The sequence below is a fragment of the Lagopus muta genome, chromosome 5, assembly GCF_023343835.1.
Source record: "Lagopus muta isolate bLagMut1 chromosome 5, bLagMut1 primary, whole genome shotgun sequence".
Taxonomy (NCBI): domain Eukaryota; kingdom Metazoa; phylum Chordata; class Aves; order Galliformes; family Phasianidae; genus Lagopus; species Lagopus muta.
Window position 1 is genome coordinate 48,295,820 of NC_064437.1, and position 70,864 is coordinate 48,366,683.

Sequence of the window (70,864 nt, forward strand, 5' to 3'; positions counted from 1 at the left end):
GGAGCACCGGGAACGCATCCAAAGGCTTTGCCCTTTTTTTCCCCCAACTTTAAAAGAAAGTCCTCTTCCCAGCGAACTGTTACACCGGGGAACCCCTCCCACCTCCTGCTCGCGGACTCGCTGCTACCCGGGGGGGTTCCGCGGGGGAAGCGGCGGGGCTCGGGAGAAGGGGGGGTCGCTTTGGGCGGGGAGCGGCGGTGGTGTCGGGGAGGGGGACGCGGCCGCGCCGGGGCGGTGCGCGGGGTGGGGTGTGAGGTGGGGGGGGGGCGGCCCTGGAGTGGGATGCGGGCTCCGCGGGGACGCGGCCGCAGCCGGCTGCTGGAGTGAGGGCTGAGCGGAGCCCGTGAGCGCGGAGAGGTGAGAGGAGTTGAGGTGGAGGGGATACGGGGGCGGGCCGGCAGGCGAGGGAGGGCCGGGGTGGCCGTGGTGCCGGCGGCAGAGAGCGTTCAGCGCGGGGCGAAGCGGGCAGCTGCCGTCGGGCTGCTCTCCTTGGCGGTAAGAAGGGGGCAAAGGGGGTGAAGCGGCTCTCAGACGGTAGTGGGCGGGCGGGCGGCCCCGAGGGTCCGCGTTCCCGGCGGAGCTGTCCGGGCAGCGGGGTCGGGAGGGAGAGCCGCCGTCCTCAGCTCCTCCTCGGCAGCCCCGCGGCGCTCCGCTGCCTCCCGGCTCCTCGCCCCCGTCCGGACAGCTCGGGCGACGGCTGCCCCTTTGGTCTCTCTCTTCTTTCTTCTGACTGAGACGGGTCGGAGCCTTCGTGGCTTCGGGTGCTTGGTTAGGGTCTGATCGCTTTAAGAAACAGATGAACTTTCTTTGGAATCTCTCTCCACACTACTCCGTATTTCTATCCTTTGTAAAGATATCCATGCTCCTTAGCAGGAATTTCTTACTGGTTCTGTAAGTTGGAAACCGCTCTCGTCATCACTTGGAAATGTCACTTTGGTCTTTACGTTTATAAATCCTTTGTGTAAAGGTTTCTGTAGGAACAGAGTCGGGTACAAAGGGGGGAAGCATCACGTTTGCTCTGTGGTCGGATGGGTGCTACTGCGGGAGATGGCAGTGGCAAACGTTGTGCGAGTTTGCACTAATTCTGTATTTTCCATGTAGCTGCTCTTAAATTAGAAGCATTTGCATTCGTGGGTTGAATTGGGGAATTTACAGATTCTTGCTGTGGAGCTGTCCTCTCTTTCTGGCTTTCAATAAAGCCAGACGTAGCGCTCATAGCTCCACTTACTCTTCATTAGGTATCATTGCTAATAGAAAGAGGGATTTAGTCAAGCAAGTGAAAAACCGGAAGGTTAAATTTATGGTTTATTTTTTAGAAAATGTGTAAAGTGACACCAAATGGTTGTATGCTGTTTATGAGAGAGCACATTTATGTGGGATTCAGGAACATCCCCTGTGTCAAAGCAAAGCATTGCTCTGCAGAACCTGACAGAAATATCATCTTATTGAAAGAAAAAAAAAAAAGCTCCAAAGACATAGAAGCATTAAAGTTAAAATATTACTTTAACTTCTATTAACTGAGTGGGAGAGAACAAAATAATAATAATAGTAGCAGTAGTAGTAATAATAAAAATATAAAAATAGATTCAGTGTGAGGAATTATAGAGTGAATGGAAGATTTTGCAGAAGAAATGACTTACCCTAAATCCTGGCATATCATATGTGTGTTTTTCCATGTCTGTAATGCTATGAATCTGTTAATATGGTTCTTCTCCAGCACTTGTTACCTGTATTTGCTGTTAATAAATCAGCTCAACGAACAAAGTGCTGTTATTTCGTGCAGCTGAAGAAACCTCCAACATGAACCATGTGAATGTGGCTACTCCTGAAATATTTATCTTGAAATGCAAATGGCAAGTATATAAAATTGCAAAAGATCCTACAGCTGTGCATATGTACTGTAGCTGTAGCCATATGTACACTGTGAGTGAGTGGCTGTGTTTATGTGTATATGCACATGAACACAGAAATCAATATATTCGTTTCTTGTTGAGCAGATATCACATTTTTTCAAAAATTGAAAGTTACCAAAAATAAATGCAGGACTGTGAAATGAAAATGAACCATCCACGTCTTGCACAGCAACCAGATAAAGTCATTTCTTGTAATCTATGAAAAGGAGACATGAATTTGAATTGGATGGAGAGAGCAGAGGTGGTTATTCTTTTCCTAAGTTACAGATGCTGTTGCTGTGTGGCTGTGGCGCATCAGTCTGGCTGCATTGGCTTGTGCTGGCTGCTCGCTTTGCAGTGTTCTCTGTCTGCAAGTGGGGAATGGGGTTTTGTTTGCACGGATGTCCATGTAAAGATGAAATGCTCAGCCTCTGTGAGAACAGACGGGCCAGCACACACTGCCACAACCTGGGTCTCCCCAATGGATATAATAGCAGAGGAAAATTTGCATCGTTACTTTTTCTGTTCTGCTTCCCATGAAATGCTTTTGCTGTTTTAACATACACATTTGCTGTATGCTCTTTCTAGTGTAGTGTGAGAAATAGAGGCACTTTGGGATTTGTTTTCTCTCCCTTCTTGGTTGTGCCCTGTAAAATTCAAAATGCCTGTGACATTTTTGGGGCGTTGTACCTACTGTGGAACACTGAGCAGTGCCAGAACAGCAAGGGCAGGAGGCAGACCCAGTCTCTGAAGTGACCACTGGCACAGTGCCAGCAGAAATATGAAATACACTGTGCTCTGAAATGAGGCTAATTCATAACATTTACAGGCCAATAATCCTCAGAGCTGACTGGAGAGCTACAACATGCTCCTGGTTTCCCACAGGAACCTTGTTTTTAATGTTCTAGGCTTTGAAGATGCAAGAACAAAAGTAGTAGGTAAGGGTAATGCAGCACATGGATGTTGTGTAGGCTGGTGAGGAGTCAGTCCTCCAGCATTGTGCCTTGCACCCAAAAATGAAATCTTTAAAAGGCATCAGACCACCGAGCTATAGTCATTTCCCTTTGTCTACTTGTGAATGACTTGCACAAGTCAACACCATCCACGAAGGCCCATTAGATCAAATGCAGTGCCAGGCAGAAGGATGTTATAATTGACAAAGAGCTGAGCTTGCTGTGGAGCTCCCACATGAAATTCACTGGGGCAGTGCACATACCCCTCCTGGAACTTGTTCCAGTCTTAATTATGTTTTCACCGAGCTAGATCTGACCCTGAACTTTGGACATTTCTTTCTTGAACTTCAAGTAAAGGATGGTAATTGCATTCATGTGGTCTTGGGGGAAAAGTTCTGCCTCTTTTTCAGAGGCAGCTCTGCATATCTTCATGGCAGCTGCTATGCATCAGGTGAGAGCCCTCTTCAGCTTTCCTTGTCTTCAGAGGAAACATCAAAGAAAACGGGAATCTTACCTTTTAATCTGTGCTTCCAAGTGGTTCCTGATCTCACAAGGCTTGCTGAAGGCAGATGTGGAACTTGAAATACTTACTCATTTCGAAGCAGGGTTTTAACTCTGTCTTCTTCATTATTCCCACTGAAGACTGAGGGATACTTCGTAATAAAAAGGTTTGGCAGCTTCATGATTCACTAGACTGGGTATCCAGCCAAGATATAATGATGGCTCATCAGGAGCTGTCAGCTTGCATTGCCTGTACTGTGTGTTTCAGGTGATGGAAGACAATCTGAAGACCACAGAGCCTTAAAATAGTAAGAGTTGGAGAGCTGCTCCCTGAAGGTACTGTGCAAATAGGATAGCAAAACTGTGAGCTTTCAATGAGCTTGGAGGTCTCTGATTCAGAAGAAACAATTCCGTATTGGACTTGCACTCCACAAAGGGCCAATTTCTGGAAGCTCAGTATGTGTATCAGGCTCTCCACTTGGAGATGCCTCATGATTCTTTCCGGGAATGTGCTGTTTCCCTGCTTGTACCCACTATTTTGTCAAGGCAGAGTTCTGCAGCTGCTGTGCAGGAAGGTGGGTCAGTTAGCTGGGGTCAGCTAAATGCTGAGCAAAACCATTTGCATGTAGCAGGCTAGTTCAGCCCCAGTTTTTCCCCACTAGTTTTAGACTCATCTCACCTATGCAGCCAGCAAATTCCTCCCTGATACAAAGCTGTGTTTCCTGCTGCTTCCCCTAGATGCCTAGTGCAGGCAAACTGCCCTAGAGGTGCAGAGGATGAGGTCAGAGCAGAAGAGCTAGAGAGGTACTCACAGGATGGCCCGGTGTAGCCTTGGGTAAGAAAAATCATAGCTCTTACTGGCATTTTATCATTGCTAATTGAATTCTTTCCACATGGATTGGAAGTGGTACATTGGCAGGAGTGGGCCTTCCTTGAGCCAGCTGATCCTGATCTCTGTGCAGAATCGTTGCTGGAATTCCAATTTGCCATTGGTGGAACTGGGAGGATGAAAGAGAATACTTAGAATTCAGGAATTCAATGAATACAATTTCTTGAAGATAAACAGGATGTCAAGACTCAGAAATATGACACGTGCTTAGTTTTCTGTCTTACAAAAAGCAGCACCTCATCCCCTCCCAAACTCATCCTAGACTTTGACGTACTCTACTTTGGATGTAACACCTCCCTGAGGGGCAGTAAGCTCATAGCTTGGTGCAGCCCAGCCAGGCTGGGAAAGGCATCAAATGGCGGCAGCAGCTGCTTCATGTCTCTACATCCACTCATATGACCTTCTTCACGCATATGGGCTTCTCAGCAGCAAAGGAAAGGCTCTGGGCCCCAAGGGAGAGACTTCCAGACCTGGCCAGGGCTGGAGCACAGTCTACCTTGCTGCAGCAGCGAGCTAAGGGAAAGGTTTTTTGTGCTTTAACAGTACCTTCTCAGTTTGTGGTTTAACGGATTTAAGAAGCAGGTTGAGTTTGTTTCTGCATTTGTTTGGGGGTATTTGGAATTACTTATGATATCTTTCAAAACAAGAATTCTCCTTTTCTTTCTTTGATTTCCTGCCAACTTTTTCCAGTTCTAGCTTCGATTCTTCTCCTTTGCAGTTCACAGAATGAATAAAAAGATAAGGAAACTCTGTGCAGGAGGAAACCAAATGTATGAAATTCAGGAAGTGAATTTTCTCACTTTTTCATCTCTGATTTCCCTGGAATTCCCCTCATGTGTTAAGAATCTTTAGTTCCTTACAACAACAGTGAATGACAAATTCTGTAGACAGAAGCACTCTGTCTGCATCAGCTCAGTTCTTCAGTATCTGTAGTTTATTGTGCATGACAATGCATGTCTGATCACAGATTTCTCGGGCTGACAGACCTTCTGAAATCAAAAGGAGTTTAGGCAGTGGCCACAGGAGTGCCAGGTTATATGCTCCAGGGAAAATACTGTCAGTGCTGTGACTAGTAAGTTAAAAGGAGAAGGGAATGATGGTTCCAATGTTTGTTTATTGCAGTTATGTCAGTATGGCAAGTGCAGGGCTCTACAATTCAAGTTAATCCTTGCTCCAGAGGCAGGTCAGAATAGACGTAAAAATGGCTTTGGAGGGTGGGTCAGATCCCCTGGGTCATATCCTCCCAATAACTTTTATGAATATCTTTGTAATGTGTTTTATTTTTTTCTTTTTCCATAGTAGGGTGATTGTTTTGAAAGGTTCACAGCTACGTGCGTATTATATCAAACTGAAATTAAATGTGAAGGTGAAATTAAAGAAGACGTTGGCAAGTATTTCTATCAAATTAATTTAAGAGAATCGATCTTTATTAATCCTTTCCATTTGTGATTGTGAAGAGCTGAAGTAACTAAGCAAGTTCTGGTTGAAAATTTTCCCTTCTTGCAAAGATGGCTGAGTTGTTTCCTTCACACCTGTAAATCAATGATAAAATTAAGCAAGACTACGTGTTTCTTTTGTGACCGCCACAAAACAAAAAACGATGCCACAATTCAATGTTGTCACTGTGGCAAGGAAAATTGGGCCCAGTCCAATGACAATAGGTGGCTGGGGAGTTTGTGTTCCAAGCAGAGTTTCTACCCTTGAGCTTTTTACAGCTTTTGCAGGCATTCCTTAGAAGAGCTTGCAGTGACATCTGAAGGCCATGTGGTAGAAAATCAGGGATCTGAAAATCTGCTTATAGCTATTCATAGACCCTTCTCTCATTTTCCCTAGGAATGTGTTCTTGTCAAGAGGTGTGGGATCAGCCCTTGTGCTTTGCAGGAGTTACTGTTGCATTAGGCTCTGCTGTCAGCTCTGCTGCTGCCTTTCTGCAGAACCTTGAGAATGCCTCTCTGGTGGTCCAGAAATGGTCCAAACATGACTGTCACACCTGTGTGCGAGCTCTGTTGCACTCGTCTATACTGAGCACAAACTTGCACAGAAGCTAAGTCATATAGAGTATGCTGATTCCAAATGGTCCCTTTAAAGACGTACAGGAAAACACCTGGAATGGGTCTTAGTAAGGGAGAAAAGGGGACTGTAAGGGAGAAAGAGGATTATGTTTTGATCAGGCTGTTCTACTAACTGGGTTAATGGAGCATGGGTTCACAGAAGTCTTCTGTAGACATGAAGAAGAGTAAGGCAAAATGTTGGAACTATATCTTCAAATCAAACTCCTAGAAATACCTGCTAAATCACACTGAAATTTGGCAGGAGGAATGGGATGCAAATACTTCCAATGATGATAGGCAAAGCCAGCCTGAAGCATCATAGCTGGTTTTGCAGGGCCATAGAATTGATATAAACTATCCCTAAACCATCAGGCTGAACTCTTTTTGCTAGCAATTTGTGTGCTGTTTCTGGAAGCAAGCAGACTAGGAGCAGTTGCCATGAGCACCATCTATTTCATGTGCTTTTTGATGAAGCATCCACATCTGCATAGTCCATAGGGAGCTGCCTGCCCACAGGTACTTTTTGTTTGACAGATCTGTCACACTCCTCAGAAATAAAGATGCAAAATCCATCACTCAGGGACATGGTATATGTGTATCAGATACTCTCTGGGGGATGAAGAGTCCATTAAACTGCAAGTCCCTAAACTCATCCATATGAAAATTCTCATGTATGACAGATAGAATATGGAGAATACCCCCATGTCTAACAGGTGATCTGACTCTAATGTCCTACTAATGCATTATAAATATTCAATTTATGTCACCATTTCAGATATGTGCTTGGGTGAGCCCAGAGGAATAGAAACTGCTTATGCAGAACATGAGTGAGAGCAGCAGGATTATGTTGTGTGAGGGGGATCGTATCTCTAGGAGGCAAAGGCACTCTCAGCATTGCCTGTTTGAGGCAAGGGTATAATTGCCTGCACAATACAGAGCTGAAGATATGACCTTCACAAGGAGATTTATGACAGAGTTCTGTCAACTTTCCCATGCAGCAGAGGAGTGAGTTTGTCAGATGCACAAAACAGTGAGCAAATCTGTGAGAGAGTGCAGAAGAATGGCTTCTCCTTAAATCAGTTAGCCAAATGCTGAAATTGGTAACATAAAACAGGCATGATTTTAACGTAATGTGTCTTCACCCATACATAATGCTAGTCCTGATGGCACAGGACAACATTCACGGGGATTTTTAGGTCACTGAAGAAGATTTGCGTGCAGCTGTTATTCCTTAAGTACTGGAATGAGGTGAGAAGTGCACATCTCTCAAGGTAAGGGCCAGAGGTGGTGGTGTCTGAGGAGCATATGAGGATAAAAGATGGGAGGTTGGCCAGCTGAGGAAAATAAGTGGTGAAGTCATCAGTAGGAGTCTCATCGTTCCAAGTGCTTGCAGGTGTATGTGCATCAAACAGAGAAGAGAGTAGTGACTGTACTGCAGAGCTGTAGGCAGCAATGACGGGAAGCTAATGGAAGGAAATGAAGGTCTGATGCCAACCTCGGGAGTTCCTGGCATTTTAGGAGATAACAAAAAATTCATGAAATCTTGAAGAATTCCCAGCTGTGATCATTTTCTCCATCCTTTGCTTCCTTTGAAGAATGTGAGCAATACTTCCAGTTCAGTCTACCAAAGACAAATGCCAGCCAGCCTGTGAACCATTGCCACTTCTCACTGCAGCTCCCATTGTAGGTTCGTAATGATCATATCTTCATTCAAACTATGAGGGCCATTGGCAAAGATGTGAAACACACTGGGTCTGGATTTGGAATTAGTCAAGAGTTCCTGTGCTGCTGTCTCTTTGCCTGAAGCCTCAGTGTTATGCTGAGATGTTTCACTAGGTGGTGCATTCAACAAATTATTTGATCTCCCTGTGAAGAAAGTTGCTACAGGACTCACAGGAACGAGTTCCTTTGCTCTGTACCCGTGTTATGTCCTCTTTGCAGCTTTCCCAGAGCTGACCCTGCTGTGCAGGTGAGGAATGTCACTTGGGGGATTTTTTTGTCCATCAGATCTGTGACTAATTCACAAGTCATTTAGAAAACAAGCAAAGCACAAAGTCTTGTTGAGTTTGATACATGCTTGACTTTGGATAGAAGAAAGGTATGTTAGTGGTCTGATACACCTTATTGGCTTCCATTTCCTGCATCCCCTCAATTCAGGAGAATTTAATGGAACAGAAGGTGTGTCGATTTATTTGCTCCCAGAAGGGAGAATTATCTGCAAGCAGCCCAGTGGGACAGCAAGAGCAGGCAAAGGCTGCTGCACCTTGGAATGATTTCTGCCCTTTTTTTGAGATGTATGGAAGCCCTTCAGCACTCAGGACGGGGGGCAGGACCAGGGGCATCAGGCAGGTGGCACGCACTGCACTGCCAGTGGCTGCACCTGCACCAAGGAGTGCAGAGCAGCCATGCTGATGTTTCGCTTCCACCCTGTGGGCAGCAAAACACGAGTGGGGAGCAGCGCTGAGGCCTGTCCTGCCTCTCTGTCAGTCACTCTGTGGGATGTCTGTTCTGGAAGAAATCACTAGGTGGTGGTGTTGCATGTAAATCTGAGACTTGGTGTCCACACATTGTCAGTTTTTGGAGAAATGGTTCTTGTCATGCTGGGGTTTGTGGGTTATGCTCTTTGATGCCTGCTGAAACAGGGAAAGATATGAGGCAGCAGGACCTGGCTGGAATCAGGTCTATATTCCTTCAAGCCCAGTATCCATACCTCAGTGGGGATTTCTGGAGGAGGTTGGGACAGCACAGTCAGTGACCCATCTCTTTCTGACATGGGTGTGCTCGCATGCAGCATCCTCAGCAATGTCCTGCAAATTCAGTCTTGAGGGCATCAAAGAAAACAGAAAATTCAGCTTCCTCTGAAGGGACACTGAGATAGCTAATGTACAACACTCTCCTATATACATGGAGACATTTGGACAAATTAGAAAGGAGAGAGGGTTTGCCTTCTAAAGTTGTAAGTGGATAAATAAAATAATGCTATAAGGGATTAAGAATTCCCCAAATGTAGACTCTTACAAAAGAGATTGTTTTAGCTTGTAACTTATTTCTAAATGCTTTCTTGTGCAGAGGTACACTGAAGCATTTTAGATCTCAAATTTATTTTTCTGATGGTATGGAGCTTTTATTTTTTGCATTATTATTATTTTTAAAAGATGGCCTCACTCCATTTATTAAAAATCAGAACTGCTTAAATGGAAACAGACAAACATAGGAATTCATTGTGTTCATTTAGGTAGATCCTATGTTGTACAAATGTGCACACAGAAGACATCATCTTGTTCTTACACCAGTAGTGACTTTATCAGGTTATTGGGAAACCAGGCAATAAAATTCATCAGTAACTGAAAGCAGAGTCCTGTTCTATCCTCCTCTAAAGGCCTAATATCTGGCAAGTCAGCTGACATGTTTTTTACCCTTTTACCTCCCACTCTTTGTCTTGCTTGTCTGTTTTAGACCTTCATCCTTCAGAGGTTCACTACTTTCTGCATACGTAAACACGCATTTCCTTATTTCCGGGATGGGGGCTCAGACCTTGCCTATGAGGAGGACATTATTCTGAATTAATGATACCGATTTAGAAACTGATTTAGTTAAATCACTGCAACTCTCCTGAGCACATTATATCACTTCAGTTTAAGTCACGAGTCAGTGAGTAACAAATCAATTCTGCTGGCAGAGAATGAGAAAGATTAGACTGGATCTTCAGCCCTTCTATCTCGGTGTTTATTAGGCTAAGGCCTCTTCAGGGCTTGTTGCTGTTCTCTTTAATTTTCTGTGCCTAATGGACCTGATCCAGCTCTTGATGGCATAAATTAGGGTTTTTTCATGTCCTCCATCTGGGAGCAGGAGATGGCAATATCTTCATTAAAAACCTAGGGAAGCTCAGAATGGCAAATTACACAAAACTATGTCTTTGCTGCATACACATATCTTGGATTGAGGTGTATAGTGCAGAAATCGCCTCTGCACTGAAAAGATTTAATATTCGACATTCAGGGCAAGAAAATTCAACCCCCTGAGCACACCAATCTCTCCTAATATTATGCTAATGGCAAGAGTCATAATCTGATTTGATTTTCCTAACAACAGCTAATAACTATTATCTTAAGTACATTCTGGGAAGGGAAGGATATAATCCTTGTGTCAGTCAACAGAGATTTTGTGCATTCAGTTTGAGCAGACACTCAGTTTACTCCTGGTTGTGCACCTGAGTACTTAGACTGATGTCATGCTTCCAAACTAAAGAACATGACTTTTTCAAAACCCATCTCAGATTACATCTGCTTTTTTTTAATTGTTGCTGTCCTTCTCATCTTTCTTCACAATTCTGCAAGCTACCAGTAATAAGTAAGAAGGTTACCTGAGAATATACTGGAAGAGAAAATACAAAATTCTACTGGTTGAAAATTAAGCTTACTGTTCCCAATGTTTCTTATTCCTGGCCATGGGGAGTAGCAGTGCAGAGCAGCTGGGCTCCTGGACAGTCTGACTGTTCCAGAAAAATGTAATCAACTTGTTTACAAATCTCATGTTTTGGTTACTACAAAGTTGCTTTTCCCTTTCTGAACGAGATGTTAACAAAGCTGTAAACTCCAGCCGACAATGTTTTGGCATGCTCTTATAATTCACCTGCAGTTCCTAGAAGCCTTTATATTTTAAGTAGTGATGTCTCCTTCCATTACCATCTGTATTCCAAGTGTGATTTCTTGTTATTTTACAGGTTTATGATGGAACTCACATCTTTGCCTAAATTCCTTTGGACAAGTGACAACAGATTTCTGCATCACCATTTCCCGGATATACTGGCTACTGTTCACACCACACAAGACATTCCTGAAGAAGCTGTTTTTGGCCCGTGCATGCTGCAGAACACCCTGCTGGACACTGTAGCTTTTATTGCCCTCAAGTGTTCTGATAGACGGACCATCCACTATGTGTTTAAGGTGGGGAAAATCAATGCTTGATGCTAGTCCTATCAGACAGACTTACATCATCCTTCAGGTTTACAGCATCCTGACTTTGTAAGGGGTAGATTTTTTCTCTGTTCAGCACAACTAACAGCTCCTCCAAAAGGGAGAAGCAGATGATGCATTGCTGATTTATGGGCTGTAGACCGGGGGAACCTCAATGAAAACTATTGCCTTTGCAGGAAGAATACAAAGTCCTGTTTCTGTGCTCAAGACTGACGACCTGCTTCAGCACTGACTGCAAGCAGGAGGAAAGAGGGATGAATAGTTTTGCATCTTCACTTTTCTCACTCAGATTTTCTCCTTACAAAGAACACAGGAGGTTTACTAGGAGGCACTGTAAATCTGATTTTCTCAGTTACCCATAAAAGTAAAACTACAATTGGCAGTGACTTTAGTATGGTGTGTAAAAGATGTCAATCAGGCAGCTGGCCCACACATTATTCAGGTAGCCACATCCTACTACTATTAGTACATGGATCAGCTGAAGTTACCTCAGATAACTTTGCATTGCACCTGCTGTTTGAAATTACTGCAGGAAAGCCACAGAACTGGGGCTGTGAAACAAAAGGAACCATCATACTGGGGAGGTCAGGAGCCCCAGGATGGTGATGGAGTGAATTTTAATCTGTTTAATCTCAATTTCTAATTCCCAAATATTTTGTTCCATAGCCACTGTTCATCATGATGTTTTCATTTGGACAATGCTTATTTCTCCTGCTGGCATCTTATCTCAGCCTTCAGGGTCTTGGAGTGCATTTCAGTTGTCACTGGTGTAGATGAAGACAGGGACACCATGTAAAGAACTAACTGATTCTTTTAAGTTTTCTGTAGTTTAGAGAAATTCCAGGCAGAACGTATAGTATGGAAGATGTATCTGTTTGGAGATATCTGCTTGATGTTTTTGGTTTAAAGAAATCAAGAAAAAGACAAAGAGGCTTCAGACTTTTGCTGACTGTTCATTTGAGTCCCTGACACAAGTTAGCCTGCTCAGGCTGGATTATCAGTGCTTCAGGACAACTATCAGCTCTCTGGAGAATTAACCCTCCTGAGATCAGACTCTATCGAATAATTCTATATTCCTCCTGGGAGTTTTAGAATGAGTAGAGTCAAGGAGCAATCTCAAAGAGTTTCTACACTGGAACAGACCTGCAGTGGGAGGGCTTTAGAGTTTTGCTGCATATGAGTTAGGAGTTGTTATGAAGGCATGGCACTGAATGTCTGAACCGGCTCTGATCTCTGTTTTTGTCAGTCAATGCATCAAATTGTGTGCAAGTAGCTATTTCAGATGCAGCCCTTGGCCCCATATCCTCTTTGCTTCTCAAAATTAAAACTAAACCTTCCAGAAATCAGGAATTATTGTTTAGCTTGCAACTCTGTGTGCAGACAATTAATTAATGATGCAATCACAATGACACAATACTGTCATGGCACTGAAGGGAAAACAAGAAATGGGTATTGATATGCTGGCTATAGCAAAAACACAGGGACAAAGGATAAGCTGGATTCTCTGCAGCTGAATTTCGTGCTCACCCTAGTTCAGCAGCAATTCAGCAAGGCTTTGGAGAATATAATTTCCAAAAAGATTTTCATCTTCTTAGGCTTTTATGTTTAGTTCAAAGGGAGCTCTGTTTTTTTCCTCTCATCTACTTGGAGGCCCTAATTTGAGCTCCTTGAGCCAAATTTCTATGCTTGTGCAACCACTGGCACAGGTGGTTCTTTCCAGCCAATGCTTTACTCATGCAAAGTAAATTAGTCCTTTATAAAATCTATCCTTTCCTCTGACTTCCTCTGCCCCTTGCAGCTTTTCATGCTTTTGCTTCCTGGATCCAAGGAGCAGACTTATTCTCACTTTTCTCCTTCAGCTTGTATCAGGGAAGCCAGACTATCTTCACAGCACTCTGGTACAGCCTGTTGGGCAGTAAAGCCCTTCCCTCATGTGTGGATGCAAAGGATTCACCTGAGGGACTGCCAATCCAGGGAGAGAAAAAGCCATAGTGGGCTCATGATTGAAGCTGAGTGCACCCAGGTCTGCTGTTCTGCCCTTGATTCCTCCTGTGAGCTCTTTCAACTCCTGCCCTGGAGGTCTGGTTCCTGGAGGAGCTGTGTTCCCTTTGACTTTGGTTAGAGCTCCGGGTGGGTTCTTGGTATTTCTGAAACACAAAAACTAATAAATGACAGCCTCTGTCATAGCTATTAGTCGCAACCACTGTGTCTGTGGGTGGGTGTGCTTGTGTTGCTGTCAGACTTCAAGATTTCTCAATCACTGTTAATTACCATGCTGTTCTGAGAGAACCAGTTATGGAGCATGCAAATTTATTTTCTCCCTCATACTAATTAACTTTTATACTAATGTTCTCTTAATGTTTCCTTCCATATCCAAGTGACTATTATAGCCATACTTTTCTTGGTAAGTAGCAGTCAGACTGAGTTAAAAACAGAGAAATAAACAACCTAAATACTGTTCCTGATGCAAAACACCAATGAATGGCCATCCTGCAATTAGTGGAAAACAAAGAGCTATACATTGCTTGGGGTGAAACTTGGATCATACTTGTCATTAGACATTTTTCATTTCCAAACTTCTTCCTTTCAAAACAATGACTTAGTGCTTCAAAAATTAGTTGAGGCTTTTTATGTGTGTAAATGTTGCCCTTGATCACCCTCTGTTTCAGCCTCCCAGCTATGAAAATCTTCCCCATCTTTCAAACACTGCAGAGGACATAGTTCTGCTGTGGTAAACACCAAGGAAAAACCTATAAAGAAATAAATCATTCCCTATTCAAAGCAAATGCAATCAATTAAATAAGATGGGAGCCACACACTGAACAAGGAAGACAAAAAGAAATGTTTTACAGTTATATTATTTCCAGAGTGTGGTCAACCTGCAACTAAAGGACTCAGTAGCCCTGTGGAGAAAAGCCTTTTTGCAACTGAGCACTGTGTTGTAACATGTATACAGAAGGAAAATTTAATTTGAGCAATAGACTTAATATTAGGTTGTTAACTCCTGATCTTTCTCCCCACCACAACTTTGGTCACAGATGTATAAGGATTGGGCTCACTGCTTTGGCACAGGCTCTGTGTGATGTAGAAAAAAAGACTTTTTTTTCTTGAATTTGTTGGACATCTATTTTAGCTCCCAGAACTTGAAACTTCCCCTTTTATGTGTTCTGTCCCACAGGTAGATGTCACGTCTGTGCACAGTCCTACAGGACTGCCTTGGATGAGGCTCGTACAAGCAGCTGCCAATAGCAAGGAGCAAAACTTGGAAGCTTACTTAGAAAACAGTCAGTTATATTATCGCTCTACCAGGAAAATCAACAAAAATGAGGAGCTACTTGTCTGGTATGATGAAGAGCTTTCCAGACTCTTGGGTTTCAATGAGATAAAAACTCAGAGTCCCCAGAATGGTAAGTTCCAGACTGCTGGCCGTGCAGAGGTCACTGAGGACTGAAGTGAGCCTGCAACTCATTTAGTATGTGCTGATCCTGTCATACAGGAAATAAAAGCTGTCTAAACCCTCAGCAGTTAACAGGTCAGACCTTCTGCTTTGGGGTTTGAGCTGGAGGCACAGAGCATGAAGAAATTTGCTTCAAAATTTGATCTAGTCAAAGTGGAAGAAACCTTTTTCTACATTCCCTTTTCTGGAGTTAAACGTAACTTATAAAGCTTTGTTTGTAATAGATATAGGTTGGTTAGTTTATATGATAACGTATTTTACTATTAAATCAATATAAATACATTTATAGCAGATACCCACTAAATCACTTTAACTGATTTCAGCATATTCTGTTAGCTTCTATGTAGACACACAGTATGAGCCCTGTGAATTTGTCAGGGCAAAGTGCTGTCTGCACAAGAAACACTGTATTTAGATGCAAGACTTGAAACCAACAGCGGTACAGTTGTTACACAATAAGCTCAGTTTCTGTAGTTTGGGAAATGATGATCTATACTGTACTAAGTCTACAGCTTAGGTTTTTCCAATTCTTCCCAGCCAATTTGTGAATTTTTCTATATACCCCAGACTTCAGGAGCCCTCTGCCATTATTTGCATTTATAAATTGCTGCATGTTGTGGAATACTGGAGCATGGATGCATAACAATGGTTAAGATGTGCAGTATGCTTCTTGGTCACTGAGTTATGTCCCATCTGAAAGCAAGAAAGAGATGGTATTATGCTAATGCACATCCCCACTTCTCCAGCTCATGACTGACATTGTTTCACATTGAATATTTTCTATGCCACAGGCATCTATGCCTTGAGACATAGAACAGTTTGCCAAATGAGCATGAATAAGAGCTTTAGGCATTAGCATCAAATGATTTGTATAACATATTAAACATTCAGAGTATCCTCTGCAGAAATCAGAGGCTTGTGCCAACATCTTTGAGGCCACCTCTAGTCCATGTCATTACATGGGTGAGAGATACACGGGTGGCAGAGAAATAAACATTTATCCTCTAGTAAAGATGGTGAATGCAGTAGTATAGTCCCAAAGTTTTTATGGTTTTATCTAGACTATTGTGTACTGACAATATTATCAAATTCAAACATGGCTGAAGGGGCTGAATGGAAGCATTTCTGCAAGTAGCACATGGAGGCAAACAGACACGAACCATTTTCCATAACAGCAAGGGATCTCACTCTGACTTTAGCTTTACCATGTATCACCTTGAATGACATAAGAGATACTTTTGTGTTTTTGTTTGTGTCAATGACATGGTCAGGATCTGCATGCATCCATGATTCTAACTTGGCAAAACTCATAATCTGTTGTCTCTTTCTGCAGAGATGAGATGCCAAGAATGCAACCGAGTCTTTAGATGTGAGCATTCCTATCTGTCCCACGTCCGCTTCCTGTGCATCCCAGAGAAGAGTGCCCTATGGAGGAACTTCCAGGGTGAAAAAGTCACCTTAGTGGAGCAGAACACGAATTTCCACAGCCTGGCAAAGGATCTAGAGGTCAAAATGACAGCTTGCAAAGATGATGCCCGTGGTCTCACTGGAGAAAAGAGAGCAAAATCAGAAGAGGCTGAGAACAACAGGAGCAGGAAAACAGTGTTGTTGGAGAAAACAAATAATCTGAGTGAGGAACATAACTGTGGGGGAAAGGAAGAGGCTGGAGGAGAGCATGCACCAGCTGGTTCTTTCTGGAAGCCGAGTTCAGGAAGGCAGTCAGCTAGGAAGGAGGCTTTTGAGCAGAAGCAGAGTGCTTTCACTGAGGTCAGGACGACAAAGGAGAAGCTGAGGAATGAGAGACCCAAAGAGTCAGACCAGGAGGATGGCACAGTTCCCACTGGTAAGGAGCAGGTATCAAAGGAGGCATTGCTGAACTCCTCTGGTAGTGCATTCTCCTTTGTGTGGCCTGCCAGAGGCCAAGGAGAGCAGAAAAGTGCTTTCAGCAAGCCCAGTAAATGTCTTGCAGAAAGAGTGGCAATAAATTCTTCTCATCCCATGAGTGAGTCACCAAAGAGCCTGGGGGAGCTGTCTGGCTTCATCGCCACCACAGACATCATGTGCTGCAGCACTCTTCTCAATTCCAAGTTCTTTGTCAGTGATTTGTGTAATGCTCAGATGCTGCAGACTAGCATCATTCGGGGAAATGTTTTCCCTTATAGCTCAGAACCATGGCACAAGCAAGCAGGACAGTTACAGAATACAACCACTACTTCTTCCTCCACCTCCACCTCCTCCTCCTTGACTCTTCTTCCCCCCACCTTCACATCCTTTGGAGTGGCTGCCCAGAACTGGTGTGCCAAATGCAACCTGTCCTTTCGCATGACTTCCGATTTAGTCTTCCACATGCGGTCACATCACAAAAAAGAATACTCTTCAACTGAATCCCAGAGCAAGAGGAGACGGGAGGAGAAGCTCACATGTCCCATTTGTCATGAGTACTTCCGAGAACGCCATCATTTATCCCGGCACATGACCTCTCACAATTAGAGCTGTGCAGATGGGTCTCACCAAGGGACTGGGCAGGTTGGGTAGAGTAGGGGGACGTCGTTCATTTGTATCCATTTCTTTTTTGCGTTTACATTAATTTCTTACAGAAAATCACTGTTTACAGTAATTTATAATTGATGCTTTGCAAAAAAAATACGATATGTTTACAAAAGTCTGAGTGGGTTGTAAGTTTTGCAAACTCAGCCTAGCCCTTGTCAATCTATTTTTGAGGAAATAAAATTGTGAAATGAATGCACACACACAGTATTAATTTGCAAACAAAGTTTGGGGACAAAGGTATCATTTTGCAGACAAAATTTGATTTGCTGGTGTCTGCGCTGTACAATGTAAATACAGAAGCAGCAACCTCTTCACTGAATGCAGAATCTTTAAATCTACATGCTTGTACGCAAAAAGAAACAAAGTTGCTGTTTGTATCAGTTGTGTTGGCCTCTTACTCAGTCTGAGCTGAGTTCTAGGCTTTGCTGCTTTTGAAATAATGCATACAAAATCTGGTAAGTCTGCATCTGTATTGAAGTTTGAGCTGTAGTCAAACAGTCATTTAAGGAAGGGAGCACAGATTTTTCCAGAGGTCGGCTTGCAAGATCTGTGTGACTTCTGCATGCATGCAGGTCTGATCGGGCAGGGTTTCGCTTGTGGATTTCAATTTGTGGATGTACTGAAGAAGGCAGCTGGGGTGCCTGAGTTACTGCTAGCAAATGCTAGATAGAACCTGTGTTCTGCATCCTGGCTGGTAGGCTCTGTTCTGCTGACAGCTAGAAGAGGAATGTCCTTCACAAAATGACACAGTTGTTCATGAATTGCACTGGATGAGACCATTTCTATCATCTGGTTTCTACATTGGCTAATTCCAGATGTTTCGAAGAAGATGCCAAAGCCTCTCTGTAGCCAGTCCATATGAGATGATTTTCTGTTGCCTCCTTTGGTTTGTGCTCTGCTTAGTCTCAGATGCAGATGAGTTTATATTACTTGGGAGGGGGGGGGGGGGGGGGATGGGGGGGGGGAAGGGGGAAGAAAGCAGCAGCCCTGCCTGTTGTAACTGCAGCTCATCTAATTAGCCTTTCATTACATCTTAAATCCACTTAGGGACTTACTTTTGATAGTTTATGACAACATGTTCTTCAAGTGAGCATTTGTCTCTTTTGTATGGTTTTTTTTTTTTTTTTTTTTTTTTTTTTTAAGGTGGTCTCCTGGTTTTGTGACCTCTCTATGTGCCTCATGTGCTATTATTCCCTTTCAAGTAGTGATCATTAACTGTTCATCTCACAGCTAAGAGCACCCCTGGAATTTGTATAGGAGATTGAAATCTGCTCCTTATTACCCTCCATCATGCCAGTGATACAGTCCAGTGTTTGCAGCACACTGGACAAAAGTTTTCATTGAGTTCCCATGATGATGTTGATAATGCAAGTATCAGAAAGCACATAAAGACATCTGAATGACAAAAGACAGCCCTAAGGTCTTAGGCTGTCAGTTGGGATCAACATATTACCCACATTGTTACCTCTTTCTGTAAGTCAGGAAACTGTATTCTTCCCAGTATACTGCTGTTCAACATTAATACATGGCCGTTCCCTATTAGCATAAACATTTGACATATTGTAGGCCAACCACTCCAGCTTTATTTTCCAAGATAAAGTGATTAAATCTTTACACTATGTCTTTGAATTCAGAAGATATAAATTGAGATTGGAGATCTGGTTGGATTGTAATACAGCTTTCCGGGTCAGTGGAGGAAGCTCTTTCGCCTGAGTCGTTGAAAACCAAAGGGAACAAGAGCTTTGAAACACGTAGCACAGGGAACAACCTTGCACTGTGTAGGAGATGATGTGTTTTCCTCCCAATCTTTCAATCTCTATTTTGTGTCCAATAACATTTTCTGTGTAAGGAACATATTTATGGCAAGGTTTCACAGGCCAAATTTCACTCCATCTTGTTTTGTCTGAGTGCCAGCCAGTTTGCTGTGAAAAGTCAGTGTCCATAAAGTGTAATAAAGGACTCCATGGTGTAACTGCATTCATATGCAGCTAGAGTTATAGCTCCCATTAACAGTTTAGGCCAGACTGTGATCTCATTTATTCCAGTGCAAATCTAGAATAATTCCATGTTGCTACTCCTGATTTACATCAATGACTTTCAGATCAGTCTTGCCATGTATAAATAAGACTGAATGTTGTTTGGTACCACTGCTACCAAATGTTCTTCTCTCTGCTTACTGAAAGATACTGCGTTTTATTAGCAGTTGTATGTTAGAAACTTCAGAGTTCTTCTGGAAAAAGACATGATCAACTGTATAATGCTTCCTGGTCCTATGTTGGTGCACTGCTTAAGCACTGTCTACTCCAAGGGCCTTTTTTTTTTCCAGTGCACTGCACCTAGGCCAGAAAGAAACTGTACCAGACCTCACTGATTGGATGTTTTCATTGACCTTTGGTTGATATAAGTCATCTTGAGAAAGTGTGGAAAATTGGCCCCTGATAAAAAGCTGTCAAGTCTTCAAACCTCATCCAGTGGTGTGTTAGACCTGAATCGTCAGAGCTCTCAGCAGTAATTGAACTTCTTCATTCTGCTTATGGCATGAAGCTTATGCAAACAGCAAGATTACAGAGAGACTTTCCGTATCTCATAAAGCTAATTTCTTTGCTGAAAAAATAAATAAAAAAAGAAAACTCCTACCCAGCATTTTGTAGGCTCAGCCACATCATACATTGATGATAAATAAATCTAAATAAATGCCTTCTGTACATAGAAAAGCAAGAAAAACAGTTAGGAAGCATGCCAAAGGTGGTTGGAGATTAAAAAAATGAAGAGGATAGGTTTTTAATCAGCTTTTCTTCTGATACCATCTTCACCTCCTCCCCTCCAGTTGCAGGAGCAGCACAGTTTGGTACTAGCATGTAAAGGCAGGGATTTTCTTCTTGCATGCCAGAAACCCCACTGCAGGGAAGCGTTTGCTATTCTGTCTTGTCTGTTTTAGGTTGGCTCAAGGACTGAGTGAAAGCAAATTGCTTTTTACATTGAAGACTAAAGCATTTTGTAAGGTAAGATCTGTTTACACACAGTTATTCTGTATCACATTCTGTTGCAAGCTACACCTGTGCCAACCTCAGAGCAAAATAGCACAGTCAACAGAACCAGAACTTGATTCCCTATGTGTAAACTACACTTCTGTGCAAAGCCCTTCATGCAGCTGGGGGGGGATGTCTTTTATGCATTTCACATTTAACTGATTGTCTCCTTTAAGTTACATTAAGGGTTACATAAAGCATTGGGCTTATTCAAGAATTTTGGAGATTTTATTTCTTTATATGAAAATTTTCATATTAAAGCTGAGTGAACCAAGGCAGCACAGGCAGAAGGAAACATAATGAGACAAAGAAAAAGAAGTATCCTGTAATTGGGTCATGTTGGAAAGTTTTTTCTTATGACTAGAAGTCTGAACACTCAGACTGGTACAGATGAAAGAAAATCCTGCTGAAGGAAAGGCATTCTATTAGAGCAGGGGGTTCTTGAATAAATGCAGGGACTTGAGGAATGCATTAAGCTAATCCTTCAGTCTCACAGTGTAATGCTATGATTTGACAGCAGGGATCTGTATGTTTTCTACAACTAGAGATATTTTGAGGAAAAATATAACATTTTTCACTAATTTCTTACATACAGACATGAATTCCCTATGGTCTAGAGTTTGAAAACTGGGCTAGGGCATCTTTTGTGGTGTGATCAGTGGTGTCTGGTTTAGAAACACTGTCTAGAGAGCAAGAACAATACCATTCTGTAGTGCAAAAAATGAATAATTTGCCTGTCAATTCTTGGTCAGAGTCTTGTGAACTCTAAAATGAGGCGTATCATACAGTTAGGAGGCCTGGTATACTCATTTATTTCTTGCCTCCTTTGAAAGGAACATTAGCAGAATTAACCATTAGAAAGTTGTTCTAGAATGGATGATAGGAAATGATGCTACAAAACTCGTGAAGTTCCATCTCAGCTCTGGAACCAGAAGAGAGAAGAGTGGTGGTTTCAGTGTGTTTTCTGTTCTGTGAAAAGCTGGAAGAGCACTTCAGAATTAACTCAGTCCATTTATAAGACAACTTCAATCTAACTCTCTAACACAAACCACAAACCATCTATTTTCTATAACCGATTTCATTCATAGTTTGATGATGTTCTAGCCTTTCAGTGCAGTGTAATCTTCTATACAATTGCTTTCTATTGAGGGAGTATTACAGCATTATTGATATCAAATGGAGTCACTAGCAAATGCATTTTCTTTTCTTGTTTACCTAACTACATTCCAATCATTAAAGTTTTATCGTTTAAAAGTACTTATCATATTACTTTGGCAAAGAAATAATTTGCTATTTGTGCCCATCTGGTGTAGTACTTGGTCTCCAAATGGATGACCACAGTTCATAAATGTTGCATTTGAGAACCACTACTGTTTGTTGACAGCACAACAGATTGTGCTGAGGAAAAAAGCGTATCTAAATCATTTAGATTATTAAAGAAGCTTAAAAGACATTAGAAGGAATACACCAGTGTTTACTCATTCATTGACTACTCCAGTCTTTTTCTTATTATCTTTAATATTCTTCATGTATATATATTGCTTCACACAAAATGTTCTATGAGTTTCAATCCATTTAAATGGCTCTACAACACTGAGAAATCCAACAACTGGCTACTGAATAAAAATCAGAGTACAAAAATAACTCAGAAGAGTCCAGGTTAGTGATCACACCAACAGTAACTGGAAAGATGAACAAGCAGCAAAAAAGATGGAAAGTCTACTTTGTTGTTAAAATGATTTCAGTGATTACTAAAAGAGATCTCTGCAGATAGATGTTTAAATGTGATTTATGAAAAATGCAGCTACTCACAAATGATCAAGCAAAGAGCAACGTATTACAATTACAGCTTCTAATTGGTGACATTTAGGGGCACCATTTTTCTAAGTTGATTGCCTTAAAGCTGGTATTTTGCAGATATAAGGAATCTTGATATCTATATTAGAGTTATACACATTTCTAAATCATTACAAAGAGAGATGGTTAGATAGGAATTGTAAGAATGGAGGGCATTGAGTAGATTCATTCCAATAACCCTGTTAATTGCCCTGAAATACACAATCACTTAATAACTGGTTTGCTAGCAGGGCACAAAGGATATTTCTTTGTTTTCTTCTTGTCTTTGGGGCAAAGCACACAATAATCTGTTTTTAGCCTTAAGTCCATACAATTATTTTCCCTGAGTGCTGATATGATCACTGGATGAAAGAGCAGGTATCTTTTCTACCCTTGCATAAATGCTTTAAGGTGGCTCGTGTGCCTTCAATACAATCTGCTGGGATTTTCTAATGGACCAAAGTAAATCTCTGTTATTTGGAGCAAAATCTTAGGAAAAAACAGACAATGCAAAAATGAACGTTTACATTTGACCACAGGAAAGAAATCCAGCTACCCCACTGATATATCCAATTATCTTAACCATGCCCAGAAAGAGCTGAGTTCCTCAGAATGGGGTAAAAAAACAGCATGTTAAAAGCAGAGTCACCGAGAATTATGTTAAAGGAAAAACTCACTATTGAAATTGAACTCAAGTTCCCACTCCTTTCTAAGGTTCGCATCTGGAGATGGCTTTCTTCCCTGAGGAAACAGATTACCAAAAAATTCATTCAAGAAATGAAATTCCATTGTGAAGCCTCCCTCTCCTTCTAGGAACTCAGATTCACTTCTGTTGCCCATAACAGCACAATTCCCAAGGTTTGTGAATTATTTTTAGTTGCAGAAATTATTTCTCCCGATGGAACAGAGTTCTTGGGCAGAAAACAAATAGATAACATATAGAGAAACGCCTGTACCCTTCTCATCCTTTCACATGCACACATACACACCCTGTTAGATATTTGTGGTCTCAATTTTGCATTAGTTACTGAAATTAGAAGTAAGTCTTGCTCTGGGCTCCAAAACCCATTATTGGTTCAGCTCATGAGAGTGCAAGTCCATCAGGCTCCTTTGAAAACCATAGCTACCTACTTTTATGAGAAGCACATGCCCCCGTTGGACTATCTTGAGCTGTGCAGGTGAGCACTGAGCACCTCTTTTGCTTTGATGAGGGCTGTTACCGCTGGTGTTTCCATGTGAGGGGTCACCCCTTTCCCTTCCCAAGAAGCACTTTCTGCAGAGATGACTGATCGTGCAGTGGGGATGATGATGTAGAAGTTGGTATCATCTACTTGGTATGTCTGTGGGGAATGGGACCCACCACTGGTCTGTTCCCCAATAATGAGTGCTCTGCCCAGCCTCTTCATTATGAAGACAAACTCCTCAGCAGCCCCAGCCGTCACAGCACTGGTGAGGATTATCAGTCCTTTCTGGGAGCCATACCTCTCCCCTGCCAGAAAGAACAAAAAGCATCACAAAGTTTGGCCATTTTCAGAGATTTATTTCTGCAACTAAGCCAATGTATACTTAACTCCCTTCTTGCTATTAATAAGCAAAGATTTTGAAAACCTACTTTGTATCTACAATATTATTAAATCACTATTTTCCCTATTCCAGCTGCTACAGTGTAAGAAATACTGTCACTCTGTATGGTGTTCCTGTGCCACCAGTTTCTAATATGAGCTCCAACAGCTGGGAGGCCAGTTGATGGTTACTACTGCTGGCTTGGACTTCCACTGGAGCTCGTGGAGCAGTGGGATATGCAGGTGAGGAAAACGACCTTTTTCACTTCCCCAGCAGGAGTACTCAAAACTCAGCCAGCAGCATCTTCAATTACATTCTCATCTCTGCTCTAGAAACATGGCTGTCATCGTGCTTAGCCTCCAAACCATGCAGGCGGCATTTTATGAAACTATAATTACAGTGGTTTCCCACAGGCTTTTTATAGTCTATAAATGGAAGCTGTTGCACAGCCTTTGTCCCAGGCCCTTCAACAAATACCCCCTTAATTTTTTTCTGTCAGCCAAGTTGTTACATTCCCTTACATAAACCATCTGATGGAGTAGTTCTCTTTAATCGTATTTTCAATATATCTGAGTACACTGAGTACTTTTTGAAAGCTTAGATCATTGAAACTATGACCAATGTGTCATAAGTGGGACTTGATAACTTGAAAGTTACTTAAAACTGCTTTAAAAATGTCATTCCTTAAGTTAAGTAAATCTAATTCTCATATTAAGCTGTAAGAGAGGGGCCAATAGCATGGTAATTAATTTTCACACCATCTTTGTCTTCTCATTTCACTGTAGACTTAATATCCATTAGAAGACCCTTTTCACAGTAGATATATATAATACAGGACCAGATCCAGCTCCTTTGAAGTTAATATGAGTCTGCCTGTTCTCTTTGATGGGAACTGGAATGTGTCCATAGTAATCATACCCCCTTAGCACAGCCCACCTCTAACTGTCTGAGAGAATAGATGGACCCTGCAGCCTGCCACGAAGTTTAACTGTTTCAGTATACTCAAAGCCAGTAACTGCAGATACCGTGTAACACCTCTTTCAGAAGTCTCTCAGTTTTAAAGGGGAAAAGAATTGAAGCCAGTATTTAAGGCTGTCCAGTTCTCTAACTACACTTCATGAGCACTGAAGATCTCTCTCCCTGCATGTTGCAGCATCCCATCAACTTCTGGGGACGATGGGGTAGGGTGTGACACATCACTAAGTGGTCCAAACGCACTCAGATGTGCAAAATTTAATGCCTCGTTTGCTCTTGCCATCTCTAGACAAATTGTGCTACTGCCTGTATTCTCATCTACTGAAATAGTATTTGAAGATCACACAGGTAGAAACTGAAGTGCTACAGGTAAAACTTAAGTGAGTATTGGAAGGGATACTACAAGTCTAAGCAGCAAGGGGTTTATTTTTGTCAGCTTCATAGCAGTAAGTCGTAGTTGCCATCAACTGAATTCAGCTAAAATTCTGTGGACCAGTTAATAAACTTCTGCATCCAACATACTACACTGCTAGGAATGATTTAGGATAGCATTAGAGACAGGACTGAGATGCACATTTTTGTTACTACAGCTTGAGCTAGTTGTAGCAGGTGCTTTCTTCTAATGAGTTATAGTATCTGATGGCTCCCTCTAAAACACAACACCAGAAATGTGAAGCCACTCTGAAAATAAATTGTCATTCTCACCTCTGAGCTGTGACTGAGTCCATATTTCCTTTACTGAGTCACTGGGTCTGTCATAAACTTTGTCCAGCAGAACACGATGTCCTTCATCGAAGAAATATGAGCATAAGATTGGTATGGAATTGGTGTAACCTCCAATATTGTACCTTTTCAGAAATTTAGAATATGAAGAAAATAAGTGAAAATTTGTTGCAGACGCTAAATCTCCCTTCCAAGTACATAATTACTGGGAGTACTTAATGCTACATTTTGATGTGTTTACATTCATTCTCCTCCACCAGCAGAAACAAAGTCCCATCTAACAGGCTGGAATTGTTACTTCCTACAGTTGGCTACAAATGTAAACAGAACACAGAGAAGTCTGTTTTTCTCTCGATTCTCTATGAGAAAAAAATATCAGAAAGTACACAATGGCTTTTAATTTGTAGAGAAACATCAGGTTTGTTATTCTTCTGCTTTGACTAATCCACAGTGTCACTGATAAAGGCAGTGTGAATAAATACCTAACCTGAAGGACAAAGCAGCTGTCAGTGCACAGATTTAGGAGGCAGTGATCTGAGTTACTGCCAAAAAAGCCAAGTCCTGCCTATTGGTGGTAACAGACTGGCCAAGGTGGAGGAGCACTGATATTTGTTGTCTTCTTGCTGCAGAGTCATCCCTCCCCAAGAGGATTAATTTGACTATCAGATATAGCCAAGAAGTCAACATGACCTCCTGCACTTTCAAGAAAGGAAAGAGGTGTTTAAGGTGCATTTTCCCATCTAGCCACAATATACAATGCATTGTCAACCTTGTGCAGCTGGCTGAACAGCAGAGAGATGGAAGTATTCACCAGAGAGAAGCCAGGCAGCAAGATGACAGAGCAGCTGCCTGCCCTGCAGTGTATGCCTCACAGACTTGAGCTGGTGAGGTACAGAAGATTTTGAAGGAAAAGCAAATGTCAGACATCTCCCTCCTCTGCAAACATCAGTTTAGAGGCTTCTCCAATTATCAAACTTGTTGTCAAGAAAAAGAAACGGCTTATGATGAACACAAGAAACATTTTGACAAGACAATAGAAACAGAGCAATGCTGGAGAGCTCTTTCTGGGACTCTCCAGGGCAGAAAAACTGCAGAAACTTTAGTCAGTAATACTAACTGAGCAGCTGTGAGAATTTTAACTCAACTCTTTCGGGCAAGATCTTCCTTCACTACAGAATTTTTGTGTGACATTAGGAAAGATATCTAGTTTACCAGTATCTTTGTTCTCTGTGCTGTGATAAATAAAAATATGGAGTTGGTGAGTAGCCAAGGAGGTGAACTTGTAAGGTGAGAGACATTATGTATTACGGTTGATCTTATGCAAAATTGGAATTATCAGTTTTGCCCTAAAATAATCATGCTGACTTAGTTTGAGTTTCAAAATGTAAAATGCTTGGGGTTCTTTTTATATGATTTCAGAGACCGAGCCTTCTCAGTGCTCCCAGGTCTGCTTTTTCAAAGGGGTGGAAATAAAATAAAGATTTAAAAAAAAAAAACAAAGCAAGCGAAGAAAAAGACTATCCTGGGATGTGGCATCATCCTTGCTACTTTGTTGGCCCTAGCATGAGTAATGAATTGTGAAAAATCAGAGGAAGAAAAGTGAAAGCCCTGGCCCTATCTCAGGTCTATTTAAAGGTAATGATATCTCTGCCTAAATGAATTTCAGTGCCAGGTGATTTTGATTGACTGTTATACTGCCTCATTTGTACTCACACAGTGGGAGCTGTGCTCATCTTTTCCTGCATGTGCTGCAAATCCCAGAAGAAAACTAAGAAAATTGACAACTTTTGAAAGACTCATTATAGCAATAAACAGAAATTGCTCCAGTATTAAAAACTGGCTCTTTTTAATTGTTGTTTATAACATTTTGGGCTTATAAACTTTTGAAAACAAGGCAAGGGAATAAACTATAGAAATATTTTATGGGAAATGTACCCTTCTGGTATTCATCTGCACTGATAGCTGACAACAAATGGATGCCATCTTCTGGCTTATTAAACTTTGAGCACTGTTGACACACTGGAGTGTCCAACACAGTCCCAAAAGAGAAGGCACAGGACTGCTGCACAGCAGGGTCTAGGAGTGCCAGAGTATTTTTCAGGCAAGAGAGTGCCCTTAGGCCACCCTTGTGCTCTGTGCATAAGAGTAATTCTGTACAAGGCTGACTACCCAGTATAATTTGGCAGATATGGCAGTCTAGATGCTGCAACAGGCTTATACGTGATCTGTTTGTTTGACCATTTGACTTGACCACTGCCTGCAGTGAAATATTCAATTAGGCCATACATATATAATTATTACAAGACACATGCAGAGTTAGATTAGAAAGAAATCAGAGAAAGAAAACAGATGTTAAGTCCAGGATTGTGTCCTGCAGCGTATCCCGTAGATTTGCCTATTTAGTTTTAAACATCTCAAGTGATAGTACAGTTTCTCTTTAGATATACTTCCAGACTGTTATTGTTTTCTTTGGCTGATTTCCTTTTCTCATTTAATTCCAGTAATATTACTCTGTAAACAGGACAGTAAGGCATGTAAAGCTAATTCTCTGTTACAAATAAAATGCTGTTTCAAAAGAGGTTTGGTTATTTGCCATTCAAAGGTTTACCTCATGTCTATGATTAATGCATCTGTGTGAACAATTTTCTTCCAAACATGCTCTACCAGTAGATCAGACACCTGGGTTAGAAGTTCACAGTCTCCAAACATATCAAATCTCAGATAGCCGATATTGTTTTCCAATACGTTTGTGTGGAATGAAAATTTAATCAGATCTTCAAAAACTTCTGGGGAAGGGATCTGAAAGAGTTTGGAAAAACAAAACAAATCATTTGCTGGCACTGATATCTTGGCAAAAGATTTAAAAGGAATTTTGTGAGCCAGGATTAGTCCAGGTGGAACACACCTAAGAAACTGACCAAATTTGAAGAATGATAATGTAACAATATTAAAACTTCTGCATATTTAACTTAGTTTGGCATTGCTTGCTTTGCCCAGTATAGGATCCCTCAATAGCATGTTAAGAAACTGGATCAGGCCCCCATTTGTCAAGTCTCAGTTCATTTTTCAAAAATACAGGAATTTCCTTGGGCCAAAGAGACTAAGAAGGCCACAAAAACCGCCCCAGGCCCGCAGCATAAGTCATCATCACAGACCTGCCACCCAAGTCCTTCTGTTTCCTCCAGCAATTCTTTCTAATGAAGGCATTTGGGGCCTTTTTAGTCTCATGGTTGGGCTTAGCTGACAAACAGCTGCTGGCTACAGGTGAAACCATTCCCAGGCACTGATAACAAGCCAGCTGCTGTGACAGTGAGGGACTTCATGTGTTGGGCATGCGCTGGCATGATAATCAGGTAGACATGTGTTAAGTCTTTTCATATGGTAGCCTTGTGCATGGAATTTCATGTTAAGCTGTGATTAATTTCGTTTTTGTTTATCTGGATGTTATTAAACAGCAGACATTTTTTTCATAGTAAAGCATAGCCAACTAATAAAGTTGTTCTAGTAACCCTATATTATTTGGAGACAAAGTCTGTTGCTATTGCCAAACTTATGTATTGCATACATATTTCTGAAAACTGAAGATTCTCCAGCTTATGGAGATAAGGCTTTGGTATATATATTACTTCTGTGACCTTCTGCAATGTGGGTTTTTCTCCTCAGGGTCTTTGTGAAAATGGTTGTATACTTGCTTTTTAATCAGTTTCTTTTTCTGCTGTGGCTCAGCCCCAGGCAATCCATAGCTTTATAGTGAAAAGAACAAAGAATCAGCAATGCCACATGAGAGGTGCTCTCCCAACCTGCAACACGATCCAGAACTTGGGAGACATCTGTGCTTGACACAGTTTAAGCATCACATTACCTTATGTGATACATAAGGTAATACTCCCTTTACCTTGGGGAGTATTACCTTATGTATCACACTTCTGCCTGCCCTGAGCTTCTTCAGCATTCATTATATATGCCAAAATTTCAACCATAAATTCAAAAGTTTCGCTGGCCAATAGTGTTGATCTAATGCTGAGAGCAAACTCAATTGAGCCCTCTTCTGTACTTTCTTTCTCATTGTACCTTGTAAAAATAACCACTGTTCTTGACTGTAAACATATAAGTCTGAGCTGCTGAGTTTGTCATTTCCAATCCAATTCCCAGTGACAGCAATGCTACTTGATCTGTTCACTGTACTTTGATTAACAAATCACAGTTTTGAAGAATATGTCCAGCATGCCCTGCATTGTTCTGACAGAGCTTATTTCTAGTTCAGAGGTACTAGTCCCCTCAGGAGAAAAAAATCATCACTCATTGGTAACATGCAAATAAAACTGATGTGGTACTCTCAGCCACTTACCAATGATATCAATTGAATACTCACATTTCTTACTTCTCCTATAAAATAATTGTAAGATACTCAGCCAGAAGCATGCTGATCAAGAATAATCCTTCTGTCTATACCTAGTAATATTTTTTTTTCTACATGTTATTTATGGCTGTAGAAAAATGCATCAATATACATCTATTCCAGACGCTCTAAAAGGAAGTCAGACAAAAAGCACTTGGAATGCACTTTCTTAAAACAAAAAGAAGGAAAAACCCTCCTAATTTTTAAAGGGAGGAGAAGGCTGGGATTGACATTATGAAATTACTGTCTTTGACAACCACAGGTTCATGACACTGAAACATAGGTTTCATGCTGCTGGTATCTCAGGAGGTGAGCCTAATTTCAGAGACCAACAGTATAACTTCCTTTGGAAGGCAGGACTATGTTTGAAGGTCAAGGACAAGCCAGGACAGGATGCAGCTGAGACTAAGATCCTGCTGCTCAGTTAGGCAGTGTTTACACACAAATGACTTGATGGTTAAATATAAAACCTCAGGTGCCTTAAGAACAGTATGAGCAATCTGGCTAGAGTAAAGGACCTCCAAGCTAACATCACTTAATCCAAGAAGAATTTTTTTGTTAACTATATAGGGTGTCTGTCCAGTTCTATTCTGCAATCACCTTCTACATATACGTGGCCTAAGTAGAACCTGTAGCGTGACACAAAATAAGACCTAGATTGCTGCCCTGGGAAACAAGCATGGATTTTCATCACTGGCTCATACACCAACCATAGGCAAATTGCTTTAACAGTTGCATCTCTTGCCTCCTTCCTCCCCCTTCACCTCTCCCCTATGCTGTTTTATTTATTTAAACAGAAACTGCATTTTCATAGTTAATTTCATGCTGACCATTGTAGTTTAACTATTATCTGTATTAAGGCTGCTAGTGCTGTCAACTTCCAGATTAAAATATCATCAGCTAACCTTGTGCTGTTGCATATCCAAAGGCTGGCATTAGAACCACAATATCTTGGGGCAGTGTGGGGATGTTTCTTCTTTCCTTTTCAGAATAACATTGGATACTTTTGTGCACCCTTACAATCTGAAAGGAAGCCATCCAGCCTAGTAGGTTCCTCAGCTCAAGAACTGAGCAGGATCAGCAATCTCCCTGAAAGCTGCTTCTCGCTTGCTCCCAAAAACTTCCTGTGACAGAGATACATTTCCTCCTCAGGCAGTCCTAATATGTCACTAACTTTACAAGATGTTCCTATTATCTTGTGTAAACACTCTAAATTTACTGCCTTCTGCAGTTTAAGTGCATTACATCTTGGCCTGTTCAACACAGACAAGGAAAGAGATTTACTCCCTTCGTATTTAAAAATCACCTCTTATCTATCTGAAAACTGGTTTTGTGTATCATCTGTCTTCTTGTCTCTTGAATAAACATCTCAGATCCTTTAAACTTTTCCAAGACAATTGTTGCCTACTCTTCAATTCTGTTCATATTTCCTGGGCTCTTCTCTCTTGAGCCACAACTTTTCAGAATAGTATTGCACAAGACTGGATACTGTGCACTCCAACTGAGGCTTCAGAGTTTAGATGGAGCTGAAGGCTTTGCATATTTTACCAATTAGATGCGCTTCTCTATACCATTTTCATGATGATTATTTTTTTACTGCAACAACTTCCCTTTGTGAAATTGTGTTCAGACTGTGAATTCTGTAGGACCCATACACTTTTGTACAGAGCTCCTTCCAAACAACCCATTCTCCTCTCAGAGTAATGCAGCCAATTACTCTCACTCTAGAAACTAGAAAAATCTTGCATATGCTCTTATTTAATTCCAACCAACTTTTCACAGATAATTTCTCCAATTATTCTGGATCTATGTCTTTGAATCCTTATTCTGTCCTTCATTATGCCAGAACGGAGAGGTTACCATAAGCAAGAGCTGAAATGCACTTGGACAGCTCTCTGAGAAGGATTAAAAGAGGTTATTTAAGGGTGTCAGTCCACAGTGGGAGAGTGCAGTAAGCAGCTGTACTTTCACCCTTCAATGGGCTGCTCAGCATAGCAGCGCACCAGCCTGCTGTGACAACATACAGTTTTCGTTGCAAACCAGGCAGCAAAAGGTTATAAAATCCATAAAGTATTGTTATTTTCTAGCCTGGAATACCCTTGAAGATTACATTCGAAAATATGATTGAGTTGTCATCTAGCACCCACTGAAAAATCCATAATAATAATGTAAATTTTATGTATTATGTATTAAATGCAAATCTACTTTAACGTTAATGACAATGTGTTTGAGAAGCACAGGTCTCTTATAAGGCTAGAATAGCTACCAAAGGAGTATTCATCCCCTCAAAGAACTCTGCTTTACAAGCAAAAACCTCTTTTCACAAACCATATATGCAACATTTGACCTCTGGAAAGTCTGACTTGGGAAAATGGCATTTATGCAGCAAAGATCTCCAGCTAGCATTGACCTTGCTGCTGTCATGGAGGAGATGTATTCGCTACCCAGTATTATGCTTCAGCAGCTCTTCTAGTGTAGCAGATACAAAGGTCTACATGCATTTCACTTGTCTGTCTCCCGTGTCCCATTCCATCCCTTCTGCAGTTATTCATCATCACTTTCATTTAATTGTGTTGGATCTGCTTCACTGTCAAGGTCATTATCAACAAATCCCACTGTTATGGGAAAGGGTGGCTGGAAGGTTGGTAGCACAAGGAAAAAAGCAGCTCTTTGATTTTTAAGGAATGAGCATAATGCAGATTAAAGAGCCACTTTTTGCTCCTGTTTAAAACTGTCCTAAAAAAGATGGATTTATAATTGCATTTAATGCTATTATGTAAACATCACAGTAACCTCAAGTCATTTACTTTCTGGGATATTAGAATGGGGGATTTCTGAAATGATCTACAGAAAGCACTTGTCTTGGCTCTGCAAAAGCAAGGCAGAATCAATTATCCTCTAAGAGGAGTCAAGAAGAGACAGGGACAGTGCGGAAAAAAAAAAGAGGGTGAGGAAATGAAGGTACCTCTGCTGTCCAAAAGGAACAACCCTTACTTCAAATTTTAGTTCGCTCACTTTCTTTTGCCAAAAAACATCTCAGTGGTACTTTCTGATCTCTCATCATCCCAAAAAACTCATGAAGTTCAGTAAACTGGGAATACCTCCTCCTTTGGCTGCTATCCTAGCATCATAAGATCCTGCTTCTCCTCTGTTCTGTATACCTTATTCCCCTTGAAGAAATCTCACTTTTGTCCAGATTTTCATGCACACTGCTATGATTTCCTTCATGTTGATGAGACCCCCCCCGACCTTTTCTAACCATTTTGCTTGACAGAGTTGACATAAATATGGGTATTAGTTAGCATAATAGCATTTCCTCATTAGCTCTATCAAGATTAGAATTTCACATTATGTGAAAAACAAGATTTTTCTACATTCTGTTCTCAACATTCAAGGCATGAATAAAATAATTTTTAATAAAAATAGCTGACAATATCCATTAGGAGACTACAGATAATAGGGTGACTAAGTTGCAGGATGGAGATGCATAACCGCTATTAGTCTGCTAATAATTTAGCAGGAGGCACTGTCAAAAATCCCTTTAGAGAGAAATATTCTACACCCAATAAGCGTACGAGAGGGAGAGCAATGATGGAATAGAAAATACAATCCTTTAATTAACGATTTCCATTTAACTAATTAACAAATGCCATTTAAGCATTTTTCCTGTTTGTGGTTGCTTGTTTGTTTTTATAATTTTGCTTGGAGGTAAAAATTCTTGGTTAACAAACTTGATAAAAATGCCCTCCCTGCAAAAATGCTTGGATTTTATCCCTGACCTTTGTTTTGGAGATAATACCACAAAGATCACACTCACCTTAATTCATGCATGCCCAAAACTTCAGAGGGTAGGAATCCACAGATTTCCTTCCCCAGGAAACATTCAATAGTTACCTGACATTTGGAATACTCTGGTACACTGCAAAAGCAAATGCAATCTCTTCAAAACATAATTTTATGAATCCCTGTGGAAATGACGGCTCTGATAGTCGTGCTGGAGCAGTAGCCAGAAAGATGATAACTCCATCCAAGAAAGGGATCAGGTTATCCTAACCCTCTTTTTAATTTGAACATGGAATTGTAACAAGTGCTCCTGGGAGCTCCCTTCAGCACAACAATGAACAAGAAAGATTGCCAAGGCAGACCAGTGTATAAATAGGCAGGCTCAGAACAAAGCACAGACTGTTATGCAAACCACCCAACAAGAACAAAAAGAGATTATTAAAAATAAATTTCTCCCAAGAGTCACCTAACTTCTACCCAGATTCTTCTTCCAAAGTATTTCTAGCTCACTGGCAGACTATCTGATGCTGAGCATAAGATGCAATCAGAACAACTTTTCACCACCGATACAAAAGGAGTGGCTTATTATTCAGGTATAACAGAGTTAAAAGATGACAGATATGGAAATTTTACATATGAAAAATCCACTGCAAAATGGGATCACATGTTTTGCAAGTATATGCACTTACTCTGGACCAACTAAGTTTTTCTTAAGCTGCAAACTCATTTTTTATCAGTAGTTTTCTGTGTTAATTTATTACAGCTTGAAAAACCATAATACTTTTCTGTGATAGGAAATGATGAGGTATTTTCTCTCCAATATAGAAACCCTGCATTAGAATCTTTACATGTGGTAGACAGCTAGTGATAGAGCAGCCTGGAGGCAGGTGTCTCCAGAATGCACACAACCAGAACTATCATCTACTACCACAAGCTACTACCCTGGCTCGTCTTAGTGTAAGACAGAGTACAGTGCCCACTCAGGCACTGACTTCTAGCTAGCATAAATATAGCAGAGTACAAAAACAACTGTACCTCTTTTGGCACAATCCCTGGAATGCTGTCTTTGGCATGTTCAGGAATGTAGAGCATTTTCAGGTGTTCATCATCAGAAAGAGCTTGCAAGATTGCAGTCAACTTCCTGGCCAGCTCCTTTTCCGAATTAATCCTTTTGTAATTTTCTTTGTTGATAATTCTGGTGAGGTTGGATGCTATATCAGTCCCAATGTCTACAAAAGCATAATTTTCTGCCACAAGCTTACCTATGGTTTTCACTATCTGTGGCACCTGTGCACGCAGGTTGGCAATGTGCTGAGCTACAGCCAAGGCTTCACTGGCTTGGACAGTGATATGTGGCTCTGCTCCAGACACACTCCAAACTTTGCCAGTGACTGGACTGAGCACCACTTGGCTAGGGATGGAGGCATATAAGGAGCTGTTGCCAACTCGGTAAATACCCACTGAGAGGGAACCACCTACTGTGGGTTCACCAATAACTGTGGCACGGTGTAGGTCCTTCATAGAGCGAGTGAAAGCTTCAGCTGCTGAGCCACTCATATGGCTTGTTAGGATGTAGATGTCCTTGAGGGAGCCATATCTCTTGCCAGTAACCTTGGGGAGAGTCCACACCTCTGTGCTGCGGGAGGTACTACGATCAAAGACAGTGTAAAGGTGTTGACGAGGTTCAGGCTCAAAGAAATAGGAACAAAGTATTGGTACAGCAGTGGAGTAGCCACCTGTATTGTATCTCATGTCAATAATCATGGCATCTGTGTCAACCAGCTTGTTCCAGACCATCTGCACCAGCTGAGGTCCAATTGCTTTTACAGTTTCTGCCTCAGCCATCATATCAAAGCGAAGGTATCCCAGGTTGCCTGGCAATACCTCGATTTTGAAGAGTGCATCAATGATATAGCTGAGTTCCTCGGGGCTGGGAATCATGTTGGGAAGCTGTTCTTCTAGCGTTGGTTCCACATGGCTGTGGAAAACATGAAGCCGATGATCCCCTGATGCCTCCTGCAAGTCACTAGTAAGCTGGGAAGCCAATGTCTCAAAGTCTACAGCTGATCGATAACCTCCTTGAATTCGTTTGGTGCTGAGCATAACACTTGCCTTTTCAGCCACTTCTGGGATGGCATAGTGAGCCTCTAGAAGCTGCCCAGTACTCTCCAAAAGCATCCCCATTTTTCTGTGAAAAGCTAGCACCTCTTCTGCCTTCTCCAGTGCATCCTCAGCCAACACTATTGCATCAGGCACAACACCACCACCCATCCAGCTTTCCCCATGGTTGTCAATGAAGGTGATAACTGGGACTGTGATGGTTAGGCCACAAGTTATTCCTTGTTCAGGCTGCAGCAGAGGGAAGGTACGGGTATGTGAGAGGCTACCTGCCGTGATCTCACCGATCAGCGTGGCACGGCCTAGTGATTGCATGAGGTAAGCAAACTCCTCAGCAGCTGTAGCAGTGTGGCGGCTGGTGAGCACGTAGATGCCACGCTGAGCTCCATAGGTTTGGGCCAGCAGTTCTGCCTGGCTTTTATGCTCTTGCGTATGGTTGGTGCGCCTGTCATAGGTTGTGAAGAGATGGACAGGGCTAGCAGTAGGATCTTGGAAGTAAGAGATCAACACAGGCACAGCAGAGGAGGAAGGGCCACCAGGGTTGTAACGTAGGTCCATGATCATGCTCTCTGTATTTTGGAGAGGCTCCCAGACTTTTTTTACAATGTAAGGTCCCAGCTTATCAAGAACAGAGGCATCAGCAAACTCATCAAAGCGCATGTAGCCCACATTGCCTGGCAACACTGACACTTTGAAGACAGTATCCACCAAGGCATGCAGCAATTGCTCATTATCAGGCAAATTGGCTGCCATTGCAATTGGCATCTCATCAGGAGGGGCAGTAGTTTCACCAGGCATCATGGCTCGGACCAGCAGACGAGGGTCCTCAGATAAGGTCTGCATCTCAGTGTTGAGCTTGGTGGCAAGGTCCTCTGCTGATTGCACAGTAGAGAAGTCAGAGGTAGCAAGGTGCCGCAGCAGCACTGGCACTCGCTCCACTAAACTGTAATAGTCCTTTAAAATATCTGCGAGGCGACTTAGAGTGCCAGGCACAGCTCTGCGCACTGCCAGGATGTCCAAGGATTTCTGCAAGGCTTTCTCTGCCTCAGAAGCCACACATGGCATCACTCCACTCACCTCCCAGCTCTGCCCACCCCCACTCAAGGGGCTGATAGATCGTGACACAGGAACCATCATGTAGAAATTAGAAGGGCCAATACGTATCTTCTGGATGTCCAGTGAGCCCCCAGCTGTCTTCTCCCCAACAGTGATAGCTCTGCTCATGTGCTTCAGGATGTAAGCCACATCTTCAGCCACTCCTGTGGTGTGATGACTGATCAAAACAATGACGTCCTTGTCTTTGCTGTATCTCTCTCCCAACACTTTTGGCAATGTCCATACCTCAGTAGTGGTGTTGGAAGGCCGATTGTACACAGTTTCAATATGTAGCATCTTGTCTGCTTCATGCAAGTATGAGATAATGAAGGGAATTCCAGAGATCTGACCTCCAGTGCTGTAACGAAGATCTATCACCAAGGCAGAAGTATTTATCAGTGTTTTCCATACCTTGTCTACCAGAAAAGCTCCAACTTTCTCCACAACTTCCTGTCCTATGACGTAATCAATCCTCAGGTAGCCAACATTTCCTTCCAGCTTGTCATATATGACAACATGTTCAATAAGACTCAGGAGTTGCTCCCGAGTGAGGTAAGTTTCAGCTTCTTGTTTAGGAGCTGCATGAGGTGATGGCTCATAGGAAATTACTAGTCTTGGATCATTCAGAGCACCCTGTACTCCAGCTGTCAAGACACTGGCCAGCATTTTTGGATCAGAAATGTCCAGGATCTCCCCACTCTTGATGGCTTGCTCAATGGCTTCTTGCATTCCCACTAGGTTTTCAGGATAGCAGTAGTTATCCAGTAGGACTTTAGCCATGTCCAGCACAAGGGTTGGCTGAAAGATTTCCTCTGCAGATATACTGCACACGATCAGAACAGAGAACAGGAATAAATTTGTTCCAATCATTTTGTATGGAATAAAAAAGGAAATGTTCGTAAGAAAGAAGTCAAAAGCTCTTATCTGTCAGAATGATGATAGCTCTCCGCTGTTCCTCTGTTTGTGAATCACACTGAAGTCTCTGCATAGAGTACGGGTGCACCGAAGAGATAAAAATCTTTTATCTGCATTAAACCTTTAATCTCATTAAAATGGAGTGCATCATCCAAAGTGCACGAATAGATGAAGTTCAGCTTCTTGCTGCTTTACAGACATCTTATGAAACAGTAACAAACTTCAAGGAATATCCTTCTGGCAGTTGTTTTCAAAAAGCAGTACATTGCCTGTTATAAACAAGGCCTGACTTATTCTATCAGTGGATTGCTTGAATCCGAATCTTTGATCTTAACCAAATTAAAGCAGCCATCATACAGTCTTTCACCATTATTTATGAAAAGCTTATAACCAGTAGATTTTTCATGTAACTTAGTTGTATCAATATTTAATGTCTTTTTTCAGAAGTTGTTGATGATACATTGTCTTTGGTGTTTTCCAGTCTGTGCTGCTACAGACTGCTCTTTCCTTCTGACTAAGAGGTCCAAACAAGGAACTCCAGACATTTGGAACAGCTCATAAAATCCAAGGTAATGACAGCCTGTTAATTTTTATGCTGAGAATTGCCAGCATTTTAAATAAGGCTTTGAACTACATTCGCTTCAGTGTAATGCAGCTAAATGTGAGGTGACTTTAATCTTCATAATTTGCACTCAATTAGGATTTACTTCTAATACCATTGGGTAACATATGGTCATGTCTGATGACAGCTCCCAGCCAATGGACTTTAGGCTCAACATACTAAAATAGAACGTGGGGGGTTGTTTTCCTCTGTTCATAATGTACTTGGGACCCTATTGTATTAAGTGTTTGAAAGAGGATCAGAATATGCAGTATACAGCTTCAGGCTGTACCCATGTAAATTGTCAGCACCCAGAGCTGCAGTATGACATGCCAAAAGCATACAAGAGCAGATTCCTGGATTTTAAATCTGAAATAAGTTATTACTTCAGTCAATCTGCTTGCAGGAGGTAGCTGTAAGTATTGACTAGGAAAATGTGGGTGAAGCATGCTTTCTCTCTACTTTCAAAATGTTACTTGTTGCCACATACAAAATTAACCAGAGATGAGAACCTAAAACTGATCTATCCCAGCTGGGAACATTCTGTTCGTGTCATGAATAAGGTCTGCCTGTAACACAGATCAACCACTCATGTGAATGTTAGCGTAGAACTTTCTGGACCATTCAGTAATAGTAATGATAGAATTCTATGGAGCTTCTTCCTTTAACATGTCCGTATACCTAGGCTGTATATGTTGATACTAGTCTATTCACGCAGATGCTGTATAACACCATGCTTGATTTATACCTGTGTGTATGGAAATATACAAGTGATGGAAAATTAAACTTATTCATGGGACACTTCTCCTCCCCATATCATGATTTTTCAGAAAATCTCAACCACTACATGAACTTTTCAGAGAAAAATTGTTTTGAATCTATTATTTTGTTCTTGAAAATTTATACATTTCTTCTGAATAAACCAAACAAAGGGGCATCAAGCAGAAATTCTGAACATGAATCAGGCAGAAAAGTTAAACGAAAACTTTTTTTTTTAATTCTCTCTCCTTGGGAGCACAGGGACTAGAGGAACTTACTGAAACAGATAATGTTTAAAGAATAGAAGAGGAAGCAATTTTCATGCAAAGCATAATTAAACTTTCAAAGCTTATTGCTAGAGGATTTGTGAGCACCTAAAGTATGTGAGCTAAGAATTTGCACAAATTAATGGAGGATAAACTCATTTGTCTTCAGTCTAGTTGCACTTTCATGTTTAGGAAGTTCTTAAATGGATATGTGCAGAAGCCAGAACGTTGTACTACAAAAAAGGACGCTTTACACTCCTGCTTATACTCTCGAGTATCCCTCTGGGTTACCATCAGAAATAAAGCCTATTTTACAGAAAAATCTAACTCAAGTTCTTACCTTAAACCTTTCGTCTCTTTTATGAGAAACACTCAGTTTTTTCCAACAAGTTGTCTGTAACAAGTGATCTCATTGAATGTTTGGATGCATTCAGAAAAGAATTAGTGTTCTAGATAAAAATTCTAAATCAGTATTCATGACATCATTTTGGTGTTGGTTTTTTTTTTAATATAGATCTTAGATCCTACCATAAAAACACTGAATGCAAGCTTAGAGCATCACAACACTGGGATTCCAGGATGTGCCAACCTTAATCATAGGTAATCTGTACAGTGGTGAATGTAAGTGCTGGAGCCCTCGGAAACACTTTAAGCAGTTTAGCCTGTTCTGCTCTTTTCAACCTCCTTACAAATTTCAGGACCTGCAGTATTTATCTAAACCAACAATATTCTGTGTTGTTGTGTTTTTTGTTTTTTTTTTTTTTTAAATGAAGAATAAGAAAGTATGACATTTAAATGTTATACAGATTGTCTTGTCTATACAATGGTTTTATTGGTGTTATGTTAAGAAAAATAAATCCAACAGGGGCAACATTTACATAATACTAAGAGTCCATTAGACTCTTTAGTCTTTTTTGCTCATTAGCAAAACTGAAACATGATGATATAAGTACCTTAAGCAACCAAGTAGTGCTATTATCCATTAAAATTAAGTCTTCATTTAAAAAAAAAAATGCAGCCACTTCCCTCGTCAAACAAGGGCACTGGGATATAGTTGAAAATGTTGCTGATAACACATAAATATGTAATTAACCTCCAAGCGTGCTGTGGCAGTGTGGTGTGTGCCTGATTGGTAGAGAAACTGAGATTCAGATGTGTTACATCTTAGCTTGGAGGAATGGTGGGGTGAGAGAGTTGGCTGCTCTATACTGTGACAATGTGTGATGCACACCACAAGGCTTAATCCAGGACGTTATCACCAGCTTAAATTGCTCTTCTTTCTTTCTTCCTGTGAAGCATAACCCAGCATTCTAGGACAAAGTAGCATGAATAAAAATGCTCCAGCAAAACCACATTTTGTACAGAAGTTGGCATTCGAGCTCAAGGATTTATTGCCAGAGCTGTGTTTATTCCTTGTGTGGACAATGCGGTGGCTAAGGCCTCAGAAAATGGGCTTCTGTTCCTAGCTCTGCCACTACCCTACTGAAATTACTTTGGGCAAATTGAGTACTATTGCTTTTCTAACCCAAGGCTCCTCTATTTGTCAGCTTGTAAAGTCCTGAGGACAAAGAATATCTTTCGCTACATTAATGCCCACTACATACCCATCCCTTCCTCCCTAACTCAGTGTCTCTAAATGCTATTAAAACAGGAATAATCTGATGTACTGCAGTATATCACTTCAGTAGATTAAATACATCTCAAACTTCATGAACTCACACTTTCATTCTGAAGCACCACACTTTCTACATACTGACTAAGGCAGGGGATTTTTGAAGTTAGACCACTAGCAACTGCAATTGCATGGATACACAGCCTGAATTCTGATACGCTACACTTTGAAGCACTTTTTAAACTTTATTTCCACCATCTTTCAATTAATTTGAAAATGAAGATATCAATTCACTGATTTTGTATTGATGGAAAAAAAAAGTAGAAAGATTAAGAAAAAAAGTGACATGTAAAACAATGAAGTAAAAATGCCTAGACATGAAGGGGTTAGATATTTTGCCTGCTTGGCTAGGGGGTTGGAGTTTTTTCATGAGTCCCCTTTTCTACTTCTATATTTCCTTCTTCCTTTTACTCCTGCTGTGTGCTAGATGAGGGCATGCCCAGGAGTCAGGGAACAGGGTTACAAAATGGATCCATTGTGACAGGAATTGGGAAAAAAAGTACAGTAATCCATATCCCTAAGAATATGTCAGGATGGATCTCTATTTCTGTCTGTTTGTACAGTAGCTTTAAGCATACAGATTTCTATCCCACAAAAAGAATGACATCGCATGTTTATGGAATAAATACACACAGTATTTTCTTTTTCAAGTCTTCAGAACACGTAAATAAAGGACAACTGTAATATATAAAAATATTTTGAAGCATAGGATAGTGGTGGAAATAAGGTTGAAGTATTAACCATTAGAACTGGAGAAGGTTAAAGTTTCTTAATTTTGTGTAAGTAACTCCATTTTATAACGTAGACCACAGTAAATCTTCAATTTTTTTTTATTTTAAGAAGGGTGTTCTTTCTGTGAATCCTCTGTTAGAACACAGATTAATGCAGCTTGAAATGAAAAGGGATTATTCAAACTACTTCACCGTAACTTTCTGCAAAAGGCATGCCATAGGATGTCGTAGGTGTAATACATGAGATATTAGTTTTCACTTCTCCTCATTCTGAATATAACAGACATAGATGAACAGTCATGAAGACCATCCTCAGAAAGGAGGTAGCCAAAAACACAAAGAAATTTTATCAGGATATTTATATCAGATAACTGCTTTTCATAGTTAAGTGTGCTCTATATCCTCCATTAAACTCAATACATATATTTTCTGTCTAACACTTAATGAATAATTTCCTGAGATTTGTAATATTCTTCTCCAGTATAGCCTTACTCAGAGATGAGAAGTCAAGAAATAACCCTTTCCTACATGTAAAATCATAAGATTTAAACAGGAATGCTTTCTGCTTCCCCCAACTCCCCTTACTCTTACTAGGCATTGCATCATGTTCTAAAGACTCCTATATTAGAAAGGCTAGGTTTTCAGCTGAAGTTTTTAAAAAGGTATGGTTTTAAGAAATACATTAGTATGAAATAGAAAGAATAACAAGATAGCAGAGCAGCAAGGTCTTAAGCAATAGCAAATGAGGATCTACTTAAATACAAGAGAGCAGGCAGAGAAAAAGGGGAGGGAAAAAAAAAAACAAAAAATGAACAAACAAACAAACAAAAAAACAAACAAAAAAAACAAAAAAAAAACAAAAAACAACAAACCACCTGCCTTCCAAAAGCCTAGAATATCCTCAGGTAGGCAAGAATCTCCAGAAAAGATGCTCTTACCTCCATTGCCACCCCTTAAATGAGATCTGGGAAGGGGTGGATCCTTGCTTTATCCCTTCTGGTAACTCAGGTGCATTGTGTGCACCTGAGCTTCCCCAGGTTGGCCCCACCTTCCTAACAGTTGCTCAGTAACTGGCTCAAGTGGTGACTTAGCATTTTCACAACATGCATATAAAGGATTATAGTTTGCTTCCCCTAACTAAAGCTAAGGGATAGTAAGATCCTATAGCTTAATGTATTTCTCTAGTTTGATATGTATTTATCTTGTGCTTTTTTGCTATTGCCCTTTGCTGTTAGTGTGCTGAAACAAACCCCATTTCATATTGTGACTGTGAAATAAGCACTTTAAATAATGTGTATGACTTAAAAGTGGAACAGGGTATTCTTCTATGCTACAGTTATGTTTGGGTTCTCTTACACTGATCTGATAATCATCTTTTACTGCTACCTTTGTAATTCTTCATATGTGTTGTTAGACATATTATGATAGCCCTGCCTTGCATGGCATCGATACTTCTGGCTTTGGAGAATAACAATTCTTATTGGATAGAAGAAACTTATATTTTTATTAAGTATGCTTGCAGTTCTGTTCACTGAACTCTTGTTATCTGCTTCCAAAATATAATACTACCATCACATTTCATTTTTAATATTATTCAAGCTAAATGACTATTTTGATCATAGCTTTGAGCCAAACTCAACAGCTCCAGCCTAGTTCTAGCATTTATAGCTCATAAAACTTTATAATCCTTTAAAATTTGCCCTCAGATTCTGACTTTTAGTAGCTATGGACTTCCCACATACTCAAAGTAGAGGCATTTTCTTTTATCTGTCTCTGGCCAGTTTGCATGCAAGGTCTGCACCACTCTGACTGTATACTAAAAAGCTTCTACAAGAGACAGTGTAAAAATTTTTTTACTCCTCCTATATTCTCTGATGGTCATCTGCTGCTCACCGTTCCCTTAGCAGGGTCATTGTGGACCACTTGGTTACTGTTAAACTGCAGTAGCAGGAGGCTCATCTGAAGGTGGCAGCAAGAGCAGCTTTCTCACTGAGAGAAATGATTTTTTGAACCTAGAAGCTATCCTAACAGGATTTGGAAATAAACTAACTTTGGTTTTAATAGAGCCTCCTAATACAGTTGCATTTTAATGTAACAGTGATACTGGGCTCCTAAATACTGAGAGGCAGGGTTTATTAGCTCAAGCATAGGACTGTGCTAATGAAAACTTTAATACTTCCAGGACTCTGGTAAGTATTTCTAGACAAACCTCCCCTGCCTTTTATAGATGTACAAGTCTGGGTCAGTACTGCTTCATTGCTGTCTGCGTTGGGCATTACTGGATTGCATAGGTATGGTCTATGACTGTCTTTTCTGTTCTGGTCTCGTTATATTTGATACAAAGAGAACCTTGTTTCTGAGTAGGCTTTTTAGGCACCTTGGTAGTACAAGTAATGAATAATATCACCCTAAGGTTCCTTTATAACTCTCAGGCTAAAAGAAGTAATGTTTCAGACCTTATAGCATACAAATCTGTAGAAATTGAAATTCAAGCTGATAAAGTCATATTTAATGTCAAAAGATTTACATTTTAAGAAAATAGCACTTCAAATGAATAAGGATTATATTTGTATATTTTAATTTTCCTCTGCTAATATGCCTTTCCCTTTCCTTCCTTTCACTTCCTAGAAGGGACACTAAAAAGCACCCAAGAAAGAGAGAAGCAAAGGAAGAAAAGTATGAGAAGACAGGTCATGATTTAATTGAAAGACTTGGGAATGGTTGGAAGCATACATTTCCATTATCTCTGTTTTCAGCAGGGATTCATGATGCATGCAGAAACAGGTGGAGGGAGAGCCATCACAGCTCATAGCACAGCTTTAATAAACTCACATTGTGCAGCTCTACTGAACTGCTATATTCTGGATAAGCAGAAGATTCAGGAAGTCTTCAGAGAAATGCTTTGCTGCTATCCAGCCTCAGCTAGTTTGTCACATAGTTTTGCATTCTGGTAAGTAGTTTTCCAAGAAATTTAGGGAATTGATCTTCAGTCTTTAGAGAATTAATGTATTGTGTGCTTATTTCCATTGTAGATTTATTTCCATTTCTAATTGAGTTCTTTTGAGAGTGGTGCACCAAAAAAATGTTAGCTAGTACTAAAAAGTGAATATTAAATATTCCATCATGAGACCTGCTATCCTTATTATTTGAAAAAAGTGAGAACTCCAGTAACACACAGAAACTTTTGTTTAGCTGCCAGGTACTGCAAACAGCTGTCACCAAGCTAAATCTTAGACACTGGGCTACTGATGCCCAGCCAGATCCAATGCCAGATCAAACACATCCTGCCTATGCCATCGCTGTGCTGATGTAGGATGCAAGTGCTCAGTATGTTCAGCCAGACTACTATTGCCATTTTAAGCTATCTAGTTTGCTGTAAAGTGGTCCTTGCCATTGTTGGCTCAGAAACTTTGGTTACCAGCCTGGTACAAAGGCCTGGGCAGTCAGGCTGTTGCTTGCTCAATGCTTTTGTTGTGCTGGGCCAGCATCAAGGCTTGTGAGGGCCACCGGAAGGCCTGCAGGGCTCCAGCCAAAGCCTGCACCTCAGGAAAGGGCTGACTCACAGCATCTCATTTTCCAGTCCTACACTGAGGCCTTTCTCCTGTGAGGCTTCATCTGATTTATTACTGATGATCTACAAGAGGCTACAATCTTGGCAGCAGCTGACCACAACTTTGAGGCAGCTTGGCAGGATTATAACGGTGCTGAGGCAACCCAGCGGTGGCAGCCAGCTCAGAGATGACAGCAAGGCAGTGTGGAGATGGAGAGCAGAGCAGGCTGTGGGCAGCCAAAAAGGAGACTGACTTACAACTGACATCATATTTAAGGCACCATGGGAGGGGGTAAGAAGGGCTCCTGACACCCCAGAGATGGTGCTGAAGGAACATGGAGGCCCCTCAGCCCAGAGATGGTGCTGAGGCAACGTGAGACAAAATTTAGAGAAAATATTGAAGAGTGAAGAAAGCTCCACGAGAAGCTTTGTAGGCCTCAGTCAGACCTAGAGCAGCATAGATGAGATATGTGGTTCAGGCACCTCCAGCTTTATTTTCCTGTCCTGCAATGAGACAAGCCGAGCTCTTTAAGTGCCTTGATCTCCAGAGACTGCTGCAGGACCTGCCCTGGTTTTGCCTGCGCTAAACATGCGACAAATGGTAAGTTGGGGAGTTTGAATGGGTAGAAGGGAGGTGGTTAGATCTCAGATGCAGTCAGAGGGGAAGTGGAGCTCCTTTCAAGCTGTGGTTGAGATCTTGCCTTGCAGACATTGCTCATTTGCTACTTGTTTGTTTTCCCAAATTGTTCTATTCCCTTTTGTATCCTTCTAGTTGTCTTTGCAATAACAGACTTAATTCAGTACTGCATATGAGCAGCTACAGTTAATACCTCCTGCAGCTAACAGTGCAGCCCTATGTGGACCTCCATGTTGTGTGATTATTGTGGCCAGGCTCTGGGGAGGCTGGAGAAGATTCTGCTGTGATCTGGGAGCAGTGCTGGTTGTGCTAGAGCATAATTGTGTCTGAAATGATAAGCTTACTTGAGAGACTAAAACCCATTGCTTAGAATTTCAGGAATTGGCAATTCTGGGTTAAAATTTCTGTGCTGTCAGGATATTTTCAGTAAAAGGTATCTGAACACAGAGCAATTGGATATCTCCAGGTTCCCATGAGGCTACTGGCTTTTTTAAGAAATAGTGAAAATGGAGATCTTTCTGGCTTTTTGTGATCACTGTTGCAGTACTGCTGTTAAGTGTAAATTGTATTTGCTGCTCTTCTATGTTGGGACATAGCTTAGAGGATATTGTGTGCTCCACATACACAGACAAGGTGGGAAGATATGTAAAAATATCTGTTTTCTCTCCTGAACATCTTCCATCAGCTAGTCATGGTATCTATTAAGAATGAAGTGCTGCTGGGTAGCCTTAAAATTGTCTATGGCATCAGCTAGTGATTGTAATGTTGAGGGGCTGTTATTACACAGCTAACGAGCCTGAATATGATGACACACTTTAGCCATGTGTTTATGTTAAACAAATATGCTTTATTTTTAACTGTACATCTGCTGGGCATTGCACAAGCCCCAACACGCTCTGCAATAGCAGCAAGCTACTGGTTAACATTCACAGTCTGGTGGAGAGAAAGTGTTTCTCAGTGCCTAATGGGGCCTGGCTTCATGCAGGTAGCAAGGTGCTTTGCTACTTGTATATTTTCTAGTGCTTTTTGTCCACCTGGCTGACTCTACATTCCAAAGCAGCTGAAAAATTAGGGAACATTACCAATTATTTAAAATGAAATGTTCAAAACCTAGGCGTCCACATGTACAATGTCAAACCAAATATTGATTTGACAGATGCTTCAGCTGTGCTGTAGGTGGCATCTGTAGTCACTATCAGGTTCTCATTTTCTCTTGACCCTGTTCATCACACTGTGGAGAGATTCATGTTTTGATTTACTGCCGTACCATTCAAAATGTTAAGCCTATGGGAATGTGATCGTTAGAGCTGGCTGGAAGTGAAACTGATTTTTTGGGGTTGAAATACAAGAGAGACTTGTACAGTTTTGGGAAAGAGTCTGTAGAGCTTCTCTGAAGTTCTGATAGAATAGCTGGGATCTGAATTGAGTTTTTCTCCCCCTTTTTTTTCCCCCCCTCCAAAAAATTGATTTTTGAGAAACTATCTCTGTGAACATGTGAGGACTTGTCTCTTTTCTTCTCCACTTATTAATTTGATAATTGACAAACTCCTGCACTCTATGAAGTCAGAATTACAGCTAGGACCTAGTGTTTAGATGACTTGAGGGCACACAGCTACAATTACCTTGACACATGGGTGAAAAAGAATTCTAATGTGATCACACCAGATGTTTGCTTGGTAGTTTGTTTTACTTGAAGAAGAGAAGTTGTGCAAAATACTATAAATTTAGGAGATATCAATACAAAAGGGAGAGAAAACATTTCAAGGAGGAAGACATAACAACTGTAAGATGACAGAAGCCAGTGGGGAGTAGTAAAATGAGAGGATGCCACATGAAATTTAAGAGGATAATGACATGCAGCTATGGATGGATAGAATTCTCATGGATCCCGATCTCAGATCTGATTCAATTGCAGTCCTCTTCTAATGGAAGAGGCTGTAAATCAGTCAGAGGATACTGGTGAATCATGCTTTGTTCTCATAATTTGTGATGTAACCAAAAGTTCTTGATGGAATTACAACTGCTCTGCTTGCACTCACCTGCTATTCGCTCTGTATTCAGTTAACAATAGTAAATAAACTGCATATTAGATTTCAAGCAGAGCTGTTCATAGCAAATGAATTTGTCTTGCCCACAGGCAGCCCTAATTTAAAACATATGTATACATTTAAATCATATTGGTTCCACATATTAAGCATATTTTTGTCTCATTAACATTTAATATTTTGAATATATATGTAGTTCACTGTGGGTTTGAATTAAAAGTGGTAGATTTTTTTGATGGAAGGTGGAATAGTAGGAAGAAAGTGGATTATGATGGCATTACATGGCACATTCCATCACACCTGAAACCAATGCAAAGCACTGTCTTTTCTTGTACAGGCAAAACCTTCATTAGAATCGAAGAAAGTTTTCCCTAGTTGCAGGAAACATGGGAGTTGTTGTTTAGTGAAAATAGAAGTAAGGACAGGATAACCATTGTCTGGTAGTGTATTTCTCCTAAAGTAATGTAAGTGCCCCAGAACATTAAAAAAGGAGTTATCAATTTTTCCCAGACTTCTAAAGAGTGAAAGAATTTTGTATGTAAAACAGCGTTTATCCTAAGAAAAAATAAAGAAAAAATAAAGAAAATAAGCAGTGCCTGGTGCCAGACTCCAAAGAACATAGGCCTCTAAAAATTAGCTTGTTTATTTCTTTTCATGAGTGCTGAGCACTGCCAACCCCCACAGTTGTTAGGGTACAGATCCTAAGACTGGATGTGATTTGACTGCATGTTCCTGCAAAGAAATACTAAGAATATGCAGTAGGTCAAAGTGGCTCCTTATCTTTGTGAGGAGATAAGGCCTGCTGTTCCTCCTAGGAAACAGTGTCTTGGAAGCGGAAGGCTGTACTTCTTATCATTCAAGTATGTGCCATAAAGGGGTAAAAATAGGGACACCAAGGATAAGAAAGCTGAAACCAAGGCACCTGCTACCCACAGAAGGAAACTTGGGAATCAGATGAGATGGAGTGTGTCATCTGTTTGAGAAATTTTAAAAACTTCACTTTCAGGAGTAAATACTTTGCATTAAAACGATTTTAAAAGTCTCTGAGATTACTGGTGTGAGAAAAGGTTTGCAGGATTTAGACTTCCTGTTTTATCATGCAAACTGTATGCAGTTCAGTGAGTACACAGAAGAATGTAAGAACTGACAGAGAGAGTTAGATTTCTATGCCTATTAGAAATTTAAAAGACATCCTCAATTCCAAAGACTGCGTGTGACCTGAACAGAACTGGTTTAACAGAAAAATTCAAATAAGTTTTTGGCTTTTGTCACTCTGGCCAAATAATGCGTAGTTCTTTCAATCTCACAAAATTTTAATTAATGATATATAATGCAGGTTATTTACAATGATTGCCATTCTTTAAATGCCAGCTTTCCTTTAAAAGCAGCAACAACAAACAACCAGCACCATCCTGTGCTCCAAACCTTATTTGCAAGGATTTTCATTTACATCACTAATGTACAGTTTCACAGACAGCAGAAAAGAGTATTATTCTTCTTATAGATATTCTGCATATACTACCTGCAGCCACATTCTGCCACTTTCATCCCTTCATAGTTATATATCAAAGTGGGCACACCAGCATCATCCTTATAAAGAATAGAAATTGAATCCAATTTAGTTGGAACACAACAAGCCTTGGAAGCTTTCTTTGGGTTTTGGAGATGCACCAGAGTCTGGACAATAGCATGTTTTGTTGGCGTAACATTATCTGTCAGAGGGAAGAAGCAACCTCCTTTACACTCAAAAGCCTCATAATCTTTGGGTGCAATGATCCAAGAATCCCAACCAATCTCTTTAAAGTTCACATGGAGCGAAGTTCTCCGACAGTGGTTTGCTCCAATGCTTCTCTTGCTTCTGGAGGAATGCTGATGGGGCCTAGTGATGGCTTTTTCCTCTCTCTGTTCTTCTTCAGATGAAGAGTTGTTCTTTCCTAATTTGTCTAGCACATTTTCTTGCTCATGAACAATCATCTCCCGGAGCTCTACTTTGGTCTCTTTTGTCCCATTGCTGCGATCATTGGAGAATACTACTAACAGGGGCAGATTTTTAGTGTCACGAGTAACACTGATATCCAGCTTCCCACAAGGGAAACCACCCAGAGCCTTACTCTCTATAACAACCTCTAGCTTGTTTTTAGTCTTCATCTTGTCTGCCTTGACCCATCTTTTCACAGCTCTGGACACTTCAAACATTTCCCAGCCACACTCCTGAATACTGTGGGAGACAAGCAAAGATTTGCTATTTTCTTTGTTTTCCCAATGGTCTCCATCTAGAACATCATAAATGACCATGTTTCCTTCCAGTCTGGAGGGAGACCCAACTTCCTTGTGACAGGAGATAAAGATTCTCAGTTCAGCTCTGGTGATTTCCTCGTATCGTGGAATAGAGATGTTGAACAGCAAGATGTGTTTCTGAAATGGGTTTTCTTCTGGTGAAGTTAAAGAAACAACATCTGCAATAGGAAATAAAAATCTGTGGTTACAGTGCTCCTGACAGTCCAAATAACTTGCTTTTAAAAGATTCAGGATGTGTTTTGGGAGTAAAATAAGACCATGGCTACCTAGCATCAAAAAATAAATAAAATAATACCATCTTCTGGCCAGGTTTCAAGAAGCAGGGAGTGAAAAGTTAAAATGGAGTATCTTGATGTTGGTAGTATTTTCACCAAGACTGCATGCAGGTGAACGTCTGAAGGAGTGAAGGGGTAGCAGGAAGAGTCTTCCTAAAACAAGGTGCAGATGGTGCTGTAGCAGGTACTCATCTAGGAAGTGTAAAATTTAGCAATTTCCTGAAGAGAATTTTACAGAAAGAATTCCTAAAAAAAAAAAATCTATTAGAATTTACCACTCATCACAGTGCCGTGGGATGAACTGCTCTCCTAATATAGAGAAGCATGGTGTGTATTTGTCTCTTTTTAAGAATTAACTGTGCTGAGGTTTTTGGTGTCTTCAGGTAGCTTTGAAAGCAGCTTGTGTTACTGAGAGAGAAGACAGAAAAATTCTGAAAAATCTGTATCAAAGCTCGAGAGTCTGTTTAAATTGGGACTTGGTGATAAATATCCCTCATGTTTAGGTATATTCCAGGCTTTTGTGAGTATTTGCGGTGTTTTATTATATTTTTCTGCAAAAGTATGTGCAGAACCAGCAACTCTGGCTTGGGAAGGGCAGGTATTTTTCTGACAGATCAGGTAGGTAGTATTTTAAAGTCATCACTGAATGATATCTCTTTGATGGTCAGTGTTAGATAGTTACTCGATCATCATTATATTATAGGGCAATTTTAATTAGCTACTGTTGACTCTTCTTCCCTCTAAAGCAGTCTGAGTGGAGAGTGGGATGTGGGAACTATAATCTAGCTCATACTGTTGAGGTTTCTTTCCATTTCAGAACTAGAGTCACTTATTTGGGAATCTGGAGATCCTTGTAGTGCTGTTACCTCTATACAACTATATTTTATAAAAACAGATTCTCCCTGTCTCATTTTTATTCTAAAGATTGCACTTATAACATTTTTTTACTGTTTCTTGACATGGAGTTTTCAAAAATCTATTGCTACAGGCAGATTTGGATTTTTTTTCAAGTTGAGACAAGCTTGGCTACAACTTTTCATGTAAATCTTCCCCTCTAAACCAGAATTTGGGGTGAGCACTGCTGGATCCTTACTTGGATCGAGGCACAGATATCTCAGTTGGCTACAGTATTTTTTAAGAATGACAGAAGCCTCTCAGAAAGAAGAGCTCTCTGGCATGGATGTCTCAGTTACACATGATCAAATATTTGTTTTCTAACATAAAAAACAGTCACAAATCTCTAGCTTTGAGAAACATGATTTGTGTAAACCCTGTATTCAATGTATTTTCTCAATTTAGGCATTTGAGAAGATAAAATTGTACAATAAAAACATCAGAGAATTTTTTTAAATTGTGTTTTTTAAAGATTGAGAGGAGCAAGTAAGGCCACAGTCCAAAAATTTAATCTACTTGCTTTCTAAATAGTCTGTGGAAGTTAGGCAATTAGTTTCCTCAGAATTTCAAAAGCATGTGACTGCTGCTCGCATATATCTTTAAAAATTCTTGTCCACACATTTAGGACTTCTCCTACCTTCAGTGCTGAAGCTCCTTACGATGTTGGATGCAGGAATGGAGGACTTGTCCGCTGTGTATCTGTTGTATAAATCAATCATGAACTGTGGTGGTGGTTCTTTGGTCTTCGCTTGTGAGGGAATCCTTGATAAATTCAAACTTCTTAGTAATTCTGTCTTCATATTCTCCAGGAAAGATTTAAAGTCAAAATGGGTCTCATCTTCCATTTCCCCAGGATCATGAAAGAATGTATCAGACTCTCCCATAACTGGTATCTTGTCCCAGTTTTCCAAAGGCTTGCCTCTTGTCAGGCAGGCAATTATATTGAAAACCGAAAGTGCAGCTAATACTCCAAAATAATGCATTTCTTATGTATTTACTTTCTGAGGGAGAGACAAAAGGACTAAGTATTTTAACTGATTAAAAATGTTGAATCTTTACAGACAGAGGAGAGGAGGTGGAAGGCAAACAGATGGAATGCCCTTTGCAAATCACTTTCTTGTGTTCTTTTCACAGTCTGCTTCAAACCCCAGCCTCTTGTCAGTTGTCAAGCAGATTGGTTGTACACTTGCCCTTATCTGAGTCATTGATGCCATGCTTCAGCTTCTGTTATCTAGCGAAGCTCTTAGTTAATGAAGATTCTATAAACATCTGACAAACACACATGGCTGGTGGGAAGGACATTGTATATTGTAAAGAATCCACATTTCACTTTAGGGTCATCGTTACTTAATTACACTCTTTTAGCATTTCCTTGCCAACTCAGACAGAAGCTTTTTTAGGGACGTGGAAGATTACACGATTTTCATCATGACTAGAAAACAGAACTCTAGAATGAAATTATTCTATCAGCCATTAGTAAATAACATCTCACATATCCCTGCCATGTTCCATTAATATGCCATCAGTAAATCTACAGTAATTTGATGGAGACCTGTGATTCTGCAAGACATGCTCTCATGACAGTACAAACAACCTTAAAACTTCTTTCCGTTTATCAGCCAAGAGCTATTATTTGTACACACTGTAATATCTGTTTTGTGTCAAGTGTGTTTCAGGCTGTTCGCAGGCTTGTTCTTTTTCAGTCTGATTCTTTTGTAGACTTGTAGTTTTTTGTAGTCTTGTTTTTATAGTATCTTACATAATATATTTCTTAGGTTCTTGATGGTCAATACAATCCAAGAGCAACAAGAGCAACCAGTGACCTTAGAATGGAAACAGAACCAACCCTTCTGAGGCTACATGTAAAGTAAGAGTCTGACACTATTATCCATGAGAAGAATGGGACAAAACTCAAAATTTCTTTTGTATTTAATACTTGTGTGCAAAGTCCAATTTCTTGTACTTGGCTAAGTGTAACATTTCAAGGATCTCCAGAAAAATGAAGAATTTTTCTTCATCTTCGTCTTTTTGTAGCACTTGTTCTAAAAGACTATCACTCACGCTTAAAAATCCTGGTGCTTCATTTATTGTTCATTGTTCCAGGCTTACACCTTTTAGACACCAGTTCTACTCACTTCCTTGTGGAATTCAGAAGCCCCATAGCACCGGCATTTTCTCTCCATCAAGGTACTTAGTGTAATCAAGTTACTTCTCAGTTTGCTTTCTGATAAAATGAACAGATAGTGCTTTTTTTAGTCACGTTCTAGAGGATATATTCTTTAACCGTTTTTGTTTCTCATTTTGTGTCTCTTCCAGAATTTCAATGTTTTTCTGAAAAGGTGAACACTGGAGCTATACATGGTTTTCTAATGGCAGTCTTCCAGTGCCACATGCAGAAAAAAAATCTCCTTTACTACTGGGTTCTCTGCTCCACAGTGCATCTTTTCGTAGCTTTCATTAGCTCTTTTTACATAGCATCATCCTTGATGCTTCTATTACACTGCAGGTCCATGACACCCACCAAATCTATTTTAAAAGTTATAGTTTCCAAGGGTGCAGTCTTCTGCTCTGTAAGAACAGCCTCTATTCCTTGTGCCCAGGTAGAATATTCTGCATCTGCCTACCTTAAAATGAGTCCTGATTGCATGGCTAGATCAAGCATTCTATATAAATACCAATCTGCTGAACACTCTTGTGCAAGTGCTGTGGAGGTTGTTGTATATAAAAGACTTCCAGTTCATATATAAAGATGTTACGTATTGTCAGGCCAAGTGTCATCTTTGCAGAAACTTAACAATGAACAGTTTCATTTAATGGCAATTCCATTTGTAAGCTGCTCTTTGAAGTTTGGCAGTGAGACAGTTGTTAGTTGGTGTGATGCATAAATATATTGACGTTATCCAGTAGTTTCTGTTAATCATACTGCCTTGTGAAAATGAAAAGAAACAGTTTACAAAAACATTCTAATTATTGCTTTTACCTCTGGCAATTAAACTGTGATCTCAGAGAATTAAATGGAATGTTGTAGTAAAAAACGTCCTTTAAACTTTGCTGACTATTACCAGCTGATTTCCTGGTTTATCTGTCTGTAATCATCTGCTATTGATCATCCTCATTTTTTGGAGGATTAATGAGATTATTTGGCTGTTTATTTTAGGTGTTTGCCAATAGTAACTTTTTCTAGAAATGTAAACACTGAGTGGAAGGGTATACAGCATGGCCATGGAAGTTAAAGAACTGTTAGGAGAGAAGATTCAAGATGGTGTGGATATCAGCTGACAGTATTTGTGCTATTTTAAAAATAATTTATATGTATTAAATTCAAAGTTTCCTTTTCCAAAGGAAGAATAGGCATTCAGAGACCCAGAAAGCAGCCACTTCTAAACTAATTGTGGTGAAAGCCTGGTTTGCATTAGAGAATTGACAGATATAGCTAAACCACTAAATGTCTTGTGACAAAATGAACTTCTTCTCTAAGTTACAGTACTCTACTAAATGAAATAAACTTTAATAGTAAGAGAATTTCCTCTTTTGTGTAGTAAGGGAATGCCTTGATAGCTATGTAACTTATGGGCATAATTTTGTTTGGCCCATGCTAAATTACGTAGTTACGCCAATCTTTAAATACAGACCAGATCTTTCAGGTTTCTCCAGGTATCCTAAAAAGATAGGAATAGCATTTTCCCTTACATCCCATAGACCTTATAACAGATCTCTCCTAATTATTTGCATCAGCAGATCTTGGGTAGTGAATATGTACCCAAAGACTAATTCAAGATACAGAATTTCTTAGGGAAAAAAACACAATAGACCAGAACATAAATACACTATGCTAATGTATTATTCTCTCCAAAGCTGTTGCTAAATGGGATAAAGATTGCCTAGAGAAAAAAAAAAAATTCTCATAGAACAGAAATGGCAACGACTTAAGATGCTTTGGGGAGTTTTATGCTAATTTGGTAATTGCTGTTCTGTAGGAATAGGTGCTTAATTTCTGATAATTTTTCCTTTTTTCCCCTATATTTTACCATCATTGTCAACACTGATTGAGTGTCTCTTAATTCATGAAAACACAAGACCCTTCATTTTTAAGGGAGATCTTTAATAGCAACAGTACACAAATGTTTGTCTTAGTAATTCCTGTGTAAATCCCTGTAGTGCTTCTGAAGAAGAAGTGCTTATCAAGATCCATGATGTTTTGGCAATTGTAGTTAGCAGTCACTACAAGGTGTCTTAGGTATCTACTTAAGAGTGTTAGAATGAACGGGGAAGAAATGTTGATAGAGTAACATTGCAGACACTCTTGTACACACCAAGTCTTGCTTTTATGTAGGTTAGTGGGGAGGGACACATTTACACAACTCTATTGCCTGGGAACCTGCACCCCATGAATACAGAATATTTGTGATAGAAAATACCTTGTGCCTTAGCAGGGTGGAAGCCTTCCAGGTAGTAGGTGTTGTGTCCTTTCCCTGAGCAATATACTTCTAATGCAATAATAGAGAAGAATAGACTGTCCTTCAAGGAGGAAAGGCTTGGCATCTTGCTCTCTGTGCTACCTCACTGGTTTCAGGAGTTTGTTCTGCTCCTGGCCTGCCTAGATTATTGCATACCAAGTGGGTGAAAATGGAGCACTTCACCAGTGTGTCCTGGCATGGAGGGATAGAGAGAAAGAGAAGTGACAGGCTCAGTAATGGAACATCAGTTGTTAGAGGAGTGTTGCTTTTATGAGGGCTATCGTGAATGTATCAACAGAGGATCATAAGAGAACTAGAGGAAGGCAGAGTTATTTCTGTTAAGACTTTTAATGGAACAGCTGCCAAATATTGTGTTCCATGTTGAAGTTCATTGCTGGAAAAAGAATTTAATGAAAGTTCTGGAAAGACTTCAGAAAAGAGCTATGAGAAATTGTTTTGAGGCTTAGAATAATAAGAAATCAAAGTACCTATTTAAATCCTAGCCAAAACGTAATTTGACCCTGCTCTGTATACTAAAAATACACAGTGAATATATTTGGGATAATAGACAAAAGGGATCTAATAAAAATAGGTTACAGTAAAATCCAATGGATTGAAGCTAAACCTCAATAAATTCAAGCTACATTTAAGCCACAAAAAAACAAAGCTTTTGGAACAACTACTAGTCCAGTAGAAATAGATTATCACTTGAAGTTGGTTAAGCCAAATTTATGCATGTTTTTCAATATTTCCAAGCTTAAAAAACAGAAGCTCCATAATACACGATGCAAAAACTACTGAATGTAACAGAGAAGATTTATAGAATGACAATTCTACTAGTTTTAGATACTACTGTTCCTTCAATTTATTAGCTTTTGTTAAAAGCATGTAACAATCTAGAGAATATAATTTACAAAAATATAAATCTTGGTTATTTTTTTTTTTTAGTATTTCAACATATTAATATATAGTATGTGTTGCTCAGAGCACATGTTTAGCAAACTAAAATCATCCAGCAAATAAAAAGTGTGGGGTGTTACATTATGTCTTTTGTAGAACAAATTATCTATTAATACAGGGTAACCAAAAATGTCAGTATTAACATACGGTGTATGTGAAAGCCTATATAGTGCAAGGTTTATTATTGCACTTATTCCAAGTGCAAGACCTTGCACCTGGAGTTGTGGCAACCCCTGCTGTAAAACTTGGGAGATATAAGCATAGAGCGCAGACCTGCTGAAAAGGACCTGGATGCACTAGCAGGTGGCAAGCTGGGCATGAGCCTGCAATGTACCCCTGCAGCCCAGAAAGCCAGTGGTGGCTCAGTGTTCTGCCCAGAGAAAAGAAAGATCCAGGGATACCTGATAGTGGCCTTTTAGTATCTTGAGAGGGCTAGAAGAAAAGAAGGGGACAGCATCTTTAGAAGAGTCTTTTGTAGTAGGACAAGGGAAAATGGATTCAAACTAAAAGAGGGGGATATAGATTGGGTAGAAGGAAGAAGTTTTTTTTTACAATTGGGGCTGTGGGGCACTGAAAAGTTTTGCCCAGACAGGTGGTAGATATTCTGTCCATGGAGACATTCAAGGGTGGGACTCTGAGCAGCATGATGGAGCTGTAGGTGTCCCTGTTCATTGCATATATATATAGCATCATAAAGGTCCAAATGACCTTTAAGGATCCCTTCCAACTCAAACAATTCCATGATTGTATGATTCTATGACAGTGTAATATACTTGCTTCCTGAAGAAAACATACATATTAAGCCCTTTATTACAGCATGTTTTTCAGTATAAATATGCAGATTATGAGTATTTTAGGCAAAATATTTTGTGTACAGAAGTGATATTCTTATATAAGCCTGCCTTTGCAAGTTCACTTCTCATCTTCTTAAGTAATCGAAGAGATAAAAATAGTAGAAATAGCATATAAAAACATGTTTTAGTCTTTTGATTATGGAAAACTTTACATATAATTTTCTCACTAAATACCAACGCGTCTTGGATAGGTGGGTTAGGAAAACTTTGTAAAAGTATTGAATGCCTGGAAGGTGAATGTACAAGTCAAATGATATACTAAGGCATATCCTTTCAGGTGGGCACGTGTATTATTCTCTTCTCTTTACACACCTTCTGCAGAAGAATTGTAGACTTGCATTCATCTGTCAACTCAAGAGGATTCATTTCCCATTTACAACTTCCCAGTGCAGTTAGGCAGGATCTGTAGGTGTTGTTGAAGATGTATTTGTATGAACTTATCGGCAGGCACAAGTTTCAACTGACATATTGGGGTATACCTTCAAAACAACGTTTTTGTTCTCATCTAAGAATAAGACACTGAGTGAGCTCATTTTGTCAGGAACACAGCAGGGCTCTGGGATGCCAGGAATGATTCCCACTGCTTTCACGATGCTCTGGATTGTAGCGTGATTTGATGGTCTGACAACCTGGAAGAGAAAAGGAAATGGTCATTATTTCATTTATGAGAAGTCTCTTTCCCAAGAGGGCTTGGAAAATGACTACAAGTGTGTTTGTGGGATTTTTTGTTTGTTTGTTTATCAAAAAAGAAATCTATGTGATTGAGTCACAAGGCCACACAGCACAGTCATGCCCTCACATTTCCAGCCTTCTTGCTCAGGATGTGTCCAAGTTTGTATGCCTTCTGCTGCCTTCATAAATACCAGAGGAGGGCACTGGTGGCACAGGCAGCAGTCAGCTGCCTGGAAAGAGAATTGTGTCCATGATGGTAGCTATTAAATGCTGGAGGCAGGTATGCAGGTGAAAAGGGCTAAGGGGGGGGCACGCTTCTCAGCTCTAAGTTATCTCTTATCTGACTGGGAAAATTGGCTACTATAAATATTTCCAAAAAAAATTGTTTCAGTCTTGTAGTAATACTTCTTGTATAAATTATGCTGGAATTAGTTACATTTTCCTGGAGCAATTACTGTGGTTTAAAATAAGTGCTCTAGAAGCAGGTAGAATAGATGGACAATCTCACAAAGCGTTTGGTAATCAGAGGACCCTTGCAAATGAATACTTGATACCTGCAGTCTGCCTGCTACCCTCTGTCTTCCTCAGCAGACTCCCCCAACACCCAAGCTCCTAGCTAGTCTTGAAGCGGGAGGAGAAAACAAAAGGCTGAGAGAGCAGGAAAAACATGAAGTGAGATTTCACCACAGCTTCATATCTATATACTGTTTAGGGTGCTGAACCACCCTATCTATTGATTTTCTGACACAGTGGAAAATTATTTGAGAAATGCTATTAGCTATAATGGCTCTGAAAATAGAAGAAGGAGAGCTAAGACTTATGTTTAGCTACTAAATAGTGTACTATTTATTACTCCTATTTTTTTTTTAATAAAGTAATTTTTTTTTTTTAAAGCATGTATTGAGAAGTTACACTTGGTCCTTGTAATCTGAGCAATGGAATAGTACTAAACAGTTTTTACCAGTTCTGTTGCTTCAGGTACATACAGTCAAGCAGAGGTTTACCAGTGAAGCAGTGACAGGTGTCAACCTTTCTGTGTCACTGCCTCAGCACAGCATGGAATAAATGTTCTCCAAGTACACGATGCAGTAGTGAGGCATGCAACTCATCACTGAGGCTGAAGCTTCGGTGACTCCTGTTTATATGTCATGCTTGAATAATCCCAAAAATGAGTGCAGTAACAGCTGATTAAATCTGTGTGGTCATATTTGGCATTTTGCTACAGTTTTAGTAGTTTTCATCAGATTTGGTACAAGTGACACCTTGGGGGCAAAAAAGAGGAAATTTGCAAATCTCAACATGGAAGCAGATTCTTCGAGTGAGAAGAATTAGTCTCATGTGCTTTTTATTTTTCAGATAACTATGAAGTATATATGAAGCATTATTTATCATGAGAAGTTATGCAGTGCATTGCTAAATCAAACAATGTTTTTTAAGAATTATTCAATTCTGATACATTTAAGTATGACATCATACCAGAAACTCAGAACAGACCTCAATTTCTACAAATGCTTCTAGCTGTTCCTTATTTAAAACAACTTCATGTGAACCATTACAAGGGCAGAATGTGAAATCCAGTTGTGATTCTTCAGTGTTTCAAGACAGCATCCCTGTCAAGATGGTCCCAACAGGTGACCAATCCTGAAAAGAGCCTTTCTGTATTTATCGTGCATTGGCATAATTAGCAACAGTTTACTCTCTCATGCCACCCTTAATCTTAGGATTTCAAAGCTGTCCTCAAACAAGCAGCAGTAAATTAGTCTAGTGTTTGCTATATGAAGTAGAAATAAGTTTTGTGTCAGCAAATCTGGACAGCAAGACAAATGGAAGTAGCCTTTACGTATACAAGCAATTGTGGAGTTTAGAAATTCAAAGAACTGAAGCTCCTAGAATCTAGTTCTTGAAATAACCTGTATGACAAACCTCCTGAAATGGTCCTTTATTCCTTCATAGTGCTACTTGTAACAGTCACAGATCTTAATCTACTACTGAAACAGAGTTTGTTTACCCCATGCAACAAACAGCCACCATCATTGCCTTCCGTGCCAATTACTTTGTTGTAGAATCCCCACATATGAACATGCAGAAGATCCTGCAAGGATCTTCTCCAGCCACACAGCCTCTGGTAACTGTGGGGAACAAACAGATGTGAGCCAAGTTCAGTGAGAGCAGCTGTCACCCCTGAAACTAGTTAGAAACAATTCAGCCTGAGTAAATCAAGCTACCAAGATGACAGCACTAATTAGGTTTCTAATGCCTGGAAGCATGCATATTATGAGCAACAGTGCTTAAAGAGAAAGCTGCCTATTATGGAATATTACCCTGTGTAGAATCTGGCTGCCTGAGTCCTATACCCACAGTGGAGCCAAGCAGCACACCCATCCCACATCCAGCCAGGCTCTAAATTTTCCAGCCCTTCTGGAAATCTGGCCCAAGCACTCAGTGACCTTCGGCTGAGCTTGACTTTAACCTTTATACCAAAGTGCTGAAGTGGAAAGATGGAAAGTCTGAGTTGAATGCCCAGTAGGGATGGTACTGGGCAAGGACTATGTCTTAAATGCTGGCTACTAATTTTATCCATTGGGCAGGTTCTACTCTTTCTTAACCTCTAGGACAATCCTAGCAGGAGGAAATTTTAACCTCAGAAAACAAGAGTGTGTTGATGTAGTTGAAAAGTAAATCTGAAATTCTTCAGGCTTCACTCCTTATTCCTGCTTTATGTTCCTTTTAATGTTTGCTTTATCATGAACCTACTGATAAAAGAACACCCTCTGACACATATTAATAAGCAGTACTTCTTAGCTTCAATAAAGTTTGTTTTTTAATGTTGGGAGTGGAATTAAAACTGAAAATCATAAATGATGCTTTCACAAGGACATAATTGAGATTATTCTAATTACTATTGATAAGGGAGAAGATGTATCCAAATGCTGGTTTCTTAGTGGTAACCATGGCCACTGAACCAGAGGCGTGACATGGCAACAGAAGTCAGTAAAGCACTATCAAAACTAATGCAGCATTCCTGTTATGGCAGCTGAAAATGCAGTTTATCTCGATGCTAACATAGAGGTAATGTTGGAAATATGTCTACATACCTGAATGAGACTGAAGTCTCAAGATATTTCTTAGCATATAAATTTTCTTTAAATAAGATGACTGCATGAAAAAGTTACAAGCATGAAGTCCATAGAACTTGATCTCATATTTCAGAGTAAAGAGGTCATGGATAAATACACAAAATGAGCCCCGAGCTGCTATAGCCTACCTGTTCCTATGCATAAGTTAAAATCTAAGAGTCCTGTTGGGTAAGCTTCAGCATCTTCCAGCTTAAATAATTTGTATTGTCTTCATGAAGCATTCACTTTAAACCTTCTGTGTAAATAAATCTTACCCTTTCCTGCTGGTCAAGCTCAGTTTCTAGCATGTAGATATGCATGACATCAAAACCCCCTATCAGAACAGAGAGGCAGAATTAACTTTTCTCGGCACAACAAAGTGTTGCACTACTAAATGACTGTACTACACAATGCACAGTCAGGGAATAAGGGTTTCAGTGGCAAGGTAAATGAACTTGAGACAAAGCAACTTGTACAAGTGCTGTTTTGTATCAAGAAATGCAGTCAAGTTAGATGTACAGATGTACTAAATAAAAATAATCTTTCAGTGTGATGATTCCCAACATCCCAAGCATATGATTCTGTCCACAATTTTAAAAGAGTTCCTCAGAAATAAGTTTTGTTTCTCCATCACCAGCTGACTGCATGGTCCGAGTCTTTATGACTTAGAGCTACAACCAGCCTTTGATGTAGATCTAGAAAGATTGGATGCATGCTTTCCTGACTTCAGACATATGTGCAACAGCAAAGGCTATTTCTCCTTCCACAATCTTCATAGTAATTTTCATACTCTGACCTGAGCTGAAGTTTCATTCAAGCATGCAGATATCCTACTTGTCCTTGCTCTGTTGGAAGCCATGATTTCAATAAGTTAAAACTGTGAATCTGTCTGTATGCTTTTTCCCTTAAAAATACAAAGCTAACTAAAAGTAGACCTCCAAAACAAATCTAACCAAAACCCCCAAATCTGGGTGTTCTATTTTTTTTTTTTTTTGACACCAAGATGCTAGTACAGCTACAGTAATTCTTCTCTAAGTAGCACATTGAGAATTAAAATGGTTTAGATTTCCAAGAAAATCTGTATTTTATAGCAAGCAATATTTCTAGATGCAATATTAAATAAGTCAGCAATACAAGCTTATTTCATTGTTCCAACTATAAATGTGTCAAATCTCCTTCGATTCTGTCAGCTTCTTTGTGCCATAGTGTTTTGCTTACAAGAAGCCAGGTGTGTTATTTTCCATTTCTTTGGTATGTATGAATAATGCATTAGACCATGGCACAGGACCCATATTCCTAAGCTGCGTTTTGTATTTTGAGTGATCTTTCTATACTACAACAGAAAAGTGAGAACTGTATGTGAGCCTCTGCAAGTTTAATTTTTGCCAGATTCCAGATTCATCCATCAGTTTATGTATACCTGGGTCAGCATTGGCCAGTTACATGAGAATATTTGGTCTGGACACATTTCTTCACCCCACCCTGAAATCTGGATTTTCACTGTTCCTGGACTTAAACTAGCCTGCGTATCTACTCTTCCTGCAGTCATACTACTGATTTCAACATAAGCATACATCAGACCCTATAGGGCAGATTCTTGTCTCAGAGCTTTGATACCCTTTTCTGGAAAACACTATCAATTACTTATGGGCAGAGGGTTCACATGAAAAAAAAAAAAGGCAGTTAAATGAATAATTGGGCCATTTGTAGGTTGAACTGCAAAATAATTACTTTCTGAACATGAAACATGGGCTTCAAACCTTTGCCCTTTATCTGAAAGCCCTATAAAGTGCAAAGAATTTCTGCATTGCACAGGATTGCCAAAATTTCTGCTTGTTGCCATAGAGTAAGTAAGTTGGGAGAAGGCCAAATCAGAATTCCACTAGAATTCAAAAACTTCATATTTGCCTCTTTATTAGGAAATTTCACACTGCTTCTCTAGAAGGAATTCAAAACACCGGAGTTAGAGTGTTACAGACAGCTACTTGGCATTCTCTGCTGTATATGGAAAAGAAAGCTTTTTTTTTTTTTTTTAGCTCCAGCAGGATTTTCTTAATTTTAAGCCTTAATTAAGGAAGCACTTAAGAATTTCGAGACAAATAGCAGTTCAATTGGCATTCTTATTTTCAAAGTAACAAGCAGTTTCTTCAGTTAAAAATGTGTCATTATCCCTCAATTTTTTCCTAAGGTAGTACCAGTGGAATTCAGAAATATTTTGGTACAGCACCTTGTTTTATTAATTTTAATACTGTGGTGATACCACACCAAAATAATTTGGTTTAGTGTGTAACCCCAAGGTAAACTTCAGAGATTTTTTATTCTTCAGCTGAAATTAAAAATAACTTTTTAAATTTTTTTGCACTCTGATGAATGGTAGGAACAGAGTAGAAACAGTGCTGCTTAAATGAGGTTGAACAGAGCATCAGAAGGCAGTGCAATGGGTAGAAGTCTAAAGGTAAAATCTAGCTAACAAAGTAGCCAGGTAGGCAGACCAGTAGTCTACTATTTGCAAGCTAACAGCAATGAAAAGGCATGCTACCTTGGGCATTGGAAATTCACATGTCCCTGCACAGTAGTAGGCATCAAAAGATTTGGGAGATATGATCCATTCATTCCAGCCGATATCCGCAAAGTCAACTTTCATGTATCTTCTTGAGCAAATCCTAGGCTCATTCCATTGTTTTCGCCTTGCTTTCTTCATTGTTTTCTCATCAAAGTTTAGCACCTGAGACTTTGCAAGCATTTCTGTATTTTCTTGCCCTTTTCTCCTTCGGTCTTTACGAGAGGCTTTTGGCTTCAAGGACTTGTAGGCATTCTTCCATATGTCATGCTTATCGTATTTATTGTTATACTCTACGTCTGGCAATTCATTGTTCTGAATAGAACTAGAAAGGTAAGTATCCCTTCTGACTCGAGTATCAGCAGAAGCATTAGGTGACAGACTTCGATCCCCATCATTGGAAGGGAATGGGTCATAACGCTGTAGGGTGACAGACACACTGTTAGGTTCAGAGATCGCAAGGTCATTGGCATAAACCAGTATGTAAGGCAAATGACTGGTGACCTGTTCAGGGAAGCCTTGGTGTTTCTCCCCAGAATCGAGCTCAGCACAGAGGATAAGCTCTGCGGATCGTTTTGATTCTTTTATGATATGTGAAATATCCTTGGCATGCCAAGCCCCTCGCCTTTGAAGAAATACAGTGATGTTCCCTTTCAGTTGTCCATAGGCAGAATTCTGGGGGATGCTTCGGAAGATGAGGTTGAGCCGCAAGATGGGAGGCAGGTGTAGGAGGCGGCACGATGAGTTCTTGGATCGCTTACAAAACACTTCCCGGTGCCGAGGATGTTTGTCGGCATAGAAGTGAAAAGTGGCAGCAAGAACCATCTCTGAATCCTGCATGGATGTTAGATTGAAGCAGTACAGGGGCTTCTGCGACAAGAATTCTGCAAAAGAGCAAGGAAACCATTATAAATATCCAAGATGAAAACAACAGCAACAATAACAAACAAAACACCATCAATCAAACCACTCATCCTTACAAGTGGATGAGTTAACTTTGCTTTTTGCTTACTCTCTTCCATCCGGGTAGTAGATTCAGCTTGTTGGAGTCACTTCAGCTTAAAACGGTGCAAGCAATGTTTGCAGTTATACTTAAACATAACTTTTCCTATGGCACATGAGCAGATAACATGTCTAGACAGAGCATCATGTCTCCATTGACATTAATGTTTTGACAGCATCTCCCTTGTTCTCTGTACTTCACTATATGCATAGTGTTCTTGGTAACATACCTGGCCCAAGTGAAACGCTGCATGTGGCAGAGAAGATAGCCCTTGACAAGTATCCCTTTTTCAGAGGCATACTGCTTACTCCCTTATGCAGATCAATAAAATGCATAGGAAAAATATGTAAGACTAGCTTAAAACTATACAGGAAAGTGGTAGCAGAACTAGGAGGTGATCCCTGCTTTCTTAAGCTCAGACTGGTAATAAAAAGCATTAAAGGACAATAGTGGGTAACCACTAAATTGGTGCTTGCTGTCTTCCAGTTCAGATATGTGCTGGCTAGAGTAATCATTTGGACTAAACCACGGTGAGTTACACTGTTCACTAATCCCAGGACTGCATAGATAGTCTGGAAGTAACAGTGGTTCAGTAGAAAATTTCCATCCACATGAGCTGTATTTTTTTCCTAATGCAGTGAAATGGAACAGCCTGTACCGATACCCATTCAGTAACATTTTCAAACATGGCAGAGCAGCTGACAGGTGGCATTCCATGATGCAACCCTGCTTGTTTCTGCAGTTCAAGACAGGATTCTTATCAGAAAACTTTTTGTCAGTACTAGTCATGTCCAAAGATGCTCAGTTTATGAAAAAATAAGAGTTTAGATTCGAGTCTTTGGAGTATTTTTCTCCTAGCACTATCAGTTCTACAGAAACCTCTCAAGCTTATGCATCTTTGGGATAAAAGTGTTTCAAATGTGAGTGTTTCAAATGTGGGCTGCGCATGAGAAGGGAATTTGGAATTAGAGCTCGGAAAGGAAATCTAAACTTTTCTAAATTAGTTCTGTATTCCAAAGTGAAACAAATTACAAAAAAATCAAATCTCTTTCTAGTAAAGAGTCCATCTATAGCCACTGAAAAGCTGGAAAATGCCTGGAAGTGTGTTTTTTGTTAGAGACTGAGGAATCCTGAGTTTTGGAGAAAGCATAGTAGTATAATAATAATTAATCGTATCATTCATGCTTTTATCAGTATTTCAGCCAAGAATTGTTATGCTTTACAGGTCTACTCTTAGTTGAACGGTACTAGCTATATATATTATTAAAGTTATTAATATTTTACTGATTGTATCTACCTTCCTACAACTTCAAGTTCAGGATGCAGGAAAGATGTACTGAAGGTGTATGCAGAGATGCGTAGAGAAAGAACAAGGAAGTGGCCAAAGAAAGAAAGTAGCTTTTAGGGGTAATCCACCTGCTAGGAGAACACTGCATTGCAGTAAGTGAAGATTAGCAATGCAGATTTACTGATAACATATATGAAAAACAATATGCAGAAAACCTAACTTAAAATGCTTTTAAGCTATGAAATTACTTTAAAGCAACTGTAAATCTCTAGAGGCCAGAACTACAGTTTTGTGAGAAATCTTTATTTGCTTTTCTTTCACAGACGCACAAAACAGTCTTAATTAAATTGCTGCTATTTTCTAGTCTTCACCAAAGCCTGTGCTTTATTTAGTACAGAAGATGGATGGCATTCAGGGAATGAGACTGAACTTTAAGAAGCAATTTACAGGAGGGTTTCGTGGCTTAGGCAGCTGTTTGCTGCCACAAAGACCAATTCTCTTGTCTCAGCAACCTAGATGAAGTTGGGCAATAACTTCATATCTCACGTTTGGTAAGAAACTACGTTACAAAGCCACTTATGACTTGACTGTGCAGCTAACTTTGGTCAAATTGTGCTGTTTTCTAAAGCTACAAAGTTCTCTGAAAACTGGAAAACATCTAAAGAAAAAATATCTACAGACTTGTTTGTCCTGAACTAAAACAAAACTTGAACTATGAACTAAGTGCTTATCTCTCAGCACTTTATCAGAGAAGCAACCAACTCTTGTGAACACACGTGGAGGTGAGTTGAGAAGTGGTGATGAAATGTCTGTGGAAAACTCCTAAAGCGCTAGACAATTCTAAATGCTGCCAGAGAAACAACATTATATTTGGAACAGGTGCAGAATTCATATGCTATGCAGCAATTAGCTCACACTGAGTATGGACTACTATTACATCATAACCCAGACAAAACAGTCCGTACCCTTTAAGGGATGTGGGATGTATGCTTTCTGAGGGCTAAATAGCAGTACAACTCTGTAGCTGAGAAGACCTCAGTAAATGCGTATGATGATGGAACAAACTAAGTGTGGGCTGACATGTTGTAACTGTGGTCCACTTTATCACAGATGCTAGAGCGTGCAACATCAAGGGGCTTTAAGCTGCAGAATAAAAATAAAAGGTTACAAGTTTTCTGAAGGGGACTAATTTTTTTAAGCCCATTCCTTGGAACAACAAAGAAAAAGTCATTGTAGGTAGAATCTGTTTTGCTTACCTAGATAAGAAGTGTCATCTATATTTCATTAAGATGAGATACTCCACATCTTGTTAGGTGATCATACCGATTTATTCTCTCAGAAGAACACAAGAATTTCTTGGAGGATGTAGAGGGAAAAGGAAACCATACTGACTGGCAAGTTTTTCCCCTCCCTTTATGTTGTGTCATTCTGTGGTTCATTTCCGACCATTCATCACTAGTCCAATGAATTAAAAAGAAATAACATCTTTTTTTTTTTTTTTTTTTTTTTTTGTCATAAAAAAGTGCAAAGGAGCTTCTGCTTTCACGTTGCACATATTACTGGGGAGAGACAGAACCCAGTAGAGAAGGTATACAGGTGGAATACAGGAGAAATGAGTTTAGACACAAGTGTGTTTTATCCCTGCTGCATGACTCTATGCAAGTTACTCTGCAAGAATCTGTCATGACCTGATAGATGAGCAAAATGCTGGCATGCAGTTGTTCAGTGCCACCTGTATGGGTAGGAAATGCTATTTTGATGTTTTGAAACTGAATTTAGCCATGTGGATGTAAGTTACCTGAGGGAGGGGGAAAAAAAAAGAAGAAAAAGTATTCCGTACTGTATTCCTACCAAATCACTCTTAGTGGTATGGGGCCTTGCTTGGATAGCAGCAAGTATCACTTGAGTATCAGTTTGCCAGGAAAAGTACAAGTAGAAAGGGGAGGTCATGAAACAACCACTCACAGTGAAAGCTCCTTCCTAACCCCTATTAGTTAGCAGCTGGCTAATGATGTAAAGCACGAAGGTTTATTTTCCTCCCAAATGACTGCAGATACTGTACACCTTTACTCCTGGTTTACATTGTCGTTAGCCACATTATCTTCCACGGGATGCCCTCCTTCTAAAACGGACTGGATGACTTTTTAATATTACATCTGACACTGGATAAAAATCTAATTGATATGCACTATAGAGTATGAACTATTGTACAGTAGTCTAGTGACCATTCGCTGATAAGTCACCTATTATTTGTGCCTATGAAAACAATTCTTCTGTAAGTGTAACAAGTGACATTCTAGAAACCAACCTCATTCTCTAAGAACCAACATTCTAGTTATGATCTCTAACTCTAATAAGAGTCAACCAAAGGAAGACATTTTCCAGGTGGTTATTTTAAGTTTCCTCGTCAACAGATAACAAATGTGAAGAACACCAACTAAGTAAAGAACTTATTTCGAGGGAAATAATAGTATGTGTGCTGTTGCATCTCCATAGGCCAGCCTCCAGCTAAGTAAAGAAGGAAGTAAAGCATCTGCCTCAGGTTCAGGCGACGCGAGAGCCCGAGATGCTGAGCAGCTTGAGACGGTCCCGTAGGCGGCACTCCTAGAAACCTCGGAGCTGCGCCGGCAGCTGCAGCCGTCGCTGCTCGGGGCGTCTCAGGAAAGGTCTGGGAACGGCGCTCCGTTCGCTGACACTTCGCATCTCCCGCAGCGGAGGCTTTCTAGAGGCTTTCTAGAGGCTGACCGCTTCGGGGCAGATACTGTTGGTGGACAGTACTGTCAGCAGCGATGGGAAACCACCAGCGGAACAGAGGAGAGGCATCGCATCCCCGTATTAGACAGGGTCCCCTGGCGTTCCCCCCGGCTGCGCAGACCCCTGGGGGGCGGGACACCCCGCAGCCACTGACAGCTGCGGGGAGAGCCCTGAGCTTCAGAGCGAAAGAGCAGCGAGCAGGCGGCGGCGGCGGATTCCCCCCCCCCGTCCTCTTACCTGGCCTGCCTTTGAAGCTGCGGACCGTGTTGCCGTGGCCGGGCCGGCTCCCCTCCCGGTTGTACTTCTCGTAGAGCTTAAGCATGTGGACAGCTACCATGTCCTGAGCGATGCTACTCAGCGCCAGGGGCTGCGGGGCGCCCCCGCGGGGCTCCGGGCCGGGCGAGTCCCGGGCTGGAGGCGGCTCGGCGGTGCAGCCGAGCTGGTTGCCCGCGCCCTGCCCCGCAGAACAGCGGCAGCCCGCGGGCCGCAGGGCCCAGAGCAGGAGGCAGCAGGCCAGGCGGGCGGCCATCGGGGGCTGCTGCTGCGGGCGGCCGGGCGCAGAGCGGAGCGGCGGCGGTTCGGGCGCTGCCTGCGGCTCGCTCTGTCCCGCACGGCTCCGCCACACGGGGACGAGGGGGTGGTGGGGGTGGCCTCCCCCCGCTGCTGATGCCGTCTCCGCCGGGCCAATCCCCGCGCCCGCGGGGCGAGGAGCTGGGGGTGGCGGGGCAGGGCGAAGGGCTGTGAGGGGTGCGGGTACCCGCGAAGCGGACGCCGCGTCGCTCCCGAGTGGGGCTTCCCCGATCTTTTAAGCGTAGCGGGGAAAGGCTCTAACGGAATCAGCCCTCAGCCGCTGATTGGAGACGCATGTCCTCGCCGCGGCAGCGAGCAGGCACCTTGGCTGCCTGAGCCAGCGGGGTGGGGGCGAGGGAGCGGCGAGAAATACCCGCTAAAAGGCAGAAGTGAGCACAGAACGGGCGATGCCAAGGGAGCAAAGGGCGAGTGAACGGGGGTGGTGTGAGGAGCGGGGGCATACACTCATGCAGGAGGAGGTGCGGGGGCTTTCTCCCTTCGGACCGGCGGAGCTGAAGGCTCTGCCGTGAAAAAGGAGTGCCGAAAATAGCGGTTGTTTCCAGCAGTCCGGAGAGCAGTGAGGTCCCGTCGGGTCGGCGCTCAGGAAGACCCCGTGTGAAGCAGCCAAGAGTGCAGCAAGGGTCACTGATAATTCCGAGGAGATGCTTAAATAGTAGGGGTTAAAGGGGATGTGCACGGGTAAACTTTCGTCACTGGGCTATTTCCATGTGTAATCTGAAGGAGGAGAATACCAGGGTGAATTTCTGAAGGATTTACATGGCTTAGGTCGGAGGGCGTTCATTTCAAAGTGAATGGTGCGTGTTGCACTTATCCATCATGTGACACAGGTAGTTCTGAATCCTAGCTTGTAGTCACCCAGTGGGCAGAAGATCTGTCACAGTGAACAGCAATTTTAAGGCAATGTATAATGGAGGCCAGTGTATTTTTAGAGAATTTGTTCATTCTGCCTCTCTTTTCAAATCTTGTCCTCCAGTAGCCAAGACAGTTACTTTTCTTGGAGAGTATACAATGCAATAATTGAAAAATTGTTGGAAAAAGCTACTATTGCTGTGTATAACACAACTCTTTTGTGATGTTTTAACCTTGGAGTTTCAAATCTGAGCAGATACTATTGAAAGGCTCTGAACCGCAAGTTTGTCGTTTTTGGACCATTACAAAGAAAGGTTTGATTCATTT

General features: G+C 40.7%; 4 protein-coding genes across 6 annotated transcripts; 1 reads left to right on the plus strand and 3 right to left on the minus strand.

Moving 5' to 3' along the window:
• The first annotated feature begins 260 nt into the window (after window positions 1-260).
• On the plus strand, window positions 261-20,273 carry ZNF488 (zinc finger protein 488). 3 transcript variants are annotated; one of them, XM_048945437.1, is made up of 5 exons: window positions 261-357; window positions 11,010-11,232; window positions 14,441-14,669; window positions 16,053-16,562; window positions 20,208-20,273. In XM_048945437.1, the coding sequence occupies exons 2-5, from the start codon at window positions 11,014-11,016 to the stop codon at window positions 20,222-20,224; spliced, it is 975 nt and encodes a 324-aa protein (XP_048801394.1). In that variant the 5' UTR covers window positions 261-357; window positions 11,010-11,013; the 3' UTR covers window positions 20,225-20,273. The 3 variants fall into 3 exon arrangements, with proteins under 3 accessions (XP_048801394.1, XP_048801392.1, XP_048801393.1); XM_048945435.1 differs by lacking the exon at window positions 20,208-20,273 and having other exon boundaries at window positions 16,053-18,167; XM_048945436.1 differs by lacking the exons at window positions 261-357; window positions 20,208-20,273 and adding an exon at window positions 426-495 and having other exon boundaries at window positions 16,053-18,167.
• A 158-nt stretch (window positions 20,274-20,431) lies between these two features.
• RBP3 (retinol binding protein 3) lies at window positions 20,432-37,688 on the minus strand. The gene is made up of 4 exons (XM_048945379.1): window positions 34,613-37,688; window positions 28,004-28,194; window positions 25,378-25,520; window positions 20,432-23,623 (listed from the first exon to the last, which is right to left on the minus strand). Exons 1-4 carry the CDS (start codon window positions 37,658-37,660, stop codon window positions 23,295-23,297), a joined length of 3,711 nt encoding a protein of 1,236 aa, XP_048801336.1. The 5' UTR covers window positions 37,661-37,688; the 3' UTR covers window positions 20,432-23,294.
• A 9,107-nt stretch (window positions 37,689-46,795) lies between these two features.
• Window positions 46,796-54,312, minus strand: GDF2 (growth differentiation factor 2). Its single transcript, XM_048945338.1, has 2 exons — window positions 52,071-54,312; window positions 46,796-50,422 (listed from the first exon to the last, which is right to left on the minus strand). The coding sequence occupies exons 1-2, from the start codon at window positions 52,414-52,416 to the stop codon at window positions 49,485-49,487; spliced, it is 1,284 nt and encodes a 427-aa protein (XP_048801295.1). The 5' UTR covers window positions 52,417-54,312; the 3' UTR covers window positions 46,796-49,484.
• A 1,220-nt stretch (window positions 54,313-55,532) lies between these two features.
• Window positions 55,533-69,674, minus strand: GDF10 (growth differentiation factor 10). Its single transcript, XM_048945146.1, has 3 exons — window positions 69,335-69,674; window positions 64,032-64,936; window positions 55,533-58,333 (listed from the first exon to the last, which is right to left on the minus strand). Exons 1-3 carry the CDS (start codon window positions 69,624-69,626, stop codon window positions 58,142-58,144), a joined length of 1,389 nt encoding a protein of 462 aa, XP_048801103.1. The 5' UTR covers window positions 69,627-69,674; the 3' UTR covers window positions 55,533-58,141.
• Window positions 69,675-70,864: the final 1,190 nt, after the last annotated feature.

Excerpts from the sequence above, each read along its gene's own strand:
- ZNF488 (XM_048945435.1), top strand. The coding sequence starts at position 11,014 with ATGATGGAACTCACATCTTTGCCTAAATTCCTTTGGACAAGTGACAAC. Across the intron at positions 11,233-14,440 it reads CCATCCACTATGTGTTTAAG|GTAGATGTCACGTCTGTGCA; the intron begins GTGGGGAAAATC and ends TCTGTCCCACAG. Across the intron at positions 14,670-16,052 it reads AACTCAGAGTCCCCAGAATG|AGATGAGATGCCAAGAATGC; the intron begins GTAAGTTCCAGA and ends CTCTTTCTGCAG.
- RBP3 (XM_048945379.1), bottom strand. The coding sequence starts at position 37,660 with ATGATTGGAACAAATTTATTCCTGTTCTCTGTTCTGATCGTGTGCAGT. Across the intron at positions 25,521-28,003 it reads GCATTAATCATAGACATGAG|GTACAATATTGGAGGTTACA; the intron begins GTAAACCTTTGA and ends ATTTCTGAAAAG. Across the intron at positions 23,624-25,377 it reads GACTCAGTCACAGCTCAGAG|GGGAGAGGTATGGCTCCCAG; the intron begins GTGAGAATGACA and ends TCTTTCTGGCAG.
- GDF10 (XM_048945146.1), bottom strand. The coding sequence starts at position 69,626 with ATGGCCGCCCGCCTGGCCTGCTGCCTCCTGCTCTGGGCCCTGCGGCCC. Across the intron at positions 64,937-69,334 it reads CAGCTTCAAAGGCAGGCCAG|AATTCTTGTCGCAGAAGCCC; the intron begins GTAAGAGGACGG and ends GCTCTTTTGCAG. Across the intron at positions 58,334-64,031 it reads GTGAATTTCCAATGCCCAAG|GTTGTCAGACCATCAAATCA; the intron begins GTAGCATGCCTT and ends TTTCTCTTCCAG.
- GDF2 (XM_048945338.1), bottom strand. The coding sequence starts at position 52,416 with ATGCATTATTTTGGAGTATTAGCTGCACTTTCGGTTTTCAATATAATT. Across the intron at positions 50,423-52,070 it reads AAGGAGCTTCAGCACTGAAG|ATGTTGTTTCTTTAACTTCA; the intron begins GTAGGAGAAGTC and ends TTCCTATTGCAG.